Below are 72,089 nucleotides of genomic sequence, written 5' to 3' on the forward strand. Positions count from 1 at the left end.
CTAAACTACAAGAGGACCATGCTCTTACTAACTGCTCAGAGGACCATGTTCTACTAACTAAAGAGGACCATGCTCTACTAACAGAACTACAGAGGACCATGCTCTACTAACTGAACTACAGAGGACCATGCTCTACTAACTGAACTACAGAGGACCATGTTCTACTAACTGAACTACAGAGGACCATGTTCTACAAACTGAACTACAGAGGACCATGCTCTACTAACTACAGAGGACAATGTTCTACTAATTACAGAGGACCATGCTCTACTAACTGAACTACAGGTGAGGACCAAGTGTTCTACTAACTACAGAGGACCATGCTCTACTACAGAACTACAGAGGACTATGCTCTACTAACTGAACACAGGGGAATGCTCTAGCTAACTAAACTACAGAGGACCATGCTCTACTAACTGAACTACAGAGGACCATGTTCTATTAACTACAGAGGACCATGCTCTACTAACTGAACTACAGAGGACCATGCTCTACTAACTGAACTAGAGAGGACCATGCTCTACTAACTGAACTACAGAGGACCATGCTCTACTAACTGAACTACAGAGGACCATGCTCTACTAACTGAACTACAGAGGACCATGCTCTACTAACTGAACTACAGAGGACCATGCTCTACCAACTGAACTACAGAGGACCATGTTCTACTAACTGAACTACAGAGGACCATGTTCTACTAACTGAACTACAGAGGACCATGTTCTACTAACTGAACTACAGAGGACCATGCTCTACTAACTGAACTACAGAGGACCATGCTCTACTAACTGAACTACAGAGGACCATGCTCTACTAACTACAGAGGACCATGCTCTACTAACTGAACTACAGAGGACCATGCTCTACTAACTGAACTACAGAGGACCATGCTCTACTAACTGAACTACAGAGGACCATGCTCTACTTAACTACAGAGGACCATGCTCTACTAACTGAACTACAGAGGACCATGTTCTACTAACTGAACTACAGAGGACCATGTTCTACTAACTGAACTACAGAGGACCATGCTCTACTAACTGAACTACAGAGACCATGCTCTACTAACAGAATACAGAGGACCATGTTCTACTAACTGAACTACAAGAACCATGTTCTACTAACTGAACTACAGAGGGACCATGCTCTACTAACTGAACTACAGAGGACCATGTTCTACTAACTACAGAGGACATGCTCTACTAACTACAGAGGACCATGCTCTACTAACTGAACTACAGAGGACCATGTTCTACTGTCTGAACTACAGAGGACCATGCTCTACTAACTACAGAGGACCATGCTCTACTAACTGAACTACAGAGGACCATGTTCTACTAACTCAGAGGACCATGCTCTACTAACTGAACTACAGAGGGACCATGTTCTACTAACTGAACTACAGAGGACCATGCTCTACTAACTGAACTACAGAGGACCATGCTCTACTAACTAAGGAGGACCATGCTCTACTAACTGAACCTCAGAGACCATGTTCTACTAACTGAACTACAGAGGACCATGCTCTACTAACTACAGAGGACCATGTTCTACTAACTGAACTACAGAGGACCATGCTCAATAACTGAACTACAGAGGACCATGTTCTACTAACTGGACTACAGAGGACCATGCTCTACTAACTGAACTACAGAGGACCATGCTCTACCAACTGAACTACAGAGGACCATGTTCTACTAACTACAGAGGACCATGCTCTACTAACTACAGAGGCCCATGCTCTACTAACTGAACTACAGGGGACCATGTTCTACTAACTGAACTACAGAGGACCATGCTCTACTAACTGAACTACAGAGAAGACCATGCTCTACTAACTACAAGAGGACCATGCTCTACTAACTGAACCACAGAGGACCATGCTCTACTAACTACAGAGGGACCATGCTCTACTAACTGAACTACAGAGGACCATGCTCTACTAACTGAACTACAGAGGACCATGTTCTACTAACTGAACTACAGAGGACCATGCTCTACTAACTGAACTACAGAGGACCATGTTCTACTAACTAAACTACAGAGGACCATGTTCTACTAACTGAACTACAGGAGGACCATGCTCTACTAACTAGAGAGGACCATGCTCTACTAACTGAACTACAGAGGACCAAGCTCTACTAAATGAACTACAGAGGACCATGTATTCTACTAACTGAACTACAGAGGACCATGTTCTACTAACTGAACTACAGAGGACCATGCTCTACTAACTAAAGAGGACCCATGCTCTACTAACTGGACTACAGAGGACCATGCTCTACTAACTGAACTACAGAGGACCAGTGTTCTACTAACTGAACTGCAGAGGACCATGCTCTACTAACTACAGAGGACCATGTTCTACTAACTACAGAGGACCATGCTCTACTAACTGAACTACAGAGGACCATGTTCAACTAACTACAGAGGACCATGCTCTACTAACAGAACTACAGAGGACTATGCTCTACTAACTGAACTACAGAGGACCATGTTCTACTAACTGAACTACAGGGGACCATGCTCTACTAACTGAACTACAGAGGACCATGTTCTACTAACTGAACTACAGAGGACCATGCTCTACTAACTGAACTACAGAGGACCATGCTCTACTAACTGAACTACAGGGGACCATGCTCTACCTTAACTGAACTACAGAGGACCATGTTCTACTAACTACAGAGGACCATGCTCTACTAACTCGAACTAACAGAGGACCATGCTCTACTAACTGAACTACAGAGGACCATGTTCTACTAACTGAACTACAGAGAGACCATGCTCTACTAACTACAGAGGACCATGTTCTACTAACTACAAGAGGACCATGCTCTACTAACTGAACTACAGTGGACCATGCTCTACCAACTGAACTACAGAGGACCATGTTCTACTAACTACAGAGGACCATGCTCTACTAACTGAACTACAGAGGACCATGTTCTACTAACTGAACTACAGAGGACCATGCTCTACTAACTACAGAGGACCATGCTCTACTAACTGAACTACAGAGGACCATGTTCTACTAACTACAGAGGACCATGCTCTACTAACTGAACTACAGAGGACCATGTTCTACTAACTGAACTACAGAGGACCATGCTCTACTAACTGAACTACAGAGGACCATGCTCTACTAACTAAGGAGGACCATGCTCTACTAACTGAACTACAGAGGACCATGTTCTACTAACTGAACTACAGAGGACCATGCTCTACTAACTACAGAGGACCATGTTCTACTAACTGAACTACAGAGGACCATGCTCTAATAACTGAACTACAGAGGACCATGTTCTACTAACTGAACTACAGAGGACCATGCTCTACTAACTGAACTACAGAGGACCATGCTCTACCAACTGAACTACAGAGGACCATGTTCTACTAACTACAGAGGACCATGCTCTACTAACTACAGAGGACCATGCTCTACTACTGAACTCACAGGGACCAGTGTTCTACTAACTGAACTACAGAGGACCATGCTCTACTAACTGAACTACTGAGGACCTGCTCTACTAACTACAGAGGGACCATGCTCACTAACTGCTACAAAGGAGACCATGCTCTACTAACTACAGAGGACCATGCTCTACTAACTGAACTACAGAGGACCATGCTCTACTAACTGAACTACAGAGGACCATGTTCTGCTAACTGAACTACAGAGGACCATGCTCTGCTAACTGAACTACAGAGGACCATGTTCTACTAACTAAACTACAGAGGACCATGTTCTACTAACTGAACTGCAAGAGGACCATGCTCTACTAACTACAGAGGACCATGCTCTACTAACTGAACTACAGAGGACCATGCTCTACTAACTGAACTGACAGAGGACCATGTTCTACTAATTGAACTACAGAGGACCATGTTCTACTAACTGAACTACAGAGAGGACCATGCTCTACCAACTAAAGAGGACCATGCTCTACTAACTGGACTACAGAGGACCATGCTCTACTAACTGAACTACAGAGGACCAAGTGTTCTACTAACTGAACTACAGAGGACCATGCTCTACTAACTACAGAGGACCATGTTCTACTAACTACAGAGACCATGCTCTACTAACTGAACTACAGAGGACCATGTTCAACTAACTACAGAGGACCATGCTCTACTAACAGAACTACAGAGGACTATGCTCTACTAACTGAACTACAGAGGACCATGTTCTACTAACTGAACTACAGGGGACCATGCTCTACTAACTGAACTACAGAGGACCATGTTCTACTAACTGAACTACAGAGGACCATGCTCTACTAACTGAACTACAGAGGACCATGCTCTACTAACTGAACTACAGGGGACCATGCTCTACTAACTGAACTACAGAGGACCATGTTCTACTAACTACAGAGGACCATGCTCTACTAACTGAACTACAGAGGACCATGCTCTACTAACTGAACTACAGAGGACCATGTTCTACTAACTGAACTACAGAGGACCATGCTCTACTAACTACAGAGGACCATGTTCTACTAACTACAGAGGACCATGCTCTACTAACTGAACTACAGTGGACCATGCTCTACCAACTGAACTAGAGGACCATGTTCTACTAACTACAGAGGACCATGCTCTACTAACTGAACTTACAGAGGACCATGCTCTACTAACTGAACTACAGAGACCAGTACTCTACTAACTGAACCACAGAGGACCATGCTCTACTAACTGAACTACAGAGGACCATGCTCTACTAACTGAACTACAAAGGACCATGCTCTACTAATCTGAACTACAGAGGACCTGTTCTACTAACTGAACTACAGAGAGGACCATGCTCTACTAACTGTGTGCTCTGGGTAAGAAAGCGTCTACTAAATGACAAATTATTTTTTTATTATTTACTAACTGAACTACAGAGGACCATGCTCTACTAACTGAACTACAGAGGACCATGCTCTAATAACTGACAGAGGACCACTGCTCTACTAACTGAACTACTAGAGGACCATGTTCTACTAACTGAACTACAGAGGACCATGTTCTACTAACTGAACTACAGAGGACCATGCTCTACTAACTGAACTTAAGGTGAGGACCATGCTCTACTAACAGAACTACAGAGGACCATGTTCTACTAACTGAACTACAGAGGACCATGTTCTACTAACTGAACTACAGAGGACCATGCTCTACTAACTGAACCACAGAGGACCATGTTCTACTAACTACAGAGGACCATGCTCTACTAACTACAGAGGACCATGCTCTACTAACTGAACTACAGAGGACCATGTTCTACTAACTGAACTACAGAGGACCATGCTCTACAACTACAGAGGACCATGCTCTACTAACTAAACTACAGAGGACCATGTTCTACTAACTACAGAGGACCATGCTCTACTAACTGAACTACAGAGGACCATGTTCTACTAACTAGAACTACAGGTAGAGGACCATGCTCTACTAACTGAACTACAGAGGATCATGCTCTACTAACTACAGAGGACCATGCTCTACTAACTGAACTACAGAGGACCATGTTCTACTAACTGAACTACAGAGGACCATGCTCTACTAACTACAGAGGACCATGTTCTACTAACTGAACTACAGAGGACCATGTTCTGCTAACTGAACTACAGAGGACCATGCTCTACTAACTGAACTACAGAGGACCATGCTCTATTAACTACAGAGACCATGTTCTACTAATACAGAGACCGTACTCTATTAACTGAACTACAGAGGACCATGCTCTACTAACTGAACTACAGACGACCATGTTCTACTAACTGGAACTACAGAGGACCATGCTCTAATAACTGAACTCAGAGGACCATGTTCTAGCTAACTAAACTACAGAGGAATACCATGTTCTACTAATCTGAACTACAGAGGACCATGCTCTACTAACTACAGAGGACCATGCTCTACTAACTGAACTACAGAGGGACCATGCTCTACTAACCTGAACTACAGAGGACCATGCTCTACTAACTGAACTACAGAGGACCATGCTCTACTAACTGAACTACAGAGGACCATGTTCTACTAACTGAACTACAGAGGACCATGTTCTACTAACTGAACTACAGAGGACCATGCTCTACTAACTGAACTACAGAGGACCATGCTCTACTAACAGAACTACAGAGGACCATGTTCTACTAACTGAACTACAGAGGACCATGATCTACTAACTACAGAGGACCATGCTCTACTAACTGAACTACAGAGGATCATGTTCTACTAACTGAACTACAGAGGACCATGCTCTACTAACTGGACTACAGAGGACCATGCTCTACTAACTGAACTACAGAGGACCATGTTCTACTAACTGAACTACAGAGGACCATGCTCTACTAACTACAGAGGACCATGTTCTACTAACTACAGAGGACCATGCTCTACTAACTGAACTACAGAGGACCATGTTCAACTAACTACAGAGGACCATGCTCTACTAACAGAACTACAGAGGACTATGCTCTACTAACTGAACTACAGAGGACCATGTTCTACTAACTGAACTACAGGGGACCATGCTCTACTAACTGAACTACAGAGGACCATGTTCTACTAACTGAACTACAGAGGACCATGCTCTACTAACTGAACTACAGAGGACCATGCTCTACTAACTGAACTACAGGGGACCATGCTCTACTAACTGAACTACAGAGGACCATGTTCTACTAACTACAGAGGACCATGCTCTACTAACTGAACTACAGAGGACCATGCTCTACTAACTGAACTACAGAGGACCATGTTCTACTAACTGAACTACAGAGGACCATGCTCTACTAACTACAGAGGACCATGTTCTACTAACTACAGAGGACCATGCTCTACTAACTGAACTACAGTGGACCATGCTCTACCAACTGAACTACAGAGGACCATGTTCTACTAACTACAGAGGACCATGCTCTACTAACTGAACTACAGAGGACCATGCTCTACTAACTGAACTACAGAGGACCATACTCTACTAACTGAACTACAGAGGACCATGCTCTACTAACTGAACTACAGAGGACCATGCTCTACTAACTGAACTACAAAGGACCATGCTCTACTAACTGAACTACAGAGGACCATGTTCTACTAACTGAACTACAGAGGACCATGCTCTACTAACTGTAAGTCGCTCTGGGTAAGAGCGTCTGCTAAATGACCAATTATTTATTTTATTATTTACTAACTGAACTACAGAGGACCATGCTCTACTAACTGAACTACAGAGGACCATGCTCTACTAACTACAGAGGACCATGCTCTACTAACTGAACTACAGAGGACCATGTTCTACTAACTGAACTACAGAGGACCATGTTCTACTAACTGAACTACAGAGGACCATGCTCTACTAACTGGAACTACAGAGGACCATGCTCTACTAACAGAACTACAGAGGACCATGTTCTACTAACTGAACTACAGAGGACCATGTTCTACTAACTGAACTACAGAGGACCATGCTCTACTAACTGAACTACAGAGGACCATGTTCTACAACTACAGAGGACCATGCTCTACTAACTACAGAGGACCATGCTCTACTAACTGAACTACAGAGGGACCACATGTTCTGCTAACTGAACTACAGAGGACCATGCTCTACTAACTACAAGAGGACCATGCTCTACTAACTAAACTACAGAGGACCATGTTCTACTAACTACAAGAGGACCATGCTCTACTAACTGAACTACAGAGGACCATGTTCTACTAACTGAACTACAGAGGACCATGCTCTACTAACTGAACTACAGAGGACCATGCTCTACTAACTACAGAGGACCATGCTCTACTAACTGAACTACAGAGGACCATGCTCTACTAACTGAACTACAGAGGACCATACTCTACTAACTGAACTACAGAGGACCATGCTCTACTAACTGAACTACAGAGGATCCATGCTCTACTAACTGAACTACAAAGGACCATGCTCTACTAACTGAACTACAGAGGACCATGTTCTACTAACTGAACTACAGAGGACCATGCTCTACTAACTGTAAGTCGCTCTGGGTAAGAGCGTCTGCTAAATGACCAATTATTTATTTTATTATTTACTAACTGAACTACAGAGGACCATGCTCTACTAACTGAACTACAGAGGACCATGCTCTACTAACTACAGAGGACCATGCTCTACTAACTGAACTACAGAGGACCATGTTCTACTAACTGAACTACAGAGGACCATGTTCTACTAACTGAACTACAGAGGACCATGCTCTACTAACTGAACTACAGAGGACCATGCTCTACTAACAGAACTACAGAGGACCATGTTCTACTAACTGAACTACAGAGGACCATGTTCTACTAACTGAACTACAGAGGACCATGCTCTACTAACTGAACTACAGAGGACCATGTTCTACTAACTACAGAGGACCATGCTCTCACTAACTACAGAGGACCATGCTCTACTAACTGAACTACAGAGGACCATGTTCTACTAACTGAACTACAGAGGACCATGCTCTACTAACTACAGAGGACCATGCTCTACTAACTAAACTACAGAGGACCATGTTCTACTAACTACAGAGGACCATGCTCTACTAACTGAACTACAGAGGACCATGTTCTACTAACTGAACTACAGAGGACCATGCTCTACTAACTGAACTACAGAGGACCATGCTCTACTAACTACAGAGGACCATGCTCTACTAACTGAACTACAGAGGACCATGTTCTACTAACTGAACTACAGAGGACCATGCTCTACTAACTACAGAGGACCATGTTCTACTAACTGAACTACAGAGGACCATGTTCTGCTAACTGAACTACAGAGGACCATGCTCTACTAACTGAACTACAGAGGACCATGCTCTATTAACTACAGAGGACCATGTTCTACTAACTACAGAGGACCGTGCTCTATTAACTGAACTACAGAGGACCATGCTCTACTAACTGAACTACAGACGACCATGTTCTACTAACTGAACTACAGAGGACCATGCTCTACTAACTGAACTACAGAGGACCATGTTCTACTAACTAAACTACAGAGGACCATGTTCTACTAACTGAACTACAGAGGACCATGCTCTACTAACTACAGAGGACCATGCTCTACTAACTGAACTACAGAGGACCATGCTCTACTAACTGAACTACAGAGGACCATGCTCTACTAACTGAACTACAGAGGACCATGCTCTACTAACTGAACTACAGAGGACCATGTTCTACTAACTGAACTACAGAGGACCATGTTCTACTAACTGAACTACAGAGGACCATGCTCTACTAACTGAACTACAGAGGACCATGCTCTACTAACAGAACTACAGAGGACCATGTTCTACTAACTGAACTACAGAGGACCATGATCTACTAACTACAGAGGACCATGCTCTACTAACTGAACTACAGAGGATCATGCTCTACTAACTGAACTACAGAGGACCATGCTCTACTAACTGGACTACAGAGGACCATGCTCTACTAACTGAACTACAGAGGACCATGTTCTACTAACTGAACTACAGAGGACCATGCTCTACTAACTACAGAGGACCATGTTCTACTAACTACAGAGGACCATGCTCTACTAACTGAACTACAGAGGACCATGTTCTACTAACTGAACTACAGAGGACCATGCTCTACTAACTGAACTACAGAGGACCATGCTCTACTAACTACAGAGGACCATGCTCTACTAACTGAACTACAGAGGACCATGTTCTACTAACTGAACTACAGAGGACCATGCTCTACTAACTACAGAGGACCATGTTCTACTAACTGAACTACAGAGGACCATGTTCTACTAACTGAACTACAGAGGACCATGCTCTACTAACAGAACTACAGAGGACCATGCTCTATTAACTACAGAGGACCATGTTCTACTAACTACAGAGGACCGTGCTCTATTAACTGAACTACAGAGGACCATGCTCTACTAACTGAACTACAGAGGACCATGTTCTACTAACTGAACTACAGAGGACCATGCTCTACTAACTGAACTACAGGGGACCATGTTCTACTAACTAAACTACAGAGGACCATGTTCTACTAACTGAACTACAGAGGACCATGCTCTACTAACTACAGAGGACCATGCTCTACTAACTGAACTACAGAGGACCATGCTCTACTAACTGAACTACAGAGGACCATGTTCTACTAACTGAACTACAGAGGACCATGTTCTACTAACTGAACTACAGAGGACCATGCTCTACTAACTACAGAGGACCATGCTCTACTAACTGAACTACAGAGGATCATGCTCTACTAACTTAACTACAGAGGACCATGCTCTACTAACTGAACTACAAGGACCATGCTCTACTAACTGAACTACAGAGGACCATGTTCTACTAACTGAACTACAGAGGACCATGCTCTACTAACTACAGAGGACCATGTTCTACTAACTACAAGAGGACCATGCTCTACTAACTGAACTACAGAGGACCATGTTCTACTAAATACAGAGGACCATGCTCTACTAACAGAGACTACAGAGGACTATGCTATACTAACTGAACTACAGAGGACCATGTTCTACTAACTTGAACTACAGAGGACCATGCTCTACTAACTGAACTACGGAGGACCATGTTCCACTAACTTAACTACAGAGGACCATGCTCTACTAACTGAACTACAGAGGACCATGTTCTACTAACTGAACTACAGAGGACCATGCTCTACCAACTGAACTACAGAGGACCATGTTCTACTAACTGAACTACAGAGGACCATGCTCTACTAACTGAACTACAGATGACCATGTTCTACTAACTGAACTACAGAGGACCATGCTCTACCAACTGAACTACAGAGGACCATGCTCTACTAACTACAGAGGACCATGCTCTACTAACTGAACTACAGAGGACCATGCTCTACTAACTGAACTACAGAGGACCATGTTCTACTAACTGAACTACAGAGGACCATGCTCTACTAACTGAACTACAGAGGACCATGTTCTACTAACTAAACTACAGAGGACCATGTTCTACTAACTGAACTACAGAGGACCATGCTCTACTAACTACAGAGGACCATGCTCTACTAACTGAACTACAGAGGACCATGCTCTACTAACTGAACTACAGAGGACCATGTTCTACTAACTGAACTACAGAGGACCATGTTCTACTAACTGAACTACAGAGGACCATGATCTACTAACTACAGAGGACCATGCTCTACTAACTGAACTACAGAGGATCATGCTCTACTAACTGAACTACAGAGGACCATGCTCTACTAACTGGACTACAGAGGACCATGCTCTACTAACTGAACTACAGAGGACCATGTTCTACTAACTGAACTACAGAGGACCATGCTCTACTAACTACAGAGGACCATGTTCTACTAACTACAGAGGACCATGCTCTACTAACTGAACTACAGAGAACCATGTTCAACTAACTAAAGAGGACCATGCTCTACTAACAGAACTACAGAGGACTATGCTCTACTAACTGAACTACAGGAGGACCATGTTCTACTAACTGAACTACAGGGGGACCATGCTCTACTAACTGAACCACAGAGGACCATGTTCTACTAACTGAACTACAGAGGACCATGCTCTACTAACTGAACTACAGAGGACCATGCTCTACTAACTGAACTACAGGGGACCATGCTCTACTAACTGAACTACAGAGGACCATGTTCTACTAACTACAGAGGACCATGCTCTACTAACTGAACTACAGAGGACCATGCTCTACTAACTGAACTACAGAGGACCATGTTCTACTAACTGAACTACAGAGGACCATGCTCTACTAACTACAGAGGACCATGTTCTACTAACTACAGAGGACCATGCTCTACTAACTGAACTACAGTGGACCATGCTCTACCAACTGAACTACAGAGGACCATGTTCTACTAACTACAGAGGACCATGCTCTACTAACTGAACTACAGAGGACCATGCTCTACTAACTGAACTACAGAGGACCATACTCTACTAACTGAACTACAGAGGACCATGCTCTACTAACTGAACTACAGAGGACCATGCTCTACTAACTGAACTACAAAGGACCATGCTCTACTAACTGAACTACAGAGGACCATGTTCTACTAACTGAACTACAGAGGACCATGCTCTACTAACTGTAAGTCGCTCTCTGGATAAGAGCGTCTGCTAAATGACCAATTATTTATTTTATTATTTACTAACTGAACTACAGAGGACCATGCTCTACTAACTGAACTACAGAGGACCATGCTCTACTAACTACAGAGGACCATGCTCTACTAACTGAACTACAGAGGACCATGTTCTACTAACTGAACTACAGAGGACCATGTTCTACTAACTGAACTACAGAGGACCATGCTCTACTAACTGAACTACAGAGGACCATGCTCTACTAACAGAACTACAGAGGACCATGTTCTACTAACTGAACTACAGAGGACCATGTTCTACTAACTGAACTACAGAGGACCATGCTCTACTAACTGAACTACAGAGGACCATGTTCTACTAACTACAGAGGACCATGCTCTACTAACTACAGAGGACCATGCTCTACTAACTGAACTACAGAGGACCATGTTCTACTAACTGAACTACAGAGGACCATGCTCTACTAACTACAGAGGACCATGCTCTACTAACTAAACTACAGAGGACCATGTTCTACTAACTACAGAGGACCATGCTCTACTAACTGAACTACAGAGGACCATGTTCTACTAACTGAACTACAGAGGACCATGCTCTACTAACTGAACTACAGAGGACCATGCTCTACTAACTACAGAGGACCATGCTCTACTAACTGAACTACAGAGGACCATGTTCTACTAACTGAACTACAGAGGACCATGCTCTACTAACTACAGAGGACCATGTTCTACTAACTGAACTACAGAGGACCATGTTCTGCTAACTGAACTACAGAGGACCATGCTCTACTAACTGAACTACAGAGGACCATGCTCTATTAACTACAGAGGACCATGTTCTACTAACTACAGAGGACCGTGCTCTATTAACTGAACTACAGAGGACCATGCTCTACTAACTGAACTACAGACGACCATGTTCTACTAACTGAACTACAGAGGACCATGCTCTACTAACTGAACTACAGAGGACCATGTTCTACTAACTAAACTACAGAGGACCATGTTCTACTAACTGAACTACAGAGGACCATGCTCTACTAACTACAGAGGACCATGCTCTACTAACTGAACTACAGAGGACCATGCTCTACTAACTGAACTACAGAGGACCATGCTCTACTAACTGAACTACAGAGGACCATGCTCTACTAACTGAACTACAGAGGACCATGTTCTACTAACTGAACTACAGAGGACCATGTTCTACTAACTGAACTACAGAGGACCATGCTCTACTAACTGAACTACAGAGAACCATGCTCTACTAACAGAACTACAGAGGACCATGTTCTACTAACTGAACTACAGAGGACCATGTTCTACTAACTGAACTACAGAGGACCATGCTCTACTAACTGAACTACAGAGGACCATGTTCTACTAACTACAGAGGACCATGCTCTACTAACTGAACTACAGAGGACCATGTTCTACTAACTGAACTACAGAGGACCATGCTCTACTAACTACAGAGGACCATGCTCTACTAACTAAACTACAGAGGACCATGTTCTACTAACTACAGAGGACCATGCTCTACTAACTGAACTACAGAGGACCATGTTCTACTAACTGAACTACAGAGGACCATGCTCTACTAACTGAACTACAGAGGACCATGCTCTACTAACTACAGAGGACCATGCTCTACTAACTGAACTACAGAGGACCATGTTCTACTAACTGAACTACAGAGGACCATGTTCTACTAACTGAACTACAGAGGACCATGCTCTACTAACTACAGAGGACCATGCTCTACTAACTAAACTACAGAGGACCATGTTCTACTAACTACAGAGGACCATGCTCTACTAACTGAACTACAGAGGACCATGTTCTACTAACTGAACTACAGAGGACCATGCTCTACTAACTGAACTACAGAGGACCATGCTCTACTAACTACAGAGGACCATGCTCTACTAACTGAACTACAGAGGACCATGTTCTACTAACTGAACTACAGAGGACCATGCTCTACTAACTACAGAGGACCATGTTCTACTAACTGAACTACAGAGGACCATGTTCTACTAACTGAACTACAGAGGACCATGCTTTCCTAACTGAACTACAGAGGACCATGCTCTATTAACTACAGAGTACCATGTTCTACTAACTACAGAGGACCGTGCTCTAATAACTGAACTACAGAGGACCATGCTCTACTAACTGAACTACAGAGGACCATGTTCTACTAACTGAAATACAGAGGACCATGCTCTACTAACTGAACTACAGAGGACCATGTTCTACTAACTAAACTACAGAGGACCATGTTCTACTAACTGAACTACAGAGGACCATGTCTACTAACTACAGAGGACCATGCTCTACTAACTGAACTACAGAGGACCATGCTCTACTAACTGAACTACAGAGGACCATGTTCTACTAACTGAACTACAGAGGACCATGTTCTACTAACTGAACTACAGAGGACCATGCTCTACTAACTACAGAGGACCATGCTCTACTAACTGAACTACAGAGGATCATGCTCTACTAACTGAACTACAGAGGACCATGCTCTACTAACTGAACTACAGAGGACCATGCTCTACTAACTGAACTACAGAGGACCATGTTCTACTAACTGAACTACAGAGGACCATGCTCTACTAACTACAGAGGACCATGTTCTACTAACTACAGAGGCACCATGCTCTACTAACTGAACTACAGAGGACCATGTTCTACTAAATACAGAGGACCATGCTCTACTAACAGAACTACAGAGGACTATGCTATACTAACTGAACTACAGAGGACCATGTTCTACTAACTGAACTACAGGGGACCATGCTCTACTAACTGAACTACAGAGGACCATGTTCTACTAACTGAACTACAGAGGACCATGCTCTACTAACTGAACTACAGAGGACCATGTTCTACTAACTGAACTACAGAGGACCATGCTCTACCAACTGAACTACAGAGGACCATGTTCTACTAACTGAACTACAGAGGACCATGCTCTACTAACTGAACTACAGATGACCATGTTCTACTAACTGAACTACAGAGGACCATGCTCTACCAACTGAACTACAGAGGACCATGCTCTACTAACTGAACTATAGAGGACCATGTTCTACTAACTGGAACTACAGAGGACCATGTTCTACCAACTGAACTACAGAGGACCATGCTCTACTAACTGAACTACAGAGGACCATGCTCTACTAACTGAACTACAGAGGACCATGCTCTACTAACTGAACTACAGAGGACCATGCTCTACTAACTGAACTACAGAGGACCATGCTCTACTAACTGAACTACAGAGGACCATGCTCTACTAACTGAACTACAGAGGACCATGCTCTACTAACTGAACTACAGAGGACCATGCTCTACTAACTACAGAGGACCATGCTCTACTAACTGAACTACAGAGGACCATGCTCTACTAACTACAGAGGACCATGCTCTACTAACTGAACTACAGAGGACCATGCTCTACTAACTGAACTACAGAGGACCATGTTCTACTAACTGAACTACATAGGACCATGCTCTACCAACTGAACTACAGAGGACCATGTTCTACTAACTACAGAGGACCATGCTCTACTAACTACAGAGGACCATGCTCTACTAACTGAACTACAGAGGACCATGCTCTACTAACTGAACTACAGAGGACCATGCTCTACTAACTGAACTACAGAGGACCATGTTCTACTAACTGAACTACATAGGACCATGCTCTACTAACTACAGAGGACCATGTTCTACTAACTGAACTACAGAGGACCATGCTCTACTAACTGAACTACAGAGGACCATGTTCTACTAACTGAACTACAGAGGACCACGTTCTACTAACTACAGAGGACAATGCTCTACTAACTACAGCGGACCATGTTCTACTAACTGAACTACAGAGGACCATGTTCTACTAACTGAACTACAGAGGACCATGTTCTACTAACTAAACTACAGAGGACCATGCTCTACTAACTGAACTACAGAGGACCATGCTCTACTAACTGAACTACAGAGGACCATGTTCTACTAACTGAACTACAGAGGACCATGCTCTACTAACTGAACTACAGAGGACCATGTTCTACTAACTGAACTACAGAGGACCATGCTCTACTAACTGAACTACAGAGGACCATGCTCTACTAACTGAACTACAGAGGACCATGTTCTACTAACTGAACTACAGAGGACCATGCTCTGCTAACTTAACTACAGAGGACCATGTTCTACTAACTGAACTACAGAGGACCATGCTCTACTAACTGAACTACAGAGGACCATGCTCTACTAACAGAACTACAGAGGACCATGTTCTACTAACTGAACTACAGAGGACCATGTTCTACTAACTGAACTACAGAGGACCATGCTCTACTAACTGAACTACAGAGGACCATGCTCTACTAACTACAGAGGACCATGCTCTACTAACTGAACTACAGAGGACCATGTTCTACTAACTGAACTACAGAGGACCATGCTCTACTAACTACAGAGGACCATGCTCTACTAACTAAACTACAGAGGACCATGTTCTACTAACTACAGAGGACCATGCTCTACTAACTGAACTACAGAGGACCATGTTCTACTAACTGAACTACAGAGGACCATGCTCTACTAACTACAGAGGACCATGCTCTACTAACTGAACTACAGAGGACCATGTTCTACTAACTGAACTACAGAGGACCATGCTCTACTAACTGAACTACAGAGGACCATGCTCTACTAACTGAACTACAGAGGACCATGTTCTACTAACTGAACTACAGAGGACCATGCTCTACTAACTACAGAGGACCATGTTCTACTAACTACAGAGGACCATGCTCTACTAACTGAACTACAGAGGACCATGTTCTACTAAATACAGAGGACCATGCTCTACTAACAGAACTACAGAGGACTATGCTATACTAACTGAACTACAGAGGACCATGTTCTACTAACTGAACTACAGGGGACCATGCTCTACTAACTGAACTACAGAGGACCATGTTCTACTAACTGAACTACAGAGGACCATGCTCTACTAACTGAACTACAGAGGACCATGTTCTACTAACTGAACTACAGAGGACCATGCTCTACCAACTGAACTACAGAGGACCATGTTCTACTAACTGAACTACAGAGGACCATGCTCTACTAACTGAACTACAGATGACCATGTTCTACTAACTGAACTACAGAGGACCATGCTCTACCAACTGAACTACAGAGGACCATGCTCTACTAACTGAACTATAGAGGACCATGTTCTACTAACTGAACTACAGAGGACCATGTTCTACTAACTGAACTACAGAGGACCATGCTCTACTAACTGAACTACAGAGGACCATGCTCTACTAACTGAACTACAGAGGACCATGTTCTACTAACTGAACTACAGAGGACCATGCTCTGCTAACTTAACTACAGAGGATCATGTTCTACTAACTGAACTACAGAGGACCATGCTCTACTAACTGAACTACAGAGGACCATGCTCTACTAACAGAACTACAGAGGACCATGTTCTACTAACTGAACTACAGAGGACCATGTTCTACTAACTGAACTACAGAGGACCATGCTCTACTAACTGAACTACAGAGGACCATGTTCTACTAACTACAGAGGACCATGCTCTACTAACTGAACTACAGAGGACCATGTTCTACTAACTGAACTACAGAGGACCATGCTCTACTAACTACAGAGGACCATGCTCTACTAACTAAACTACAGAGGACCATGTTCTACTAACTACAGAGGACCATGCTCTACTAACTGAACTACAGAGGACCATGTTCTACTAACTGAACTACAGAGGACCATGCTCTACTAACTGAACCACAGAGGACCATGCTCTACTAACTACAGAGGACCATGCTCTACTAACTGAACTACAGAGGACCATGTTCTACTAACTGAACTACAGAGGACCATGCTCTACTAACTACAGAGGACCATGTTCTACTAACTGAACTACAGAGGACCATGTTCTACTAACTGAACTACAGAGGACCATGCTTTCCTAACTGAACTACAGAGGACCATGCTCTATTAACTACAGAGTACCATGTTCTACTAACTACAGAGGACCGTGCTCTAATAACTGAACTACAGAGGACCATGCTCTACTAACTGAACTACAGAGGACCATGTTCTACTAACTGAAATACAGAGGACCATGCTCTACTAACTGAACTACAGAGGACCATGTTCTACTAACTAAACTACAGAGGACCATGTTCTACTAACTGAACTACAGAGGACCATGCTCTACTAACTACAGAGGACCATGCTCTACTAACTGAACTACAGAGGACCATGCTCTACTAACTGAACTACAGAGGACCATGTTCTACTAACTGAACTACAGAGGACCATGTTCTACTAACTGAACTACAGAGGACCATGCTCTACTAACTACAGAGGACCATGCTCTACTAACTGAACTACAGAGGATCATGCTCTACTAACTGAACTACAGAGGACCATGCTCTACTAACTGAACTACAGAGGACCATGCTCTACTAACTGAACTACAGAGGACCATGTTCTACTAACTGAACTACAGAGGACCATGCTCTACTAACTACAGAGGACCATGTTCTACTAACTACAGAGGACCATGCTCTACTAACTGAACTACAGAGGACCATGTTCTACTAAATACAGAGGACCATGCTCTACTAACAGAACTACAGAGGACTATGCTATACTAACTGAACTACAGAGGACCATGTTCTACTAACTGAACTACAGGGGACCATGCTCTACTAACTGAACTACAGAGGACCATGTTCTACTAACTGAACTACAGAGGACCATGCTCTACTAACTGAACTACAGATGACCATGTTCTACTAACTGAACTACAGAGGACCATGCTCTACCAACTGAACTACAGAGGACCATGTTCTACTAACTGAACTACAGAGGACCATGCTCTACTAACTGAACTACAGATGACCATGTTCTACTAACTGAACTACAGAGGACCATGCTCTACCAACTGAACTACAGAGGACCATGCTCTACTAACTGAACTATAGAGGACCATGTTCTACTAACTGAACTACAGAGGACCATGTTCTACCAACTGAACTACAGAGGACCATGCTCTACTAACTGAACTACAGAGGACCATGCTCTACTAACTGAACTACAGAGGACCATGCTCTACTAACTGAACTACAGAGGACCATGCTCTACTAATTGAACTACAGAGGACCATGCTCTACTAACTGAACTACAGAGGACCATGCTCTACTAACTGAACTACAGAGGACCATGCTCTACTAACTGAACTACAGAGGACCATGCTCTACTAACTACAGAGGACCATGCTCTACTAACTGAACTACAGAGGACCATGCTCTACTAACTACAGAGGACCATGCTCTACTAACTGAACTACAGAGGACCATGCTCTACTAACTGAACTACAGAGGACCATGTTCTACTAACTGAACTACATAGGACCATGCTCTACCAACTGAACTACAGAGGACCATGTTCTACTAACTACAGAGGACCATGCTCTACTAACTACAGAGGACCATGCTCTACTAACTGAACTACAGAGGACCATGCTCTACTAACTGAACTACAGAGGACCATGCTCTACTAACTGAACTACAGAGGACCATGTTCTACTAACTGAACTACATAGGACCATGCTCTACTAACTACAGAGGACCATGTTCTACTAACTGAACTACAGAGGACCATGCTCTACTAACTGAACTACAGAGGACCATGTTCTACTAACTGAACTACAGAGGACCACGTTCTACTAACTACAGAGGACAATGCTCTACTAACTACAGCGGACCATGTTCTACTAACTGAACTACAGAGGACCATGTTCTACTAACTGAACTACAGAGGACCATGTTCTACTAACTAAACTACAGAGGACCATGCTCTACTAACTGAACTACAGAGGACCATGCTCTACTAACTGAACTACAGAGGACCATGTTCTACTAACTGAACTACAGAGGACCATGCTCTACTAACTGAACTACAGAGGACCATGTTCTACTAACTGAACTACAGAGGACCATGCTCTACTAACTGAACTACAGAGGACCATGCTCTACTAACTGAACTACAGAGGACCATGTTCTACTAACTGAACTACAGAGGACCATGCTCTGCTAACTTAACTACAGAGGACCATGTTCTACTAACTGAACTACAGAGGACCATGCTCTACTAACTGAACTACAGAGGACCATGTTCTACTAACTGAACTACAGAGGACCATGCTCTACTAACTGAACTACAGAGGACCATGTTCTACTAACTGAACTACAGAGGACCATGTTCTACTAACTGAACTACAGAGGACCATGTTCTACTAACTTTACTTTACTATGGACAAACTTCCATTTTTTACAGTTAAGTTTAGGCATTCATTCCGACTGGTTTAAGGTAAGGGCTAAGGTTTGGGATAGGGTTAAAGGTTAAGTTCAGTCATTAATTCCGACTGGTTAAGTTAAGGGCTAAGGTTTGGGATAGGGTTAAAGGTTAAGTTCAGGCATTAATTCCGACTGGTTAAGGTAAGGGCTAAGGTTTGGGATAGGGTTAAAGGTTAAGTTCAGGCATTAATTCCAACTGGTTTAAGGTAAGGGCTAAGGTTTGGGATAGGGTTAAAGGTTAAGTTCAGTCATTAATTCCAACTGGTTTAAGGTAAGGGCTAAGGTTTGGGATGTAGTTGGACGTGATCCAACACTTTTGCTGAAAGTGTCCTTAACAGAAGTCTAACGCCACGTTCCGGTAATCAAGTGTTTGACTGACTGCTAAACAGCTTCACTGGGTAGAAAGCCTAGGTGACCACATTGGTACAAGTTTCCAGATAATATTTGTATTTCTTTGAAACCTAGAGTTACATTTATTCGTGTGAGTGTGTTGAGAAGGGAAGCGCAGCCAACAGCTTGGAAATGACGATGAAGAACGTATTGAATAAGGAGCTACTTCTTTCTTCAGCCTTATGCACCAACACACTGCTATTGCCTCATAACCATATTACATAGGCTATTTACATGGACTATATCACAGGGACCTGTACACCTAAATGTAGGCCTGTTACAGGAGGGGGTCGCAGTTCCGGAACGATCCACTAGGTGTCCTCCTCCGACAACCTTAGGCACCTCCTCACTCACAGTCTGGACTAATCATGATCCTATTGGTTTCACCTGTGTCTACCTGTTCACCTGTGTCTCCCTGTTCACCTGTGTCTCCCTGTTCACCTGTGTCTCCCTGTTCACCTGTGTCTACCTGTTCACCTGTGTCTACCTGTTCACCTGTGTCTACCTGTTCACCTGTGTCTCCCTGTTCACCTGTGTCTACCTGTTCACCTGTGTCTCCCTGTTCACCTGTGTCTACCTGTTCACCTGTGTCTCCCTGTTCACCTGTGTCTACCTGTTCACCTGTGTCTACCTGTTCACCTGTGTCTACCTGTTCACCTGTGTATTTATTCCCTCGCTTCCCTGTGTTCCCTTGCTCAGTTTCCTCTGCTAGTTTCTCAATGCTCAGCAGTACTAATCAGTGTCTGATCGGTATGGACAGGTACTCGAGAAGTGTTCTCCCTGTTTCTTTATTATTTAATTCGTGGTTACTATTTTGTTCGTTCGTTCGGTGGCGGACTACTCCGTGGAGTTCCGGACCCGGGCTCGAGAGGCAGGATGGGAGGAGGCCGCCCTGGTCGTCCTTTACGCGTTATCGGAGGGGATGAAGGTCGATCTCTCCTTCAGGGAGCTGCCTGAGCGACTGGACGGCCTCGTCGACCTCTCGGTGCGGGTAGACAATCGGCGTCGTGAGAGGGCACATGAGAGAGGGATGACGCAAGGCTTGCCTCCGCGTCCCCCTATCAACCCGGAGGCTTTCCGCCGATTTAGGGAGGAGACGCCTCAGGAGGAGGCTATGCAGCTGGGGGCGGCTTGTCCAGGATGGAGAGGCAGAGGCGTCTGCGTCAGGGACGTTGCCTGCACTGCGGCCAGGCAGGTCACCACTTCGACTCATGCCCGGAGAAGCCGGGAAATGGGAGGGCTCGCAAGTGTCGGGAGGGGTACTAGCGAGCCGGAACCGAAAAACCCAACTCCAGGGACTTTTCTCCCCGTCAGGGTTCAGTGGGCCCGCGCTGCGTGTCGGGCGCATGCACTGGTGGATTCTGTTGGCCGCGGGAAACCTGATGGACGCGGGGCTGGCCCAAGGGTGGAGCGTTCCGTTACTCTCCCTCTCCGAGACAGTTCCGGTCAAGGGCCTGGACGGCTGGCCGTTGGGGTCGGGCTTTATCACCCGGCGCACTGTCCCCGTGCGTGTCCAGGTGGCAGGAGGGCTATGGGAGGATATCCAGGTTTTCATTGTGGACTCTCTGGAGTGTCCCCTCGTCCTGGCTGGTCGCCCACAAACCCCAGGATAGACTGGTCCACGGGGCGGCTCATCCTGGAGGGAGGCTCCGCCCCCGTCCTGTTCCGGTCTCCACCGACCACTCATCAGCCCAAACCACCGTCCCAAACCACCTACCAGTCCTTACCTCTTCCCCAGGTCCCACACTCCGAACCGCCTACCGCCCTAGCGGCGGTTGCCACCGGGAGGACGGAGGCTACAGACTCCGCCACCGGCCCAGACCTGGCAGGCGTTCCCCGGGAGTATTGGGATCTGGGGGAGGTGTTTAGTAAGAGAAGTGCTAGATGCCTACCTCCTCACAGGCCATTCGACGGAGCTATCGATCTCCTGCCGGGCGCCATGCCCACACGAGGGCAATTGTTTTCCTTGTCCCCGGCCGAGACGCTGGCCATGAGGGAGTATATCGACGAGGCACTCGTCGGGTCACATCCGCCCATCTACCTCACCCGCGGGCGGCGGGCTTCTTCTTCGTGGGGACAAAGGACGGTGGGCAACGGCTGTGCATTGATTACCGGGCGCTCAACGACATCACGGTTAAGAACCGCTACCCACTCCCCCTGATGACGACGGCATTCGAGTCGTTGCTGGAAGCCCGGATCTTCACCAACCTTTCGAGGATTCGGGAGGGGGAAGAGTGGAAGACGGTTTTTAACACACCCAGTGGGCATTACGAGTACCAAGTCATGCCATTCGGTCTAGCCAACGCGCCTGCGGTGTTCCAGGCGTTGGCCAGTGACGTGCTCCGGGACCTCCTCGACTACAGCGTCTTTGTGTATTTGGCTGACATCCTGATATTTTGTAAGGACATGAGTGAACACCAGCAGCACGTTCGGCAGGTCCTCCAACGCCTTCTCCGTCCCCGGCTCTACGTCAAGGCGGAGATGTGCGTGTTCCACACAGAGACAGTCTCCTTCCTGGGGTTCATCGCCCCCCCTGACCGCCCCCCTGACCGTCCCCCTGACCACCCCCCTGACTGCCCCCCTGACCGTCCCCCTGACCGTCCCCTGACCACCCCTGACTGCCCCCTGACCGTCCCCCTGACCGTCCCCCTGACCACCCCTCTGACCGTCCCCTGACCACCCCCTGACTGCCCCCTGACCGTCCCCTGACCGTCCCCTGACCACCTCTGACTGCCCCCTGACCGTCCCCTGACCGTCCCCTGACCACCCCCTGACTGCCCCCCTGACCGTCCCTGACCGTCCCCTGACCACCCCTGACTGCCCCCTGACTGCCCCCTGATCGTCCCCCTGACCACCCTGACTGCCCCCCTGACCGTCCCCCTGACCGTCCCCTGACCACCCCCTGACCGTCCCCCTGACCGTCCCCTGACCGTCCCCTGACCACCCCTGACTGCCCCTGACCGTGCCCCTGACCGTCCCCCTGACCACCCCTGACTGCCCCCCTGACCGTCCCCCTGACCGCCCTCACCCAGACGAGCGGGGAACGCATTCGAGGCGCTTAAGCAGCGCTTTACATCGGCCCCGGTCCCTGATCCGTTCCTGCCGTTCATTGTGGAGGTGGATGCTTCAGACGTTGCGGTGGGAGCAATCCTGTCCCAGCGGTTCATCACGGATGGTAAGACTCACCCCTTCGCGTTTTTCTCCTGTCGGCTGTCCCCGGCGGAGCGGAATTACGACGTGGGGAACCGTGAGCTGCTAGCGGTCAAGCTTGCCCTGGGGAAGTGGAGGCATTGGCTAGAGGGGGCCACTCATCTATTCGTCGTATGGACTGACCACAAGAACTTAGCCTACATTCAGGGGGGCAAGAGGCTCAACTCGCGCCAGGCCAGGTGGGCGTTGTTCTTCACCATCTCACACCGTCCGGGGTTGAAGAAAACCAAGCCTGACGCGCTCTCCCGGCAGTTCGACCCCCGTGGACCTGGTGGAGAGGGACGAACCAACGCCCTGATTGCTGTCCCAGTTTCGTGGGGAATCGATAGTTTATTTGACAATGTATGAATATACAGTGGGGGAAAAAAGTATTTAGTCAGCCACCAATTGTGCAAGTTCTCCCACTTAAAAAGATGAGAGAGGCCTGTAATTTTCATCATAGGTACACATCAACTATGACAGACAAAATGAGAAAAAATTTTCCAGAAAATCACATTGTAGGATTTTTAATGAATTTATTTGCAAATTATGGTGGATCTCTCCCCCTCTCTCCCTCTCTCCCATCCCCCTCTCTCCCTCTCTCCCCCTCTCTCCCTCTCTCTCCCTCCCTCTCCCTCCCCCTCCCCTCTCCCCTCTCTCTTCCCCCTCCCTCTCTCCCTCTCTCCCCCTCTCTCCCTCTCTCCCCTCTCTCCCTCCCTCTCTTCCCTCCACCCTCCCCCCTCACCCTCTCCCCCTCTCTCTTCCCTCTCTCCCCCTCTCTCCCCTCTCCCTCCCCCCTCTCCCTCTCCCCTCTTCCAGGACTCTGAGTATGTGGTAGCAGAGCGTAACTTTGTGACAGACGAGCGTTCTCTGCTCACTTTCCATAAAGGCGACATCATCAGGCTGCAGGTCATGGACGGACTGGAAAAGGGTGAGCCCCGCCCCCCATGCCCACTGATGACATCACAGCCCAACACATACAGTTGAAGTCGGAAGTTTACATACCCCTTAGCCAAATACATTTAAACTCAGTTTTTACCACAATTCCTGACATTTTAATCCAAGTAAAATTCCTGTTTTAGGTCAGTTAGGATCACCACTTTATTTTAAGAATGTGAAATGTCAGAATAATAGTAGAGAGAATGATTTATTTCAGGTTTTATTTATTTCATCACATTCCCAGTGGGTCAGAAGTTTACATACACTCAATTAGTATTTGGTAGCATTGCCTTTAAATTTTTTAACTTGGGTCAAACGTTTCAGGTAGCCTTCCACAAGCTTCCCACAATGAATTGGGTGAATTTTGGCCCATTCCTCCTGACAGAGCTGGTGTAACTGAGTCAGGTTTGTAGGCCTCCTTGCTCGAACACGCTTTTTCAGTTCTGCCCACACATTTTCTATAGGATTGAGGTCAGGACTTTGTGATGGCAACTCCAATACCTTGACTTTGTTGTCCTTAAGCCATTTTGCCACAACTTTGGAAGTATGCTTGGGGTCATTGTCCATTTGGAAGACCCATTTGATAACAAGCTTTAACTTCCTGACTGATGTCTTGAGATGTTGCTTCAATATATCCACATAATTTTCCTTCCTCATGATGCCATCTATTTTGTGAAGTGCACCAGTCCCTCCTGCAGCAAAGCACCCCCACAGCATGATGCTGCCACCCCCGTGCTTCACGGTTGGGATGGTGTTCTTCGGCTTGCAAGCCTCACCCCCTTTTTCCTCCAAACATAACGATGGTCATTATGGCCAAACAGTTATATGTTTGTTTCATCAGACCAGAGGACATTTCTCCAAAAAATACAATCTTTGTCCCCATGTGCAGTTGCAAACCGTAGTCTGGCTTTTTTAATGGCGGTTTTGGTTCAGTGGCTTCTTCCTTGCTGAGCTGGCCTTTCAGGTTATGTCGATATAGGACTTGTTTTACTGTGGATATAGATACTTTTGTACCTGTTTCCTCCAGCATCTTCACAAGGTCCTTTGCTGTTGTTCTGGGATTAATTTGCACTTTTCGCACCAAAGTATGTCCACCTCTAGGAGACAGAACGCGCGTCTCCTTCCTGAGCGTTATGACGGCTGCGTGGTCCCATGGTGGTTATACTTGCGTATCGATTGTTTGTACAGATGAACGTGGTACCTTCAGGCGTGTGATGAAGCAGACTTGTGGAGGTCTACCATTTTTTTCTGAGGTCTTGGCTGATTTCTTTTGATTTTTCCATGATGTCAAGCAAAGATGCACGGAGTTTGAAGGTAGGCCTTGAAATACATCCACAGGTACACCTCCAATTGACTCAAATTATGTCAATTAGCCTATCAGAAGCTTCTAAAGCCAGGAAATCGTTTTCTGGAATTTTTCCAAGCTGTTTAAAGGCACAGTCAACTTAGTGTAACTTCTGACCCACTGGAATTGTGATACAGTGAATTATAAGTGAAATAATCTGTCTGTAAACAATTGTTGGAAAAATGACTTGTGTCATGCACAAAGTAGATGTCCTAACCGACTTGCCACAACTATAGTTTGTTAACAAGACATTTGTGGAGTGGTTGAAATACTAGTTTTAATGACTCAACCTAGTGCATGTAAACTTCCAACTTCAACTGTCGTCCTCTAACTATAAGCGTGTGTGTGTGTGTGTGCGTGCGTGTGTGGTACAGGGGTACAGCTATGGCGCTGTTGTGAGGAAGAAGGTGGTGTTTCTGGAGGAGATTAATAGAGACACGTCAGACTTTGGTGAGACGTCCCTCTCCTCCTTCACCTCATCTCTTTCTCTCTCCTCTTCCTTCACCCTCATCTCTCTCTCTCTCCTCTTCCTTCAGCTCATCTCTATCTCCTCTTCCTTCACCTCATCTCTCTCTCCTCTTCCTTCACCTCATCTCTCTCTCTCTCCTCTTCCTTCACCTCATCTCTCTCTCTCTCCTCTTCCTTCACCTCCTCTCTCTCTCCTCTTCCTTCACCTCATCTCTCTCTCTCCTCTTCCTTCACCTCATCTCTCTCTCCTCTTCCTTCACCTCATCTCTCTCTCCTCTTCCTTCACCTCATCTCTCTCTCCTCTTCCTTCACCTCATCTCTCGCTCTCCTCTTCCTTCACCTAATCTCTCTCTCCTCTTCCTTCACCTCATCTCTCTCTCTCCTCTTCCTTCACTCCTCTCTCTCTCTCTTCTTCCTTCACATCCTCTCTCTCTCCTCTTCCTTCACCTCATCTCTCTGTCCTCTTCCTTCACCTCATCTCTTTTCCCTTCTCTTCCTTCACCTCATCTCTCTCTCCTCTTCCTTCACCTCATCTCTCTCTTCTCTTCTTTCACCTCATCTCTCTCTCTCCTCTTCCTTCACCTCATCTCTCTCTCTCCTCTTCCTTCACCTCATCTCTCTCTCTCCTCTTCCTTCACCTCCCTCTCTCTCTCCTCTTCCCTTCACCTCATCTCTCTCTCCTCTTCATTCACCTCAACTCTCTCTCTCTCCTCTTCCTTCACCTCATCTCTCTCTCTCCTCTTCCTTCACCTCATCTCTCTCTCCTCTTCCTTCACCTCATCTCTCTCTCCTCTTCCTTCACCTCGTCTCTCTCTGTCCTCTTCCTTCACCTCATCTCTCTCTCTCTCTCTGTGTGTGTCTTCCCCTGTCTGTTGTTCTACCAGGTTGGAAGTTTGAGCGGTGTGTGGTCGTGCAGGGGCGTTCCGTCAGATTGTGTCCGTCCCGGCCGCTGCTCCTGATTTCCTGTCCCTCCCGGCCGACCGCAGGGCGGCGCTTAAAGTAGGAGCAGGGCGTGTTGCCGTGACATCAGCTATGGCTGTGGCCGTGGCGTCCAGCGCGGCCGCTCACGAGATAGACCCCACTCTGGAGGTACACACACACACACAGACACAGACACACACACACACACACACACACACACACACACATACAGACACACACACACACACACACACACACATACAGACACACACACACACACACACACACACTGTACTACTGTACACACTCTCTCTCTCTCTAAGCTGTTGTTGTGGTTTAGGAGGGGTTTGATGAGTTTCTAGAGATGGACGAGAGCGTTCTCCAGGACACGCAGTACGACATGGTGGAGTTCGCCAAGAAATACTACAGACAACCAGCTACCAAGGGGTAAACACACACACACACACACACACACACACACATCAAACACAAACATCACACACACACATCACACACACACACCACACACATCACACGTACACATATCAAACACACACATCAAACACACACACCACACACACAGAGCAACACACACACCACACGCACATCACACACACACACACACACATCAAACACACACATCACACACATCACACACCACACACACACACCACACACCACCACTCTCACACCTTCCACTGTGTCCCCCAGTAGTGTGTATTTACCCGTGGTTCCTCCCCATAGTGTTCCACTGTGTCCCCCAGTAGTGTGTATTTACCCGTGGTTCCTCCCCATAGTGTTCCACTGTCCCCCCCAGTAGTGTGTATTTACCCGTGGTTCCTCCCCATAGTGTTCCACTGTCCCCCCCAGTAGTGTGTATTTACCCGTGGTTCCTCCCCATAGTGTACCACTGTGTCCCCAGTAGTGTGTATTTACCCGTGGTTCCTCCCCATAGTGTTCCACTGTGTCCCCCAGTAGTGTGTATTTACCCGTGGTTCCTCCCATAGTGTTCCACTGTCCCCCCAGTAGTGTGTATTTACCCGTGGTTCCTCCCCATAGTGTTCCACTGTGTCCCCCAGTAGTGTGTATTTACCCGTGGTTCCTCCCCATAGTGTTCCACTGTCCCCCCAGTAGTGTGTATTTACCCGTGGTTCCTCCCCCATAGTGTTCCACTGTCCCCCCAGTAGTGTGTATTTACCCGTGGTTCCTCCCCATAGTGTTCCACTGTGTCCCCCAGTAGTATGTATTTACCCGTGGTTCTCCCCATAGTGTACCACTGTGTCCCCCAGTAGTGTGTATTTACCCGTGGTTCCTCCCCATAGTGTTCCACTGTGTCCCCCAGTAGTGTGTATTTACCCGTGGTTCCTCCCCATAGTGTTCCACTGTGTCCCCCAGTAGTGTGTATTTACCCGTGGTTCCTCCCCATAGTGTTCCACTGTCCCCCCAGTAGTGTGTATTTACCCGTGGTTCCTCCCCATAGTGTTCCACTGTGTCCCCCAGTAGTGTGTATTTACCCGTGGTTCCTCCCCATAGTGTACCACTGTGTCCCCCAGTAGTGTGTATTTACCCGTGGTTCCTCCCCATAGTGTTCCACTGTGTCCCCCAGTAGTGTGTATTTACCCGTGGTTCCTCCCCATAGTGTACCACTGTGTCCCCAGTAGTGTGTATTTACCCGTGGTTCCTCCTCATAGTGTTCCACTGTGTCCCCCAGTAGTGTGTATTTACCCGTGGTTCCTCCCCATAGTGTTCCACTGTCCCCCCCAGTAGTGTGTATTTACCCGTGGTTCCTCCCCATAGTGTTCCACTGTGTCCCCCAGTAGTGTGTATTTACCCGTGGTTCCTCCCCATAGTGTTCCACTGTGTCCCCCAGTAGTGTGTATTTACCCGTGGTTCCTCCCCATAGTGTTCCACTGTCCCCCCAGTAGTGTGTATTTACCCGTGGTTCCTCCCCATAGTGTTCCACTGTGTCCCCCAGTAGTATGTATTTACCCGTGGTTCCTCCCCATAGTGTTCCACTGTGTCCCCCAGTAGTGTGTATTTACCCGTGGTTCCTCCCCATAGTGTACCACTGTGTCCCCCAGTAGTGTGTATTTACCCGTGGTTCCTCCCCATAGTGTACCACTGTCCCCCCAGTAGTGTGTATTTACCCGTGGTTCCTCCCATAGTGTACCACTGTGTCCCCCAGTAGTGTGTATTTACCCGTGGTTCCTCCCCATAGTGTTCCACTGTGTCCCCCAGTAGTGTGTATTTACCCGTGGTTCCTCCCCATAGTGTTCCACTGTGTCCCCCAGTAGTGTGTATTTACCCGTGGTTCCTCCCCATAGTGTTCCACTGTCCCCCCCAGTAGTGTGTATTTACCCGTGGTTCCTCCCCATAGTGTTCCACTGTGTCCCCCAGTAGTGTGTATTTACCCGTGGTTCCTCCCCATAGTGTACCACTGTGTGTCCCCCAGTAGTGTGTATTTACCCGTGGTTCCTCCCCATAGTGTTCCACTGTGTCCCCCAGTAGTGTGTATTTACCCGTGGTTCCTCCCCATAGTGTTCCACTGTGTCCCCCAGTAGTGTGTATTTACCCGTGGTTCCTCCCCATAGTGTTCCACTGTGTCCCCCAGTAGTGTGTATTTACCCGTGGTTCCTCCCCATAGTGTACCACTGTGTCCCCAGTAGTGTGTATTTACCCGTGGTTCCTCCCCATAGTGTACCACTGTGTCCCCAGTAGTGTGTATTTACCCGTGGTTCCTCCCCATAGTGTACCACTGTGTCCCCAGTAGTGTGTATTTACCCGTGGTTCCTCCCCATAGTGTTCCACTGTGTCCCCAGTAGTGTGTATTTACCCGTGGTTCCTCCCCATAGTGTACCACTGTGTCCCCCAGTAGTGTGTATTTACCCGTGGTTCCTCCCCATAGTGTTCCACTGTCCCCCAGTAGTGTGTATTTACCCGTGGTTCCTCCCCATAGTGTACCACTGTGTCCCCCAGTAGTGTGTATTTACCCGTGGTTCCTCCCATAGTGTTCCACTGTCCCCCCAGTAGTGTGTATTTACCCGTGGTTCCTCCCCATAGTGTACCACTGTGTCCCCAGTAGTGTGTATTTACCCGTGGTTCCTCCCCATAGTGTTCCACTGTGTCCCCCAGTAGTGTGTATTTACCCGTGGTTCCTCCCCATAGTGTTCCACTGTGTCCCCCAGTAGTGTGTATTTACCCGTGGTTCCTCCCCATAGTGTTCCACTGTCCCCCCCAGTAGTGTGTATTTACCCGTGGTTCCTCCCCATAGTGTTCCACTGTGTCCCCCAGTAGTGTGTATTTACCCGTGGTTCCTCCCCATAGTGTTCCACTGTGTCCCCAGTAGTGTGTATTTACCCGTGGTTCCTCCCCATAGTGTACCACTGTGTCCCCCAGTAGTGTGTATTTACCCGTGGTTCCTCCCCATAGTGTTCCACTGTGTCCCCAGTAGTGTGTATTTACCCGTGGTTCTTCCCATAGTGTTCCCACTGTGTCCCCCAGTAGTGTGTATTTACCGTGGTTCCTCCCCATAGTGTTCCACTGTGTCCCCAGTAGTGTGTATTTACCCGTGGTTCCTCCCCATAGTGTTCCACTGTGTCCCCAGTAGTGTGTATTTACCCGTGGTTCCTCCCCATAGTGTTCCACTGTGTCCCCAGTAGTGTGTATTTACCCGTGGTTCCTCCCCATAGTGTTCCACTGTCCCCCCAGTAGTGTGTGTATTTACCCGTGGTTCCTCCCCATAGTGTTCCACTGTCCCCCCCAGTAGTGTGTATTTACCCGTGGTTCCTCCCCATAGTGTTCCACTGTCCCCCCAGTAGTGTGTATTTACCCGTGGTTCCTCCCCCATAGTGTACCACTGTGTCCCCCCAGTAGTGTGTATTTACCCGTGGTTCCTCCCCATAGTGTACCACTGTGTCCCCCAGTAGTGTGTATTTACCCGTGGTTCCTCCCCATAGTGTACCACTGTGTCCCCCAGTATGTGTGTATTTACCCGTGGTTCCTCCCCATAGTGTACCACTGTGTCCCCCAGTAGTGTGTATTTACCCGTGGTTCCTCCCCATAGTGTACCACTGTGTCCCCCAGTAGTGTGTATTTACCCGTGGTTCCTCCCCATAGTGTACCACTGTGTCCCCCAGTAGTGTGTATTTACCCGTGGTTCCTCCCCATAGTGTTCCACTGTGTCCCCCAGTAGTGTGTATTTACCCGTGGTTCCTCCCCATAGTGTTCCACTGTCCCCCAGTAGTGTGTATTTACCCGTGGTTCCTCCCCATAGTGTACCACTGTGTCCCCCAGTAGTGTGTATTTACCCGTGGTTCCTCCCCCATAGTGTACCACTGTGTCCCCAGTAGTGTGTATTTACCCGTGGTTCCTCCCCATAGTGTTCCACTGTGTCCCCAGTAGTGTGTATTTACCCGTGGTTCCTCCCCATAGTGTTCCACTGTGTCCCCCAGTAGTGTGTATTTACCCGTGGTTCCTCCCCATAGTGTACCACTGTGTCCCCCAGTAGTGTGTATTTACCCGTGGTTCCTCCACATAGTGTTCCACTGTCCCCCCAGTAGTGTGTATTTACCCGTGGTTCCTCCCCATAGTGTTCCACTGTGTCCCCCAGTAGTGTGTATTTACCCGTGGTTCCTCCCATAGTGTTCCACTGTGTCCCCCAGTAGTGTGTATTTACCCGTGGTTCCTCCCCATAGTGTTCCACTGTGTCCCCCAGTAGTGTGTATTTACCCGTGGTTCCTCCCCATAGTGTTCCACTGTGTCCCCCAGTAGTGTGTATTTACCCGTGGTTCCTCCCCATAGTGTTCCACTGTGTCCCCCAGTAGTGTGTATTTACCCGTGGTTCCTCCCCATAGTGTTCCACTGTTCCCCCCAGTAGTGTGTATTTACCCGTGGTTCCTCCCCATAGTGTTCCACTGTGTCCCCCAGTAGTGTGTATTTACCCGTGGTTCCTCCCCCATAGTGTTCCACTGTGTCCCCCAGTAGTGTGTATTTACCCGTGGTTCCTCCCCATAGTGTTCCACTGTGTCCCCAGTAGTGTGTATTTACCCGTGGTTCCTCCCCCATATGTGTACCACTGTGTCCCCCAGTAGTGTGTATTTACCCGTGGTTCCTCCCCATAGTGTTCCACTGTGTCCCCCAGTAGTGTGTATTTACCCGTGGTTCCTCCCCATAGTGTACCACTGTGTCCCCCAGTAGTGTGTATTTACCCGTGGTTCCTCCCCATAGTGTTCCACTGTGTCCCCAGTAGTGTGTATTTACCCGTGGTTCCTTCCCATAGTGTTCCACTGTCCCCCCAGTAGTGTGTATTTACCCGTGGTTCCTCCCATAGTGTACCACTGTGTCCCCAGTAGTGTGTATTTACCCGTGGTTCCTCCCCATAGTGTTCCACTGTGTCCCCCAGTAGTGTGTATTTACCCGTGGTTCCTCCCCATAGTGTTCCACTGTGTCCCCCAGTAGTGTGTATTTACCCGTGGTTCCTCCCCATAGTGTTCCACTGTCCCCCCAGTAGTGTGTATTTACCCGTGGTTCCTCCCCATAGTGTTCCACTGTCCCCCAGTAGTGTGTATTTACCCGTGGTTCCTCCTCATAGTGTACCACTGTGTCCCCCAGTAGTGTGTATTTACCCGTGGTTCCTCCCCATAGTGTTCCACTGTGTCCCCCAGTAGTGTGTATTTACCCGTGGTTCCTCCCCATAGTGTTCCACTGTCCCCCCCAGTAGTGTGTATTTACCCGTGGTTCCTCCCCATAGTGTACCACTGTGTCCCCCAGTAGTGTGTATTTACCCGTGGTTCCTCCCCATAGTGTACCACTGTGTCCCCCAGTAGTGTGTATTTACCCGTGGTTCCTCCCCATAGTGTACCACTGTGTCCCCAGTAGTGTGTATTTACCCGTGGTTCCTCCCCATAGTGTACCACTGTGTCCCCAGTAGTGTGTATTTACCCGTGGTTCCTCCCCATAGTGTACCACTGTGTCCCCCAGTAGTGTGTATTTACCCGTGGTTCCTCCCCATAGTGTTCCACTGTGTCCCCAGTAGTGTGTATTTACCCGTGGTTCCTCCCCATAGTGTTCCACTGTGTCCCCCAGTAGTGTGTATTTACCCGTGGTTCCTCCCCATAGTGTTCCACTGTGTCCCCCCAGTAGTGTGTATTTACCCGTGGTTCCTCCCCATAGTGTTCCACTGTGTCCCCCAGTAGTGTGTATTTACCCGTGGTTCCTCCCCATAGTGTTCCACTGTCCCCCCAGTAGTGTGTATTTACCCGTGGTTCCTCCCCATAGTGTTCCACTGTGTCCCCCCAGTAGTGTGTATTTACCCGTGGTTCCTCCCCATAGTGTACCACTGTGTCCCCCAGTAGTGTGTATTTACCCGTGGTTCCTCCCCATAGTGTTCCACTGTGTCCCCCAGTAGTGTGTATTTACCCGTGGTTCCTCCCCATAGTGTACCACTGTGTCCCCCAGTAGTGTGTATTTACCCGTGGTTCCTCCCCATAGTGTTCCACTGTGTCCCCCAGTAGTGTGTATTTACCCGTGGTTCCTCCCCATAGTGTTCCACTGTCCCCCCCAGTAGTGTGTATTTACCCGTGGTTCCTCCCCATAGTGTTCCACTGTGTCCCCCAGTAGTGTGTATTTACCCGTGGTTCCTCCCCATAGTGTTCCACTGTGTCCCCCAGTAGTGTGTATTTACCCGTGGTTCCTCCCCATAGTGTTCCACTGTCCCCCCCAGTAGTGTGTATTTACCCGTGGTTCCTCCCCATAGTGTTCCACTGTGTCCCCCAGTAGTATGTATTTACCCGTGGTTCCTCCCCATAGTGTTCCACTGTGTCCCCCAGTAGTGTGTATTTACCCGTGGTTCCTCCCCATAGTGTACCACTGTGTCCCCCAGTAGTGTGTATTTACCCGTGGTTCCTCCCCATAGTGTACCACTGTTCCCCCAGTAGTGTGTATTTACCCGTGGTTCCTCCCCATAGTGTACCACTGTGTCCCCAGTAGTGTGTATTTACCCGTGGTTCCTCCCCATAGTGTTCCACTGTGTCCCCCAGTAGTGTGTATTTACCCGTGGTTCCTCCCCATAGTGTTCCACTGTGTCCCCAGTAGTGTGTATTTACCCGTGGTTCCTCCCCATAGTGTTCCACTGTCCCCCCAGTAGTGTGTATTTACCCGTGGTTCCTCCCCATAGTGTTCCACTGTGTCCCCCAGTAGTGTGTATTTACCCGTGGTTCCTCCCCATAGTGTACCACTGTGTCCCCCAGTAGTGTGTATTTACCCGTGGTTCCTCCCCATAGTGTTCCACTGTGTCCCCCAGTAGTGTGTATTTACCCGTGGTTCCTCCCCATAGTGTTCCACTGTGTCCCCCAGTAGTGTGTATTTACCCGTGGTTCCTCCCCATAGTGTTCCACTGTGTCCCCAGTAGTGTGTATTTACCCGTGGTTCCTCCCCATAGTGTACCACTGTGTCCCCCAGTAGTGTGTATTTACCCGTGGTTCCTCCCCATAGTGTACCACTGTGTCCCCAGTAGTGTGTATTTACCCGTGGTTCCTCCCCATAGTGTACCACTGTGTCCCCAGTAGTGTGTATTTACCCGTGGTTCCTCCCCATAGTGTTCCACTGTGTCCCCCAGTAGTGTGTATTTACCCGTGGTTCCTCCCCCATAGTGTACCACTGTGTCCCCAGTAGTGTGTATTTACCCGTGGTTCCTCCCCATAGTGTTCCACTGTCCCCCCAGTAGTGTGTATTTACCCGTGGTTCCTCCCCATAGTGTACCACTGTGTCCCCAGTAGTGTGTATTTACCCGTGGTTCCTCCCCATAGTGTTCCACTGTCCCCCCCAGTAGTGTGTATTTACCCGTGGTTCCTCCCCATAGTGTACCACTGTGTCCCCAGTAGTGTGTATTTACCCGTGGTTCCTCCCCATAGTGTTCCACTGTGTCCCCCAGTAGTGTGTATTTACCCGTGGTTCCTCCCCATAGTGTTCCACTGTGTCCCCCAGTAGTGTGTATTTACCCGTGGTTCCTCCCCATAGTGTTCCACTGTTCCCCCCCAGTAGTGTGTATTTACCCGTGGTTCCTCCCCATAGTGTTCCACTGTGTCCCCCAGTAGTGTGTATTTACCCGTGGTTCCTCCCCATAGTGTTCCACTGTGTCCCCCAGTAGTGTGTATTTACCCGTGGTTCCTCCCCATAGTGTACCACTGTGTCCCCCAGTAGTGTGTATTTACCCGTGGTTCCTCCCCATAGTGTTCCACTGTGTCCCCCAGTAGTGTGTATTTACCCGTGGTTCCTCCCCATAGTGTTCCACTGTGTCCCCCAGTAGTGTGTATTTACCCGTGGTTCCTCCCCATAGTGTTCCACTGTCCCCCCAGTAGGTGTATTTACCCGTGGTTCCTCCCCATAGTGTTCCACTGTGTCCCCCCAGTAGTGTGTATTTACCCGTGGTTCCTCCCCATAGTGTTCCACTGTGTCCCCCAGTAGTGTGTATTTACCCGTGGTTCCTCCCCATAGTGTTCCACTGTGTCCCCCAGTAGTGTGTATTTACCCGTGGTTCCTCCCCATAGTGTACCACTGTGTCCCCCAGTAGTGTGTATTTACCCGTGGTTCCTCCCATAGTGTTCCACTGTGTCCCCCAGTAGTGTGTATTTACCCGTGGTTCCTCCCCATAGTGTTCCACTGTCCCCCCAGTAGTGTGTATTTACCCGTGGTTCCTCCCCATAGTGTTCCACTGTGTCCCCCAGTAGTGTGTATTTACCCGTGGTTCCTCCCCATAGTGTTCCACTGTGTCCCCCAGTAGTGTGTATTTACCCGTGGTTCCTCCCCATAGTGTTCCACTGTGTCCCCCAGTAGTGTGTATTTACCCGTGGTTCCTCCCCATAGTGTTCCACTGTGTCCCCCAGTAGTGTGTATTTACCCGTGGTTCCTCCCCATAGTGTTCCACTGTGTCCCCCAGTAGTGTGTATTTACCCGTGGTTCCTCCCCATAGTGTTCCACTGTGTCCCCCAGTAGTGTGTATTTACCCGTGGTTCCTCCCCATAGTGTACCACTGTGTCCCCCAGTAGTGTGTATTTACCCATGGTTCCTCCCCATAGTGTTCCACTGTCCCCCCAGTAGTGTGTATTTACCCGTGGTTCCTCCCCATAGTGTTCCACTGTCCCCCCAGTAGTGTGTATTTACCCGTGGTTCCTCCCCATAGTGTTCCACTGTGTCCCCCAGTAGTGTGTATTTACCCGTGGTTCCTCCCCATAGTGTTCCACTGTGTCCCCCCAGTAGTGTGTATTTACCCGTGGTTCCTCCCCATAGTGTTCCACTGTGTCCCCCAGTAGTGTGTATTTACCCGTGGTTCCTCCCCATAGTGTACCACTGTGTCCCCCAGTAGTGTGTATTTACCCGTGGTTCCTCCCCATAGTGTTCCACTGTGTCCCCCAGTAGTGTGTATTTACCCGTGGTTCCTCCCCATAGTGTTCCACTGTGTCCCCCAGTAGTGTGTATTTACCCGTGGTTCCTCCCCATAGTGTTCCACTGTGTCCCCCAGTAGTGTGTATTTACCCGTGGTTCCTCCCCCATAGTGTTCCACTGTGTCCCCCAGTAGTGTGTATTTACCCGTGGTTCCTCCCCATAGTGTACCACTGTGTCCCCCAGTAGTGTGTATTTACCCGTGGTTCCTCCCCATAGTGTACCACTGTGTCCCCCAGTAGTGTGTATTTACCCGTGGTTCCTCCCCATAGTGTTCCACTGTGTCCCCCAGTAGTGTGTATTTACCCGTGGTTCCTCCCCATAGTGTTCCACTGTGCCCCCAGTAGTGTGTATTTACCCGGTGGTTCCTCCCCATAGTGTTCCACTGTGTCCCCCAGTAGTGTGTAGTTTACCGTGGTTCCTCCCCATAGTGTTCCACTGTGTCCCCCAGTAGTGTGTATTTACCCGTGGTTCCTCCCCATAGTGTACCACTGTGTCCCCCAGTAGTGTGTATTTACCCGTGGTTCCTCCCCATAGTGTTCCACTGTGTCCCCAGTAGTGTGTGTATTTACCCGTGGTTCCTCCCCTATAGTGTTCCACTGTGTCCCCCAGTAGTGTGTATTTACCCGTGGTTCCTCCCCCAGTATGTGTATTTACCCGTGGTTCCTCCCCATAGTGTTCCACTGTGTTCCCCAGTAGTGTGTATTTACCCGTGGTTCCTCCCCATAGTGTTCCACTGTGTCCCCCAGTAGTGTGTATTTACCCGTGGTTCCTCCCCATAGTGTTCCACTGTGTCCCCCAGTAGTGTGTATTTACCCGTGGTTCCTCCCCATAGTGTTCCACTGTGTCCCCCAGTAGTGTGTATTTACCCGTGGTTCCTCCCCAGTAGTGTGTATTTACCCGTGGTTCCTCCCCATAGTGTACCACTGTGTCCCCCAGTAGTGTGTATTTACCCGTGGTTCCTCCCCATAGTGTTCCACTGTGTCCCTCAGTAGTGTGTATTTACCCGTGGTTCCTCCCCATAGTGCCTCTGTGAAGTCCAAGAAGCCCAAAGACACCAGAGATCCCTTTGAAATGGTCAGGTTCTCCAAGGTAACACATTATAACACATTATAACACATTATAACACATTATAACACATCAAGTTCTCCATGGTAACACATTATAACACATTATAAAACATTATAACACATTATAACACATCAAGTTCTCCATGGTAACACATTATAACACATTATAAAACATTATAACACATTACAACACATCAAGTTCTCCATGGTAACACATTATAACACATTATAAAACATTATAACACATTACAACACATCAAGTTCTCCATGGTAACACATTATAACACATTATAAAACATTATAACACATCAAGTTCTCAAAGGTAACACATTATAACACATTATAAAACATTATAACATATCAAGTTCTCCATGGTAATACATTATAACACATTATAAACATTATAACACATTACAACACATCAAGTTCTCCATGGTAACACATTATAACACATTATAACACATTATAACACATTACAACACATCAAGTTCTCCATGGTAACACATTATAACACATTATAACACATTACAACACATCAAGTTCTCCATGGTAACACATTATAACACATTATAACACATTATAACACATTACAACACATCAAGTTCTCCATGGTAACACATTATAACACATTATAACACATTATAACACATTATAACACATTACAACACATCAAGTTCTCCATGGTAACACATTATAACACATTATAACACATTATAACACATTACAACACATCAAGTTCTCAAGGTAACACATTATAACACATTATAAAACATTATAACACATTACAACACATCAAGTTCTCCAAGGTAACACATTATAACACATTATAAAACATTATAACACATTACAACACATCGAGTTCTCAAGGTAACACATTATAACACATTATAAAACATTATAACACATTATAACACATCAAGTTCTCCATGGTAACACATTATAACACATTATAACACATTATAACACATCAAGTTCTCCATGGTAACACATTATAATCACATTATAACACATTACAACACATCAAGTTCTCCCAAGGTAACACATTATAACATATTATAACACATTACAACACAGTTCTCATGGTAACACATTATAACACATTATAAAACATTATAACACATTACAACACATCAAGTTCTCCATGGTAACACATTATAACACATTATAAAACATTATAACACATTATAACACATCAAGTTCTCATGGTAACACATTATAACACATTATAAAACATTATAACACATTACAACACATCAAGTTCTCATGGTAACACATTATAACACATTATAAACATTATAACACATTACAACACATCAAGTTTCTCCATGGTAACACATTATAACACATTATAAAACATTATAACACATTACAACACATCAAGTTCTCCATGGTAACACATTATAACACATTATAAAACATTATAACACATTACAACACATCAAGTTCTCCATGGTAACACATCATAACACATTATAAAACATTATTACACATTACAACACATCAAGTTCTCCATGGTAACACATTATAAAACATTATAACACATCATAACACATTACAACACATCAAGTTCTCCCATGGTAACACATTATAAAACATTATAACACATTACAACACATCAAGTTCTCCATGGTAACACATTATAACACATTATAACACATTACAATACATCAAGTTCTCCATGGTAACACATTATAACACATTATAACACATTACAACACATCAAGTTCTCCATGGTAACACATTATAACACATTATAACACATTACAACACATCAAGTTCTCCATGGTAACACATTATAAAACATTATAAAACATTATAACACATTACAACACATCAAGTTCTCCATGGTAACACATTATAACACATTATAAAACATTATAACACATTACAACATATCAAGTTCTCCATGGTAACACATTATAACACATTATAAAACATTATAACACATTACAACACATAAAGTTCTCCATGGTAACACATCACAACACATTATAAAACATTATAACACATTACAACACATCAAGTTCTCCATGGTAACTACATCATAACACATTATAAAACATTATTACACATTACAACACATCAAGTTCTCCATGGTAACACATTATAAAACATTATAACACATCATAACACATCAAGTTCTCCATGGTAACACATCATAACACATTATAAAACATTATTACACATTACAACACATCAAGTTCTCCATGGTAACACATTATAAAACATTATAACACATCATAACACATCAAGTTCTCCAAGGTGACCAGATAACACTCTTATCTAGAGATGTATATGACTTTAGATGTTGTAACACATTATAGCACATTATAACACATTATAGCACATTATAACACATTATAGCACATTATAACACATTATAACACATTATAACACATTATAACACATTGTAACACATTATAACACATTATAACACATTATAACACATTACAACACATCAAGTTCTCCATGGTAAATACATCATAACACATTATAAAACATTATTACACATTACAACACATCAGGTTCTCCATGGTAACACATTATAACACATTATAACACATTATAACACATCAAGTTCTCCAAGGTGACCAGATAACACTCTTATCTAGAGATGTATATGACTTTAGATGTTGTAACACATTATAGCACATTATAACACATTATAACACATTATAACACATTATAACACATTATAACACATTATAACACATTATAACACATTATAACACATTATAGCACATTATAACACATTATAACACATTATAACACATTATAACACATTATAGCACATTATAACACATTATAACACATTATAACACCTTCCCCAACTGTTTATTATACCTCCCATTAGCCTTAAGTAGTTAACCATCGTTCCATTATATCTCCCCCCAGTCTCCACTGTCTGAATCTCTGATAGTGTTCCATTATATCTCCCCCAGTCTCCACTGTCTGAATCTTTCCCCCCAGTCTCCACTGTCTGAATCTCTGATAGTGTTCCATTATATCTCTCTCCCCCAGTCTCCACTGTCTGAATCTCTGATAGTGTTCCATTATCTCTCTCTCCCCCAGTCTCCACTGTCTGAATCTCTGATAGTGTTCCATTATATCTCCCCCAGTCTCCACTGTCTGAATCTCTGATAGTGTTCCATTATATCTCCCCCCCAGTCTCCACTGTCTGAATCGGCTGATAGTGTTCCATTATATCTCTCTCTCCCCAGTCTCCACTGTCTGAATCTCTGATAGTGTTCCATTATATCTCTCTCTCCCCCAGTCTCCACTGTCTGAATCTCTGATAGTGTTCCATTATATCTCTCTCTCCCAGTCTCCACTGTCTGAATCTCTGATAGTGTTCCATTATATCTCCCCCCAGTCTCCACTGTCTGAATCGCTGATAGTGTTCCATTATATCTCTCTCTCCCCAGTCTCCACTGTCTGAATCTCTGATAGTGTTCCATTATATCTCTCTCTACCCCAGTCTCCACTGTCTGAATCTCTGATAGTGTTCCATTATATCTCTCTCTCCCAGTCTCCACTGTCTGAATCTCTGATAGTGTTCCATTATATCTCTCTCCCCCAGTCTCCACTGTCTGAATCTCTGATAGTGTTCCATTATATCTCTCCCCCAGTCTCCACTGTCTGAATCTCTCCCCCAGTCTCCACTGTCTGAATCTCTCCCCCAGTCTCCACTGTCTGAATCTCTGATAGTGTTCCATTATATCTCTCTCCCCAGTCTCCACTGTCTGAATCTCTGATAGTGTTCCATTATGTCTCTCCCCCAGTCTCCACTGTCTGAATCTCTGATAGTGTTCCATTATATCTCTCTCTCCCCCAGTCTCCACTGTCTGAATCTCTGATAGTGTTCCATTATATCTCTCTCTCCCAGTCTCCACTGTCTGAATCTCTGATAGTGTTCCATTATATCTCTCCCCCAGTCTCCACTGTCTGAATCTCCCCCCCAGTCTCCACTGTCTGAATCTCTCCCCCCCAGTCTCCACTGTCTGAATCTCTCCCCCAGTCTCCACTGTCTGAATCTCTGATAGTGTTCCATTATATCTCTCTCTCCCCCAGTCTCCACTGTCTGAATCTCTGATAGTGTTCCATTATATCTCTCTCCCCCAGTCTCCACTGTCTGAATCTCTGATAGTGTTCCATTATGTCTCTCCCCAGTCTCCACTGTCTGAATCTCTGATAGTGTTCCATTATATCTCTCTCTACCCCAGTCTCCACTGTCTGAATCTCTGATAGTGTTCCATTATATCTCTCTCTCCCCAGTCTCCACTGTCTGAATCTCTGATAGTGTTCCATTATATCTCTCCCCCAGTCTCCACAGTCTGAATCTCTGATAGTGTTCCATTATATCTCTCTCCCCCAGTCTCCACTGTCTGAATTTCTGATAGTGTTCCATTATATCTCTCTCCCCAGTCTCCACTGTCTGAATCTCTGATAGTGTTCCATTATATATCTCCCCCAGTCTCCACTGTCTGAATCTCTGATAGTGTTCCATTATCTCTCTCTCTCCCCCAGTCTCCACTGTCTGAATCTCTCCCAGTCTCCACTGTCTGAATCTCTGATAGTGTTCCATTATATCTCTCTCTCCCCCAGTCTCCACTGTCTGAATCTCTGATAGTGTTCCATTATATCTCTCTCTCCCCAGTCTCCACTGTCTGAATCTCTGATAGTGTTCCATTATATCTCTCTCTCCCCCAGTCTCCACTGTCTGAATCTCTGATAGTGTTCCATTATATCTCTCTCCCCCAGTCTCCACTGTCTGAATCTCTGATAGTGTTCCATTATGTCTCTCCCCAGTCTCCACTGTCTGAATCTCTGATAGTGTTCCATTATATCTCTCTCTACCCCAGTCTCCACTGTCTGAATCTCTGATAGTGTTCCATTATATCTCTCTCTCCCAGTCTCCACTGTCTGAATCTCTGATAGTGTTCCATTATATGTCTCCCCCAGTCTCCACTGTCTGAATCTCTGATAGTGTTCCATTATATCTCTCCCCAGTCTCCACAGTCTGAATCTCTGATAGTGTTCCATTATATCTCTCTCCCCCCCAGTCTCCACTGTCTGAATTTCTGATAGTGTTCCATTATATCTCTCTCCCCCAGTCTCCACTGTCTGAATCTCTGATAGTGTTCCATTATATATCTCCCCCAGTCTCCACTGTCTGAATCTCTGATAGTGTTCCATTATCTCTCTCTCTCCCCCAGTCTCCACTGTCTGAATCTCTCTCCCAGTCTCCACTGTCTGAATCTCTGATAGTGTTCCATTATATCTCTCTCTCCCCCAGTCTCCACTGTCTGAATCTCTGATAGTGTTCCATTATATCTCTCTCTCCCCCAGTCTCCACTGTCTGAATCTCTGATAGTGTTCCATTATATCTCTCTCTCCCCCAGTCTCCACTGTCTGAATCTCTGATAGTGTTCCATTATCTCTGTCTCTCTCCCAGTCTCCACTGTCTGAATCTCTGATAGTGTTCCATTATATCTCTCTCTCCCCAGTCTCCACTGTCTGAATCTCTGATAGTGTTCCATTATATCTCTCTCTCCCCCAGTCTCCACTGTCTGAATCTCTGATAGTGTTCCATTATATCTCTCCCCAGTCTCCACTGTCTGAATCTCTGATAGTGTTCCATTATATCTCTCTCCCTCCCCCAGTCTCCACTGTCTGAATCTCTGATAGTGTTCCATTATATCTCTCTCTCCCCCAGTCTCCACTGTCTGAATCTCTGATAGTGTTCCATTATATCTCTCTCCCAGTCTCCACTGTCTGAATCTCTGATAGTGTTCCATTATATCTCTCTCCCAGTCTCCACTGTCTGAATCTCTGATAGTGTTCCATTATATCTCTCTCCCCAGTCTCCACTGTCTGAATCTCTGATAGTGTTCCATTATCTCTGTCTCTCTCCCAGTCTCCACTGTCTGAATCTCTGATAGTGTTCCATTATATCTCTCTCTCCCCCAGTCTCCACTGTCTGAATCTCTGATAGTGTTCCATTATATCTCTCCCCAGTCTCCACTGTCTGAATCTCTGATAGTGTTCCATTATATCTCTCCCTCCCCAGTCTCCACTGTCTGAATCTCTGATAGTGTTCCATTATTATATATCTCCCCCCCAGTCTCCACTGTCTGAATCTCTGATAGTGTTCTATTATATATCTCTCTCCCAGTCTCCACTGTCTGAATCTCTGATAGTGTTCCATTATATCTCTCCCTCCCCCAGTCTCCACTGTCTGAATCTCTGATAGTGTTCCATTATATCTCTCTCTCCCCCAGTCTCCACTGTCTGAATCTCTGATAGTGTTCCATTATATCTCTCTCTCTCCCAGTCTCCACTGTCTGAATCTCTGATAGTGTTCCATTATATCTCTCTCCCCCAGTCTCCACTGTCTGAATCTCTGATAGTGTTCCATTATATCTCTCCCTCCCCCAGTCTCCACCGTCTGAATCTCTGATAGTGTTCCATTATATATCTCTCCCCCAGTCTCCACTGTCTGAATCTCTGATAGTGTTCCATTATATCTCTCTCTCTCCCAGACTCCACTGTCTGAATCTCTGATAGTGTTCCATTATATCTCTCCCTCCCCCAGTCTCCACTGTCTGAATCTCTGATAGTGTTCCATTATATCTCTCTCTCCCCAGTCTCCACTGTCTGAATCTCTGATAGTGTTCCATTATATCTCTCTCCCCCAGTCTCCACTGTCTGAATCTCTGATAGTGTTCCATTAATCTCTCTCCCCCAGTCTCCACTGTCTGAATCTCTGATAGATTTCTCTTGATCTGCTATGAACAGAGTGGCTACAGACATCTTCCTATGTAAGTTATATGTCACACTATGTCATGCTATGTCACACTATGTAATGCTATGTCACACTATGTCATGCTATGTCATTTTATGCCTTTGTCACGCTCCGTTATGTTAAGTCATGGTATATCATGTCCTGCTATGTCCTGGTATGTCATTGATATGTCCTACTATGTCATGTTCATAGCGGTGATGCGTTTTATGGGAGACCACCCCCTGAAGGGGACTGACAGAACAGGAAGTAGTCAAGACCTTCCTGGGTAACACCCACACCAGTAACAGTTGGTGGTTAGTGTTGTGTTTCTGGTAACACCCACACCATTAACAGTTGGTGGTTAGTGTTATGTTTCTGACAGCTGTGTGATGTGTGTGTTCTCCCTCTCTAGCTGATTGGAGAGTTTGGTCTGATGAAGGATGAAGCCTACTGTCAACTCCTCAAACAGATTACAGGAAACACCAGCTCTAAACCGTAAGACCCTAACTCTAACCCCTGGTCTCTAACCCTGACCCTACTGTCAACTCCTCAAACAGATTACAGGAAACACCAGCTCTAAACCGTAAGACCCTAACTCTAACCCCTGGTCTCTAACCCTGATCCTACTGTCAACTCCTCAAACAGATTACAGGAAACACCAGCTCTAAACCGTAAGACCCTAACTCTAACCTTGTCCTAACCCCTGGCCTCTAACCCCTGACCCTACTGTCAACTCCTCAAACAGATTACAGGAAACACCAGCTCTAAACCGTAAGACCCTAACTCTAACCCCTGGTCTCAACCCTGACCCTACTGTCAACTCCTCAAACAGATTACAGGAAACACCAGCTCCTAAACCGTAAGACCCTAACCCCTCTAACCCCTGGTCTCTAACCCCTGACCCTACTGTCAACTCCTCAAACAGATTACAGGAAACACCAGCTCTAAACCGTAAGACCCTAACTCTAACCCTGGTCTCTAACCCCTGACCCTACTGTCAACTCCTCAAACAGATTACAGGAAACACCAGCTCTAAACCGTAAGACCCTAACTCTAACCCCTGGTCTCTAACTCCTGACCCTACTGTCAACTCCTCAAACAGATTACAGGAAACACCAGCTCTAAACCGTAAGACCCTAACTCTAACCCTGGTCTCTAACCCTGACCCTACTGTCAACTCCTCAAACAGATTACAGGAAACACCAGCTCTAAACCGTAAGACCCTAACTCCTAACCCCTGGTCTCTAACCCTGACCCTACTGTCAACTCCTCAAACAGATTACAGGAAACACCAGCTCTAAACCGTAAGACCCTAACTCTAACCCCTGGTCTCTAACCCTGACCCTACTGTCAACTCCTCAAATAGATTACAGGAAACACCAGCTCTAAACCGTAAGACCCTAACTCCAACCCCTGGTCTCTAACCCTGACCCTACTGTCAACTCCTCAAACAGATTACAGGAAACACCAGCTCTAAACCGTAAGACCCTAACTCTAACCCCTGGTCTCTAACCCCTGACCCTACTGTCAACTCCTCAAACAGATTACAGGAAACACCAGCTCTAAACCGTAAGACCCTAACTCTAACCCCTGGTCTCTAACCCCTGACCTACTGTCAACTCCTCAAACAGATTACAGGAAACACCAGCTCTAAACCGTAAGACCCTAACTCCTAACCCCCATGGTCTCTAACCCTGACCCTACTGTCAACTCCTCAAACAGATTACAGGAAACACCAGCTCTAAACCGTAAGACCTAAACTCTAACCCTGGTCTCTAACCCCTGACCCTACTGTCAACTCCTCAAACAGATTACAGGAAACACCAGCTCTAAAACCGTAAGACCCTAACTCTAACCTGGTCTCTAACCCTGACCCTACTGTCAACTCCTCAAACAGATTACAGGAAACACCAGCTCTAAACCGTAAGACCCTAACTCTAACCCTGGTCTCTAACCCCTGGTCTCTAACCCTGACCCTACTGTCAACTCCTCAAACAGATTACAGGGAAACACCAGCTCTAAACCGTAAGACCCTAACTCTAACCCTGGTCTCTAACCCCTGACCCTACTGTCAACTCCTCAAACAGATTACAGGAAACACCAGCTCTAAACCGTAAGACCCTAACTCTAACCCCTGGTCTCTAACCCTGACCCTACTGTCAACTCCTCAAACAGATTACAGGAAACACCAGCTCTAAACCGTAAGACCCTAACTCTAACCCCTGGTCTCTAACCCTGACCCTACTGTCAACTCCTCAGAACAGATTACAGGAAACACCAGCTCTAAACCGTAAGACCTAACTCTAACCCTGGTCTCTAACCCCTGACCCTACTGTCAACTCCTCAAACAGATTACAGGAAACACCAGCTCTAAACCGTAAGACCCTAATCTCTAACCCCTGGTCTCTAACCCTGACCCTACTGTCAACTCCTCAAACAGATTACAGGAAACACCAGCTCTAAACCTAAGACCCTAACTCTAACCCCTGGTCTCTAACCCTGACCCTACTGTCAACTCCTCAAACAGATTACAGGAAACACCAGCTCTAAACCGTAAGACCCTAACTCCTAACCCCTGGTCTCTAACCCCTGACCCTACTGTCAACTCCTCAAACAGATTACAGGAAACACCAGCTCTAAACCGTAAGACCCTAACTCTAACCCCTGACTTCTCTAACCCTGACCTGTCAACTCCTCAAACAGATTAGCAGGAAACACCAGCTCTAAACCAAGACCTAACTCTAACCCTGGTCTCTAACCCCTGACCACTGTCAACTCCTCAAACAGATTACAGGAAACACCAGCTCTAAACCGTAAGACCCTAACTCTAACCCCTGGTCTCTAACCCTGACCCTACTGTCAACTCCTCAAACAGATTACAGAAACACCAGCTCTAAACCGTAAGACCTAACTCCTAACCCCTGGTCTCTAACCCTGACCCTACTGTCAACTCCTCAAACAGATTACAGGAAACACCAGCTCTAAACCGTAAGACCCTTAACTCTAACCCCTGGTCTCTAACCCTGACCCTACTGTCAACTCCTCAAACAGATTACAGGAAACACCAGCTCTAAACCGTAAGACCCTAACTCTAACCCTGGTCTCTAACCCTGACCCTACTGTCAACTCCTCAAACAGATTACAGGAAACACCAGCTCTAAACCGTAAGACCTAACTCTAACCCCTGGTCTCTAACCCTGACCCTACTGTCAACTCCTCAAACAGATTACAGGAAACACCAGCTCTAAACCGTAAGACCCTAACTCCTAACCCCTGGTCTCTAACCCTGACCCTACTGTCAACTCCTCAAACAGATTACAGGAAACACCAGCTCTAAACCGTAAGACCCTAACTCCTAACCCCTGGTCTCTAACCCTGACCCTACTGTCAACTCCTCAAACAGATTACAGGAAACACCAGCTCTAAACCGTAAGACCTAACTCCCTAACCCCTGGTCTCTAACCCTGTACCCTACTGTCAACTCCTCAAACAGATTACAGGGAAACACCAGCTCCTAAACCGTAAGACCCTAACTCTAACCCCTGGTCTCTAACCCTGACCCTACTGTCAACTCCTCAAACAGATTACAGGAAACACCAGCTCTAAACCGTAAGACCCTAACTCTAACCCCTGGTCTCTAACCCCTGACCCTACTGTCAACTCCTCAAACAGATTACAGGAAACACCAGCTCTAAACCGTAAGACCTAACTCCTAACCCCTGGTCTCTAACCCCTGACCCTACTGTCAACTCCTCAAACAGATTACAGGAAACACCAGCTCTAAACCGTAAGACCCTAACTCCTAACCCCTGGTCTCTAACCCCTGACCCTACTGTCAACTCCTCAAACAGATTACAGGAAACACCAGCTCTAAACCGTAAGACCTAACTCTAACCCCTGGTCTCTAACCCCTGACCCTACTGTCAACTCCTCAAACAGATTACAGGAAACACCAGCTCTAAACCGTAAGACCCTAACTCCTAACCCTGGTCTCTAACCCTGACCCTACTGTCAACTCCTCAAACAGATTACAGGAAACACCAGCTCTAAACCGTAAGACCTAACTCCGGATGGTCTAACCCCTGGTCTCTAACCCTGACCCTACTGTCAACTCCTCAAACAGATTACAGGAAACACCAGCTCCTAAACCGTAAGACCCTAACTCTAACCCTGGTCTCTAACCCCTGACCCTACTGTCAACTCCTCAAACAGATTACAAGGTGGAAACACCAGCTCTAAACCGTAAGACCCTAACTCTAACCCTGGTCTCTAACCCTGACCTACTGTCAACTCTCAAACAGATTACAGGAAACACCAGCTCTAAACCTAAGACCCTAACTCTAACCCCTGGTCTCTAACCCTGACCCTACTGTCAACTCCTCAAACAGATTACAGAAACACCAGCTCTAAACCGTAAGACCCTAACTCACCTTCTCTAACCCCTGGTCTCTAACTGACCCTACTGTCAACTCCTCAAACAGATTACAGGAAACACCAGCTCTAAACCGTAAGACCCTAACTCTAACCCCTGGTCTCTAACCCCTGACCCTACTGTCAACTCCTCAAACAGATTACAGGAAACACCAGCTCTAAACCGTAAGACCCTAACTCTAACCCCTGGCCCTGGTCTCTAACCCTGACCCTACTGTCAACTCCTCAAACAGATTACAGGAAACACCAGCTCTAAACCGTAAGACCCTAACTCCTAACCCTGGTCTCTAACCCTGACCCTACTGTCGACTCCTCAAACAGATTACAGGAAACACCAGCTCTAAACCGTAAGACCCTAACTCTAACCCTGGTCTCTAACCCCTGACCTACTGTCAACTCCTCAAACAGATTACAGGGAACACCAGCTCTAAACCGTAAGACCCTAACTCCTAACCCCTGGTCTCTAACCCCTGACCCTACTGTCAACTCCTCAAACAGATTACAGGAAACACCAGCTCTAAACCGTAAGACCCTAACTCCCTAACCCCTGGTCTCTAACCCTGACCCTACTGTCAACTCCTCAAACAGATTACAGGAAACACCAGCTCTAAACCGTAAGACCCTAACTCTAACCCTGGTCTCTAACCCCTGACCCTACTGTCAACTCCTCAAACAGATTACAGGAAACACCAGCTCTAAACCGTAAGACCCTAACTCCTAACCCCTGGTCTCTAACCCTGACCCTACTGTCAAGCTCCTCAAACAGATTACAGGAAACACCAGCTCTAAACCGTAAGACCTAACTCCAACCCCTGGTCTCTAACCCCTGACCCTACTGTCAACTCCTCAAACAGATTACAGGAAACACCAGCTCTAAACCGTAAGACCTAACTCTAACCCTGGTCTCTAACCCTGACCCTACTGTCAACTCCTCAAACAGATTACAGGAAACACCAGCTCTAAACCGTAAGACCCTAACTCTAACCCTGGTTCTAACCCTGGTCTCTAACCCTGACCCTACTGTCAACTCCTCAAACAGATTACAGGGAAAACCAGCTCTAAACCGTAAGACCTAACTCCTAACCCTGGTCTCTAACCCTGACCCTACTGTCAACTCCTCAAACAGATTACAGGAAACACCAGCTCTAAACCGTAAGACCCTAACTCTAACCCTGGTCTCTAACCCCTGAACTGTCAACTCCTCAAACAGATTACAGGAAACACCAGCTCTAAACCGTAAGACCTAACTCCCTAACCCCTGGTCTCTACCACCTGGCCCTACTGTCAACTCCTCAAACAGATTACAGAAACACCAGCTCTAAACCGTAAGACCTAACTCTAACTCCCCTGGTCTCTAACCCCTGACCCTACTGTCAACTCCTCAAACAGATAGGAAAACCAGCTCTAAACCGTAAGACCCTAACTCCTAACCCCTGGTCTCTAACCCCTGACCTACTGTCAACTCCTCAAACAGATTACAGGAAACACCAGCTCTAAACCGTAAGACCCTAACTCTAACCCCCTGGTCTCTAACCCCTGACCCTACTGTCAACTCCTCAAACAGATTACAGGAAACACCAGCTCTAAACCGTAAGACCCTAACTCTAACCCCTGGTTCTGGCCTCTAACCCTGACCCTACTGTCAACTCCTCAAACAGATTACAGGAAACACCAGCTCTAAACCGTAAGACCCTAACTCTAACCCTGGTCTCTAACCCTGACCCTACTGTCAACTCCTCAAACAGATTACAGGAAACACCAGCTCTAAACCGTAAGACCTAACTCCCCAACCCCTGGTCTCTAACCCCTGACCCTACTGTCAACTCCTCAAACAGATTACAGGAAACACCAGCTCTAAACCGTAAGACCCTAACTCTAACCCTGGTCTCTAACCCCTGACCCTACTGTCAACTCCTCAAACAGATTACAGGGAAACACCAGCTCTAAACCGTAAGACCTAACTCTAACCCCTGGTCTCTAACCCCTGACCCTACTGTCAACTCCTCAAACAGATTACAGGAAACACCAGCTCTAAACCGTAAGACCCTAACTCTAACCCCTGGTCTCTAACCCCTGACCCTACTGTCAACTCCTCAAACAGATTACAGGAAACACCAGCTCTAAACCGTAAGACCCTAACTCCAACCCCTGGTCTCTAACCCCTGACCCTACTGTCAACTCCTCAAACAGATTACGAAACACCAGCTCTAAACCCGTAAGACCTAACTCTAACCCTGGTCTCTAACCCCTGACCCTACTGTCAACTCCTCAAACAGATTACAGGAAACACCAGCTCTAAACCGTAAGACCCTAACTCTAACCCTGGTCTCTAACTCCTGACCCTACTGTCAACTCCTCAAACAGATTACAGGAAACACCAGCTCTAAACCGTAAGACCCTAACTCTAACCCTGGTCTCTAACCCTGACCTACTGTCAACTCCTCAAACAGATTACAGGAAACACCAGCTCTAAACCGTAAGACCCTAACTCTAACCCCTGGTTCTGGTCTCTAACCCCTGACCCTACTGTCAACTCCTCAAACAGATTACAGGAAACACCAGCTCTAAACCGTAAGACCCTAACTCTAACCCCTGGTCTCTAACCCCTGACCCTACTGTCAACTCCTCAAACAGATTACAGGAAACACCAGCTCTAAACCGTAAGACCCTAACTCCTAACCCCTGGTCTCTAACCCTGACCCTACTGTCACTCCTCAAACAGATTACAGGAAACACCAGCTCTAAACCGTAAGACCCTAACTCTAACCCCTGGTCTCTAACCCCTGACCCTACTGTCAACTCCTCAAACAGATTACAGGAAACACCAGCTCTAAACCGTAAGACCTAACTCTAACCCCTGGTCTCTAACCTGACCCTACTGTCAACTCCTCAAACAGATTACAGGGAAACACCAGCTCTAAACCGTAAGACCCTAACTCTAACCCCTGGTCTCTAACCCTGACCCTACTGTCAACTCCTCAAACAGATTACAGGAAACACCAGCTCTAAACCGTAAGACCCTAACTCTAACCCCTGGTCTCTAACCCTGACCCTACTGTCAACTCCTCAAACAGATTACAGGAAACACCAGCTCTAAACCGAAGACCTAACTCCTAACCCTGGTCTCTAACCCTGACCCTACTGTCAACTCCTCAAACAGATTACAGGAAACACCAGCTCTAAACCGTAAGACCTAATCCTAACCCTGGTTCAACCCTGACCCTACTGTCAACTCCTCAAACAGATTACAGGAAACACCAGCTCTAAACCGTAAGACCCTAACTCTAACCCCTGGTCTCTAACCCTGACCCTACTGTCAACTCCTCAAACAGATTACAGGAAACACCAGCTCTAAACCGTAAGACCCTAACTCTAACCCCTGGTCTCTAACCCTGACCCTACTGTCAACTCCTCAAACAGATTACAGGAAACACCAGCTCTAAACCGTAAGACCTAACTCTAACCCCTGGTTGGCTAACCTGACCCTACTGTCAACTCCTCAAACAGATTACAGGAAACACCAGCTCTAAACCGTAAGACCCTAACTCTAACCCCTGGTCTCTAACCCCTGACCCTACTGTCAACTCCTCAAACAGATTACAGGAAACACCAGCTCTAAACCGTAAGACCCTAACTCTAACCCCTGGTCTCTAACCCTGGTCTCTAACCCCTGACCCTACTGTCAACTCCTCAAACAGATTACAGGAAACACCAGCTCTAAACCGTAAGACCCTAACTCTAACCCCTGGTCTCTAACCCTGACCCTACTGTCAACTCCTCAAACAGATTACAGGAAACACCAGCTCTAAACCGTAAGACCTAACTCTAACCCCTGGTCTCTAACCCTGACCCTACTGTCAACTCCTCAAACAGATTACAGAAACACCAGCTCTAAACCGTAAGACCCTAACTCTAACTCCCTGGTCTCTAACCCTGACCCTACTGTCAACTCCTCAAACAGATTACAGGAAACACCAGCTCTAAACCGTAAGACCTAACTCCCTAACCCCTGGTCTCTAACCCCTGACCCTACTGTCAACTCCTCAAACAGATTACAGGAAACACCAGCTCTAAACCGTAAGACCCTAACTCTAACCCCTGGTCTCTAACCCTGACCCTACTGTCAACTCCTCAAACAGATTACAGGAAACACCAGCTCTAAACCGTAAGACCCTAACTCTAACCCCTGGTCTCTAACCTGACCACTGTCAACTCCTCAAACAGATTACAGGAAACACCAGCTCTAAACGTAAGACCTAACTCTAATCTCTGGTCTCTAACCCCTGACCCTACTGTCAACTCCTCAAACAGATTACAGGAAACACCAGCTCTAAACCGTAAGACCTAACTCTAACCCCTGGTCTCTAACCCCTGACCCTACTGTCAACTCCTCAAACAGATTACAGAAGAACACCAGCTCTAAACCTTAAGACCTAACTCTAACCCTGGTCTCTAACTGACCTACTGTCAACTCCTCAAACAGATTACAGGAAACACCAGCTCTAAACCGTAAGACCTAACTCTAACCCCTGGTCTCTAACCCCTGACCCTACTGTCAACTCCTCAAACAGATTACAGGAAACACCAGCTCTAAACCGTAAGACCTAACTCTAACCCCTGGTCTCTAACCCCTGACCCTACTGTCAACTCCTCAAACAGATTACAGGAAACACCAGCTCTAAACCGTAAGACCTAACTCTAACCCCCTGGTCTCTAACCCCTGACCCTACTGTCAACTCCTCAAACAGATTACAGGAAACACCAGCTCTAAACCGTAAGACCCTAACTCTAACCCCTGGTCTCTAACCTGGTCCCCTGACCCTACTGTCAACTCCTCAAACAGATTACAGGAAACACCAGCTCTAAACTCGTAAGACCTAACTCTAACCCCTGGTCTCTAACCCCTGACCCTACTGTCAACTCCTCAAACAGATTACAGGAAACACCAGCTCTAAACCGTAAGACCTAACTCTACCCCTAACCCTGGTCTCTAACCCTGACCCTACTGTCAACTCCTCAAACAGATTACAGGAAACACCAGCTCTAAACCGTAAGACCCTAACTTAAACCCCTGGTCTCTAACCCCTGACCCTACTGTCAACTCCTCAAACAGATTACAAAACACCAGCTCTAAACCGTGAGACCCTAGCTCTAACCCCTGGTCTCTAACCCGGTCTAACCTGACCCTACTGTCAACTCCTCAAACAGATTACAGGAAACACCAGCTCTAAACCGTAAGACCCTAACTCTAACCCCTGGTCTCTAACCCCTGACCCTACTGTCAACTCCTCAAACAGATTACAGGAAACACCAGCTCTAAACCGTAAGACCTAACTCTAACCCTGGTCTCTAACCCCGACCCTACTGTCAACTCCTCAAACAGATTACAGGAAACACCAGCTCTAAACCGTAAGACCCTAACTCTAACCCCTGGTCTCAACCCCTGACCCTACTGTCAACTCCTCAAACAGATTACAGGAAACACCAGCTCTAAACACGTAAGACCCTAACTCTAACCCTGGTCTCTAACCCCTGGTCTCTAACCCCTGACCCTACTGTCAACTCCTCAAACAGATTACAGGAAACACCAGCTCTAAACCGTAAGACCCTAACTCTAACCCCTGGTCTCTAACCCTGACCCTACTGTCAACTCCTCAAACAGATTACAGGAAACACCAGCTCTAAACCGTAAGACCCTAACTCTAACCCCCTGGTCTCTAACCCCTGACCCTACTGTCAACTCCTCAAACAGATTACAGGAAACACCAGCTCTAAACCGTAAGACCCTAACTCCTAACCCCCTGGTCTCTAACCCCTGACCCTACTGTCAACTCCTCAAACAGATTACAGGAAACACCAGCTCTAAACCGTAAGACCCTAACTTCTAACCCCTGGTCTCTAACCCCTGACCCTACTGTCAACTCCTCAAACAGATTACAGGAAACACCAGCTCTAAACCGTAAGACCCTAACTCTAACCTGGTCTCTAACCCTGACCCTACTGTCAACTCCTCAAACAGATTACAGGAAACACCAGCTCTAAACCGTAAGACCCTAACTCTAACCCCTGGTCTCTAACCCTGACCTACTGTCAACTCCTCAAACAGATTACAGGAAACACCAGCTCTAAACCGTAAGACCCTAACTCTAACCCCTGGTCTCTAACCCTGTTCTACCCTGACCCTACTGTCAACTCCTCAAACAGATTACAGGAAACACCAGCTCTAAACCGTAAGACCCTAACTCTAACCCCGCTCTAACCCTGGTCTCTAACCCCTGACCCTACTGTCAACTCCTCAAACAGATTACAGGAAACACCAGCTCTAAACCGTAAGACCCTAACTCTAACCCCTGGTCTCTAACCCCTGACCCTACTGTCAACTCCTCAAACAGATTACAGGAAACACCAGCTCTAAACCGTAAGACCCTAACTCTAACCTCCTGGTCTCTAACCCTGACCTACTGTCAACTCCTCAAACAGATTACAGGAAACACCAGCTCTAAACCGTAAGACCTAACTCTAACCCTGGTCTCTAACCCCTGACCCTACTGTCAACTCCTCAAACAGATTACAGGAAACACCAGCTCTAAACCGTAAGACCCTAACTCTAACCCTGGTCCCCTGGTCTCTAACCCCTGACCCTACTGTCAACTCCTCAAACAGATTACAGGAAACACCAGCTCTAAACCGTAAGACCCTAATCTCTAACCCTGGTCTCTAACCCTGACCCTACTGTCAACTCCTCAAACAGATTACAGGAAACACCAGCTCTAAACCCGTAAGACCCTAACTCCTAACCCCTGGTCTCTAACCCCTGACCCTACTGTCAACTCCTCAAACAGATTACAGGAAACACCAGCTCTAAACCGTAAGACCTAACTGCCCTAACCCCTGGTCTCTAACCCCTGACCCTACTGTCAACTCCTCAAACAGATTACAGGAAACACCAGCTCTAAACCGTAAGACCCTAACTCTAACCCCTGGTCTCTAACCCTGACCCTACTGTCAACTCCTCAAACAGATTACAGGAAACACCAGCTCTAAACCGTAAGACCCTAACTCTAACCCTGGTCTCTAACCCTGACCCTACTGTCAACTCCTCAAACAGATTACAGGAAACACCAGCTCTAAACCGTAAGACCCTAACTCTAACTGGTCTCTAACCCTGACCCTACTGTCAACTCCTCAAACAGATTACAGGAAACACCAGCTCTAAACCGTAAGACCCTAACTCTAACCCCTGGTCTCTAACCCCTGACCCTACTGTCAACTCCTCAAACAGATTACAGGAAACACCAGCTCTAAACCGTAAGACCCTAACTCTAACCCCTGGTCTCTAACCCTGACCCTACTGTCAACTCCTCAAACAGATTACAGGAAACACCAGCTCTAAACCGTAAGACCCTAACTCTAACCCCTGGTCTCTAAACCCCTGACCCTACTGTCAACTCCTCAAACAGATTACAGGAAACACCAGCTCTAAACCGTAAGACCTAACTCTAACCCCTGGTCTCTAACCCTGACCCTACTGTCAACTCCTCAAACAGATTACAGGAAACACCAGCTCTAAACCGTAAGACCCTAACTCTAACCCCTGGTCTCTAACCCCTGACCCTACTGTCAACTCCTCAAACAGATTACAGGAAACACCAGCTCCTAAACCGTAAGACTAACTCCTAACCCCTGGTCTCAACCTGGTCTCTAACCCTGACCCTACTGTCAACTCCTCAAACAGATTACAGGAAACACCAGCTCTAAACCGTAAGACCTAACTCTAATTCTCTAACCCTGGTCTCTAACCCTGACCCTACTGTCAACTCCTCAAACAGATTACAGGAAACACCAGCTCTAAACCGTAAGACCCTAACTCTAACCCCTGGTCTCTAACCCCTGACCCTACTGTCAACTCCTCAAACAGATTACAGGAAACACCAGCTCTAAACCGTAAGACCCTAACTCTAACCCCTGGTCTCTAACCCCTGACCCTACTGTCAACTCCTCAAACAGATTACAGGAAACACCAGCTCTAAACCGTAAGACCCTAACTCCTAACCCCTGGTCTCTAACCCCTGACCCTACTGTCAACTCCTCAAACAGATTACAGGAAACACCAGCTCTAAACCAGTAAGACCCTAACTCTAACCCCTGGTCTCTAACCCTGACCCTACTGTCAACTCCTCAAACAGATTACAGGAAACACCAGCTCTAAACCGTAAGACCCTAACTCCCTAACCCCTGGTCTCTAACCCCTGACCCTACTGTCAACTCCTCAAACAGATTACAGGAAACACCAGCTCTAAACCGTAAGACCCTAACTCTAACCCCTGGTCTCTAACCCCTGACCCTACTGTCAACTCCTCAAACAGATTACAGGAAACACCAGCTCTAAACCGTAAGACCTCTAACTGGTCTAACCCCTGGTCTCTAACCCCTGACCCTACTGTCAACTCCTCAAACAGATTACAGGAAACACCAGCTCTAAACCGTAAGACCCTAACTCTAACCCCTGGTCTCTAACCTGACCCTACTGTCAACTCCTCAAACAGATTACAGGAAACACCAGCTCTAAACCGTAAGACCCTAACTCTAACCCCTGGTCTCTAACCCTGACCCTACTGTCAACTCCTCAAACAGATTACAGGAAACACCAGCTCTAAACCGTAAGACCCTAACTCCTAACCCCTGGTCTCTAACCCTGACCCTACTGTCAACTCCTCAAACAGATTACAGGAAACACCAGCTCTAAACCGTAAGACCACCTAACCGTCCTAACCCCTGGTCTCTAACCCTGACCCTACTGTCAACTCCTCAAACAGATTACAGGAAACACCAGCTCTAAACCGTAAGACCCTAACTCTAACCCCTGGTCTCTAACCCTGACCCTACTGTCAACTCCTCAAACAGATTACAGGAAACACCAGCTCTAAACCGTAAGACCCTAACTCTAACCTGTCAACCCTGGTCTCTAACCCCTGACCCTACTGTCAACTCCTCAAACAGATTACAGGAAACACCAGCTCTAAACCGTAAGACCCTAAGCTCTAACCCTGGTCTCTAACCCTGACCCTACTGTCAACTCCTCAAACAGATTACAGGAAACACCAGCTCTAAACCGTAAGACCCTAACTCCTAACCCCTGGTCTCTAACCCCTGACCCTACTGTCAACTCCTCAAACAGATTACAGGAAACACCAGCTCTAAACCGTAAGACCCTAACTCTAACCCCTGGTCTCTAACCCCTGACCCTACTGTCAACTCCTCAAACAGATTACAGGAAACACCAGCTCTAAACCGTAAGACCTAACTCTAACTGTCTCTAACCCCTGACCCTACTGTCAACTCCTCAAACAGATTACAGAAACACCAGCTCTAAACAGTAAGACCCTAACTCTAACCCCTGGTCTCTAACTCCCTGACCCTACTGTCAACTCCTCAAACAGATTACAGGAAACACCAGCTCTAAACCGTAAGACCCTAACTCTAACCCCTGGTCTCTAACCCCTGACCCTACTGTCAACTCCTCAAACAGATTACAGGAAACACCAGCTCTAAACCGTAAGACCCTAACTCTAACCCTGGTCTCTAACCCCTGACCCTACTGTCAACTCCTCAAACAGATTACAGGAAACACCAGCTCTAAACCGTAAGACCCTAACTCTAACCCTGGTCTCTAACCCTGACTACTGTCAACTCCTCAAACAGATTACAGGAAACACCAGCTCTAAACCGTAAGACCCTAACTCTAACCCCTGGTCTCTAACCCTGACCCTACTGTCAGCTCCTCAAACAGATTACAGGAAACACCAGCTCTAAACCGTAAGACCCTAACTCCTAACCCTGGTCTCTAACCCTGACCCTACTGTCAACTCCTCAAACAGATTACAGGAAACACCAGCTCTAAACCGTAAGACCCTAACTCTAACCCTGGTCTCTAACCCTGACCCTACTGTCAACTCCTCAAACAGATTACAGGAAACACCAGCTCTAAACCGTAAGACCCTAACTCTAACCCCTGGTCTCTAACCCTGACCCTACTGTCAACTCCTCAAACAGATTACAGGAAACACCAGCTCTAAACCGTAAGACCCTAACTCTAACCCTGGTCTCTAACCCTGACCCTACTGTCAACTCCTCAAACAGATTACAGGAAACACCAGCTCTAAACCGTAAGACCCTAACTCTAACCCCTGGTCTCTAACCCTGACCCTACTGTCAACTCCTCAAACAGATTACAGGAAACACCAGCTCTAAACCGTAAGACCCTAACTCAACCCCTGGTCTCTAACCCTGACCCTACTGTCAACTCCTCAAACAGATTACAGGAAACACCAGCTCTAAACCGTAAGACCCTAACTCCTAACCCTGGTCTCTAACCCCTGACCTACTGTCAACTCCTCAAACAGATTACATAGGAAACACCAGCTCTAAACCGTAAGACCCTAACTCTAACCCCTGGTCTCTAACCCTGACCCTACTGTCAACTCCTCAAACAGATTACAGGAAACACCAGCTCTAAACCGTAAGACCCTAACTCTAACCTGGTCTCACCCCTGACCTACTGTCAACTCCTCAAACAGATTACAGGAAACACCAGCTCTAAACCGTAAGACCTAACTCTAACCCTGGTCTCTAACCCTGACCTACTGTCAACTCCTCAAACAGATTGCAGGAAACACCAGCTCTAAACCGTAAGACCCTAACTCTAACCCTGGTCTCTAACCCTGACCCTACTGTCAACTCCTCAAACAGATTACAGGAAACACCAGCTCTAAACCGTAAGACCTAACTCTAACCCTGGTCTCTAACCCTGGCCCTGACCCTACTGTCAACTCCTCAAACAGATTACAGGAAACACCAGCTCTAAACCGTAAGACCCTAACTCTAACCCCTGGTCTCTAACCTGACCCTACTGTCAACTCCTCAAACAGATTACAGGAAACACCAGCTCTAAACCGTAAGACCCTAACTCTAACCCCTGGTCTCTAACCCTGACCTACTGTCAACTCCTCAAACAGATTACAGGAAACACCAGCTCTAAACCGTAAGACCCTAACTCTAACCCTGGTCTCAACCCCTGACCCTACTGTCAACTCCTCAAACAGATTACAGAAACACCAGCTCTAAACCGTAAGACCCTAACTCTAACCCTGGTCTCTAACCCCTGACCCTACTGTCAACTCCTCAAACAGATTACAGGAACACCAGCTCTAAACCAGTAAGACCCTAACTCTAAACCCCTGGTCTCTAACCCCTGACCCTACTGTCAACTCCTCAAACAGATTACAGGAAACACCAGCTCTAAACCGTAAGACCCTAACTCTAACCCTGGTCTCTAACCCCTGACCCTACTGTCAACTCCTCAAACAGATTACAGGAAACACCAGCTCTAAACCGTAAGACCTAAACTCTGCTGTCTCTAACTCCTGACCTACTGTCAACTCCTCAAACAGATTACAGGAAACACCAGCTCTAAACACCGTAAGACCCTAACTCCAACCCTGGTCTCTAACCCTGACCCTACTGTCAACTCCTCAAACAGATTACAGGAAACACCAGCTCTAAACCGTAAGACCCTAACTCTAACCCCTGGTCTCTAACCCTGACCCTACTGTCAACTCCTCAAACAGATTACAGGAAACACCAGCTCTAAACCGTAAGACCCTAACTTCTAACCCTGGTCTCTAACCCCTGACCCTACTGTCAACTCCTCAAACAGATTACAGGAAACACCAGCTCTAAACCGTAAGACCCTAACTCTAACCCTGGTCTCTAAACCTGACCTCTGTCAACTCCTCAAACAGATTACAGGAAACACCAGCTCTAAACCTTAAGACCCTAACTCTAACCCCTGGTCTCTAACCCCTGACCCTACTGTCAACTCCTCAAACAGATTACAGGGAAACACCAGCTCTAAACCGTAAGACCTAACTGGTCTCTAACCCCTGGTCTCTAACCCTGACCCTACTGTCAACTCCTCAAACAGATTACAGGAAATACCAGCTCTAAACCGTAAGACCTAACTCTAACCCTGGTCTCTCCTGGTCTCTAACCCCTGACCCTACTGTCAACTCCTCAAACAGATTACAGGAAACACCAGCTCTAAACCGTAAGACCCTAACTCTAACCCCCTGGTCTCTAACTCCTGACCCTACTGTCAACTCCTCAAACAGATTACAGGAAACACCAGCTCTAAACCGTAAGACCCTAACTCTAACCCCTGGTCTCTAACCCCTGACCCTACTGTCAACTCCTCAAACAGATTACAGGAAACACCAGCTCTAAACCGTAAGACCCTAACTCTAACCCCTGGTCTCTAACCCTGACCCTACTGTCAACTCCTCAAACAGATTACAGGAAACACCAGCTCTAAACCGTAAGACCCTAACTCTAACCCTGGTCTCTAACCCCCTGACCCTACTGTCAACTCCTCAAACAGATTACAGGAAACACCAGCTCTAAACCGTAAGACCTCCTAACCCCTCTAACCCTGGTCTCTAACCCTGACCCTACTGTCAACTCCTCAAACAGATTACAGGAAACACCAGCTCTAAACCGTAAGACCCTAATTAACCTCTAACCCCTGGTCTCTAACCCCTGACCCTACTGTCAACTCCTCAAACAGATTACAGGAAACACCAGCTCTAAACCGTAAGACCCTAACTCTAACCCCTGGTCTCTAACCCTGACCCTACTGTCAACTCCTCAAACAGATTACAGGAAGCACCAGCTCTAAACCGTAAGACCCTAACTCTAACCCTGGTCTCTAACCTGACCCTACTGTCAACTCCTCAAACAGATTACAGGAAACACCAGCTCTAAACCGTAAGACCCTAATCTCTAACCCCTGGTCTCTAACCCCTGACCCTACTGTCAACTCCTCAAACAGATTACAGGAAACACCAGCTCTAAACCGTAAGACCCTAACTCTAACCCCTGGTCTCTAACCCCTGACCCTACTGTCAACTCCTCAAACAGATTACAGGAAACACCAGCTCTAAACCGTAAGACCCTAACTCTAACCCCCTGGTCTCTAATCCCTGACCCTACTGTCAACTCCTCAAACAGATTACAGGAAACACCAGCTCTAAACCGTAAGACCCTAACTCTAACCCCTGGTCTCTAACCCCTGACCCTACTGTCAACTCTCAAACAGATTACAGGAAACACCAGCTCTAAACCGTAAGACCTAACTCTAACCCCTGGTCTCTAACCCTGACCTACTGTCAACTCCTCAAACAGATTACAGGAAACACCAGCTCTAAACCGTAGAGACCCTAACTCTAACCCTGGTCTCTAACCCTGACCCTACTGTCAACTCCTCAAACAGATTACAGGAAACACCAGCTCTAAACCGTAAGACTCTAACTCTAACCCCCTGGTCTCTAACCCTGACCCTACTGTCAACTCCTCAAACAGATTACAGGAAACACCAGCTCTAAACCGTAAAGACCCTAACTCTAACCCTGGTCTCTAACCCTGACCCTACTGTCAACTCCTCAAACAGATTACAGGAAACACCAGCTCTAAACCGTAAGACCCTAACTCTAACCCCTGGTTCTAACCCTGACCTACTGTCAACTCCTCAAACAGATTACAGGAAACACCAGCTCTAAACCGTAAGACCCTAACTCTAACCCCTGGTCTCTAACCCCTGACCCTACTGTCAACTCCTCAAACAGATTACAGGAAACACCAGCTCTAAACCGTAAGACCCTAACTCTAACCCCTGGTCTCTAACCCCTGACCCTACTGTCAACTCCTCAAACAGATTACAGGAAACACAGCTCTAAACCGTAAGACCTAACTTCTAACCCTGGTCTCTAACCCTGACCCTACTGTCAACTCCTCAAACAGATTACAGGAAACACCAGCTCTAAACCCGTAAGACCCTAACTCTAACCCCTGGTCTCTAACCCCTGACCCTACTGTCAACTCCTCAAACAGATTACAGGAAACACCAGCTCTAAACCGTAAGACCCTAATCTCTAACCCCTGGTCTCTAACCCTGACCCTACTGTCAACTCTCAAACAGATTACAGGAAACACCAGCTCTAAACCGTAAGACCCTAACTCTAACCCTGGTCTCTAACCCCTGACCCTACTGTCAACTCCTCAAACAGATTACAGGGAAACACCAGCTCTAAACCGTAAGGCCCTAACTCTAACCCTGGTCCTGGTTCTAACCCCTGACCTACCTCCTCAAACAGATTACAGGAAACACCAGCTCTAAACCGTAAGACTCTAACTCTAACCACCCCTGGTCTCTAACCCCTGACCCTACTGTCAACTCCTCAAACAGATTACAGGAAACACCAGCTCTAAACCGAAGACCCTAACTCTAACCCGGTCTCTAACCTGACCCTACTGCTCAAACAGATTACAGGAAACACCAGCTCTAAACCGTAAGACCTAACTCTAACCCCTGGTCTCTAACCCTGACCCTACTGTCAACTCCTCAAACAGATTACAGGAAACACCAGCTCTAAACCGTAAGACCCTAACTCTAACCCCTGGTCTCTAACCCCTGACCCTACTGTCAACTCCTCAAACAGATTACAGGGAAACACCAGCTCTAAACCGTAAGACCCTAACTCTACTGGCTCTAACCCTGGTCTCTAACCCCTGACCCTACTGTCAACTCTCAAACAGATTACAGGAAACACCAGCTCTAAACCGTAAGACCCTAACTCTAACCCCTGGTCTCCAACCCTGACCCCTACTGTCAACTCCTCAAACAGATTACAGGAAACACCAGCTCTAAACCGTAAGACCCTAACTCTAACCCCTGGTCTCTAACCCCTGACCCTACTGTCAACTCCTCAAACAGATTACAGGAAACACCAGCTCTGAAACCGTAAGACCCTAACTCTAACCCCTGGTCTCTAACCCTGACCCTACTGTCAACTCCTCAAACAGATTACAGGAAACACCAGCTCTAAACCGTAAGACCCTAACTCTAACCCTGGTCTCTAACCCTGACCCTACTGTCAACTCCTCAAACAGATTACAGGAAACACCAGCTCTAAACCGTAAGACCCTAACTTCTCTAACCCCTGGTCTCTAACCCTGACCCTACTGTCCAACTCCTCAAACAGATTACAGGAAACACCAGCTCTAAACCGTAAGACCCTAACTCTAACCCTGGTCTCCCCTGACCCTACTGTCAACTCCTCAAACAGATTACAGGAAACACCAGCTCTAAACCGTAAGACCCTAACTCTAACCCCTGGTCTCTAACCCCTGACCCTACTGTCAACTCCTCAAACAGATTACAGGAAACACCAGCTCTAAACCGTAAGACCCTAACTCTAACCCCTGGTCTCTAACCCTGACCCTACCTGTCAACTCCTCAAACAGATTACAGGAAACACCAGCTCTAAACCGTAAGACCCTAACTCAACCTAGGCCTGGTCTCTAACCCCTGACCCTACTGTCAACTCCTCAAACAGATTACAGGAAACACCAGCTCTAAACCGTAAGACCTAACTCTAACTGGTCTCTAACCCCTGACCCTACTGTCAACTCCTCAAACAGATTACAGGAAACACCAGCTCTAAACCGTAAGACCCTAACTCCTTAACCCCTGGTCTCTAACCCTGACCCTACTGTCAACTCCTCAAACAGATTACAGGAAACACCAGCTCTAAACCGTAAGACCCTAACTCTAACCCTGGTCTCTAACCCCTGACCCTACTGTCAACTCCTCAAACAGATTACAGGAAACACCAGCTCTAAACCGTAAGACCCTAACTCTAACCCCTGGTCTCTAACCCTGCTAACTTAACTTGGTCTCTAACCCTGACCCTACTGTCAACTCCTCAAACAGATTACAGGAAACACCAGCTCTAAACCGTAAGACCCTAACTCTAACCCTGGTCTCTAACCCTGACCCTACTGTCCCAGCTCCTCAAACAGATTCACGGAAACACCAGCTCTAAGCTCGTAAGACCCTAACTAACCCTGGTCTCTAACCCTGACCCTACTGTCAACTCCTCAAACAGATTACAGGAAACACCAGCTCTAAACCGTAAGACCCTAACTCTAACCCCTGGTCTCTAACCCTGACCCTACTGTCAACTCCTCAAACAGATTACAGGAAACACCAGCTCTAAACCGTAAGACCCTAACTCTAACCCGTTACCCCTGGTCTCTAACCCTGACCCTACTGTCAACTCCTCAAACAGATTACAGGAAACACCAGCTCTAAACCGTAAGACCCTAACTCTAACCCCTGGTCTCTAACCCTGACCCTACTGTCAACTCCTCAAACAGATTACAGGAAACACCAGCTCTAAACCGTAAGACCCTAACTCCTAACCCTGGTCTCTAACCCTGACCCTACTGTCAACTCCTCAAACAGATTACAGGAAACACCAGCTCTAAACCGTAGGACCTAACTCTAACCCCTGGTCTCTAACCCTGACCCTACTGTCAACTCCTCAAACAGATTACAGGAAACACCAGCTCTAAACCGTAAGACCCTAACTCTAACCCCTGGTCTCTAACCCTGACCCTACTGTCAACTCCTCAAACAGATTACAGGAAACACCAGCTCTAAACCGTAAGACCTAACTACCCTGGTCTCTAACCCCTGACCCTACTGTCAACTCCTCAAACAGATTACAGGAAACACCAGCTCTAAACCGTAAGACCCTAACTCAACCCCTGGTCTCTAACCCTGACCCTACTGTCAACTCCTCAAACAGATTACAGGAAACACCAGCTCTAAACCGTAAGACCCTAACTCTAACCCCTGGTCTCTAACCCCTGACCCTACTGTCAACTCCTCAAACAGATTACAGGAAACACCAGCTCTAAACCGTAAGACCCTAACTCTAACCCCTGGTCTCTAACCCCTGACCCTACTGTCAACTCCTCAAACAGATTACAGGAAACACCAGCTCTAAACCGTAAGACCCTAACTCCCTAACCCCTGGTCCCTAACCCTGACCCTACTGTCAACTCCTCAAACAGATTACAGGAAACACCAGCTCTAAACCGTAAGACCCTAACTCCCAACCCCTGGTCTCTAACCCCTGACCCTACTGTCAACTCCTCAAACAGATTACAGGAAACACCAGCTCTAAACCGTAAGACCCTAACTCTAACCCCTGGTCTCTAACCCTGACCCTACTGTCAACTCCTCAAACAGATTACAGGAAACACCAGCTCTAAACCGTAAGACCCTAACTCTAACCCCTGGTCTCTAACCCCTGGTCTCTAACCCTGACCCTACTGTCAACTCCTCAAACAGATTACAGGAAACACCAGCTCTAAAACCGTAAGACCCTAACTCTAACCCCTGGTCTCTAACCCCTGACCCTACTGTCAACTCCTCAAACAGATTACAGGAAACACCAGCTCTAAACCGTAAGACCTCAACTCTAACCCCTGGTCTCTAACCCCTGACCCTACTGTCAACTCCTCAAACAGATTACAGGAAACACCAGCTCTAAACCGTAAGACCCTAACTCTAACCCCTGGTCTCTAACCCCTGACCCTACTGTCAACTCCTCAAACAGATTACAGGAAACACCAGCTCTAAACCGTAAGACCCTAACTCTAACCCCTGGTCTCTAACCCCTGACCCTACTGTCAACTCCTCAAACAGATTACAGGAAACACCAGCTCTAAACCGTAAGACCCTAACTCTAACCCCCCTGGTCTCTAACCCTGACCCTACTGTCAACTCCTCAAACAGATTACAGGAAACACCAGCTCTAAACCGTAAGACCCTAACTCTAACCCCTGGTCTCTAACCCTGACCCTACTGTCAACTCCTCAAACAGATTACAGGAAACACCAGCTCTAAACCGTAAGACCCTAACTCCTAACCCCTGGTCTCTAACCCGGACCTCTAACCCCTGACCCTACTGTCAACTCCTCAAACAGATTACAGGAAACACCAGCTCTAAACCGTAAGACCTAACTCTAACCCTGGTCTCTAACCCTGACCCTACTGTCAACTCCTCAAACAGATTACAGGAAACACCAGCTCTAAACCGTAAGACCCTAACTCTAACCCCTGGTCTCTAACCCCTGACCCTACTGTCAACTCCTCAAACAGATTACAGGAAACACCAGCTCTAAACCGTAAGACCTAACTCTAACCCCTGGTCTCTAACCCTGACCCTACTGTCAACTCCTCAAACAGATTACAGGAAACACCAGCTCTAAACCGTAAGACCCTAACTCTAACCCTGGTTCCGGTCTCTAACCCTGACCCTACTGTCAACTCCTCAAACAGATTACAGGAAACACCAGCTCTAAACCGTAAGACCCTAACTCTAACCCCTGGTCTCTAACCCCTGGTCTCTAACCCCTGACCCTACTGTCAACTCCTCAAACAGATTACAGGAAACACCAGCTCTAAACCGTAAGACCCTAACTCTAACCCCTGGTCTCTAACCCCTGACCCTACTGTCAACTCCTCAAACAGATTACAGGAAACACCAGCTCTAAACCGTAAGACCTAACTCTAACCCCTGGTCTCTAACCCCTGGTCTCTAACCCCTGACCCTACTGTCAACTCCTCAAACAGATTACAGGAAACACCAGCTCTAAACCGTAAGACCCTAACTCAACCCCTGGTCTCAACCCCTGGTCTCTAACCCTGACCCTACTGTCAACTCCTCAAACAGATTACAGGAAACACCAGCTCTAAACCGTAAGACCCTAACTCTAACCCCTGGTCTCTAACCCCTGACCCTACTGTCAACTCCTCAAACAGATTACAGGAAACACCAGCTCTAAACCGTAAGACCCTAACTCTAACCCCTGGTCTCTAACCCCTGACCCTACTGTCAACTCCTCAAACAGATTACAGGAAACACCAGCTCTAAACCGTAAGACCCTAACTCTAACCCCTGGTCTCTAACCCCTGACCCTACTGTCAACTCCTCAAACAGATTACAGGAAACACCAGCTCTAAAACCGTAAGACCCTAACTCTAACCCCTGGTCTCTAACCCTGACCCTACTGTCAACTCCTCAAACAGATTACAGGAAACACCAGCTCTAAACCGTAAGACCCTAACTCTAACCCCTGGTCTCTAACCCCTGACCCTACTGTCAACTCCTCAAACAGATTACAGGAAACACCAGCTCTAAACCGTAAGACCCTAACTCTAACCCCTGGTCTCTAACCCCTGACCCTACTGTCAACTCCTCAAACAGATTACAGGAAACACCAGCTCTAAACCGTAAGACCCTAACTCTAACCCCTGGTCTCTAACCCCTGACCCTACTGTCAACTCCTCAAACAGATTACAGGAAACACCAGCTCTAAACCGTAAGACCCTAACTCTAACCCCTGGTCTCTAACCCTGACCCTACTGTCAACTCCTCAAACAGATTACAGGAAACACCAGCTCTAAACCGTAAGACCCTAACTCTAACCCCTGGTCTCTAACCCTGGTCTCTAACCCTGACCCTACTGTCAACTCCTCAAACAGATTACAGGAAACACCAGCTCTAAACCGTAAGACCCTAACTCTAACCCCTGGTCTCTAACCCTGACCCTACTGTCAACTCCTCAAACAGATTACAGGAAACACCAGCTCTAAACCGTAAGACCCTAACTCTAACCCCTGGTCTCTAACCCTGACCCTACTGTCAACTCCTCAAACAGATTACAGGAAACACCAGCTCTAAACCGTAAGACCCTAACTCCCAACCCCTGGTCTCTAACCCTGACCCTACTGTCAACTCCTCAAACAGATTACAGGAAACACCAGCTCTAAACCGTAAGACCCTAACTCTAACCCCTGGTCTCTAACCCCTGGTCTCTAACCCCTGGTCTCTAACCCATGACCTCTAACCTTTAGGGACAGTTGTCAGCGTGGTTGGAGGTTGCTCTACATCCTGACTGCATTCCATCGCTGCTCCGAGGTCCTGAAGCCCTTCTTGTTAAAGTTCCTACAGGACGCCTGCTGCAGCCAGGGAGGACTGTTTCAGGGTAGGTGTCTGAAGATAGTAGAGAAATAGTAGAGGTAGTAGGCCTGTATATATACACTACCAGTCAAAAGTTTGGACACACCTACTCATTCCAGGGTTTTTCTTTATTTTTTAAACTATTTTCTACATTGTAGAATAATAGTGAAGACATCAGAACTATGAAATAACACATAATGTAGTAACCAAAAAAGGGTTTAACAAATCAAAAATATATTTTATATTTGAGATTCTTCAAAGTCGCCACCCTTTGCCTTGATGACAGCTTTGCACACTCTTGGCATTCTCTCAACCAGCTTCATGAGGTAGTCACCTGGAATGTATTTCAGTTAACAGGTGTGCCTTGTTAAAAGTTAGTTTGTAGAATTTCTTTCCTTCTCAATGCGTTTTAGCCAATCAGTTGTGTTGTGAAAAGGTAGGGGTGGTATACAGAAGATAGCCCTATTTGGTAAAAGACCAACTCCATATTATGGCAAGAACAGCTCAAATAATCAAAGAGAAACGACAGTCCATCATTACTTTAAGACATGAAGGTCAGTCAATATGGAACATTTCAAGAAGTGCAGTCGCAAAAACCATCAAGCGCTATGATGAAACTGGCTCTCATGACGACCGCCACAGGAAAGGAAGATCTCTGCTGCAGAGAATAAGTTCATTAGAGTTACCAGCCTCAGAAATTGCAGCCCAAATAAATGCTTCACAGAGTTCAAGTAACAGACACATCTCAACATCAACTGTTCAGAGGGGACTGTGAATCAGGCCTTCATGGTCGATTTGCTGCAAAGAAACCACTACCAAAGGACACCAATAAGAAGAAGAGACTTGCTTGGGCCAAGAAACACGAGCAATGGACATTAGACTGGTGGAAATCTGTCCTTTGGTCTGATGAGTCCAAATTTGAGATTTTTGGTTTCAATTGTGAGACCCAGAGTAGGTGAACGGATGATCTCCTCATGTGTGGTTCCCACCGTGAATCATGGAGGAGGTGGTGTGGTGGTGTGGGGGTGCTTTGCTGGTGACAGTGTTTGTTTTCTTTTATTTTTTCATCTTTATTTAACTAGGCAAGTCAGTTATGAACAAATTCTTATTTACAATGACGGCCTACACTGGCCAAACCCGGACGACGCTGGGCCAATTGTGCGCCGCCCTATGGGACTCCCAATCACGGCCGGTTGTGATACAGCCTGGAATCAAACCAGGTTGTCTGTAGTGACGCCTCAAGCACTGAGATGCAGTGCCTTAGACCGCTGCACCACTCGGGAGCCCAGTGGCAGCACTGTCAGGGTTTTATTTAGAATTCAAGGCACACTTAACCAGCATGGCTACCACAGCATTCTGCAGCGATACGCCATCCCATCTGGTTTGGGCTTAGTTGGACTATCATTTGTTTTTCAACAGGACAATGACCCAACACACCTCCATGCTGTGTAAGGGCTATTTGACCAAGAAGGAGAGTGATGGAGTGCTGCATCAGATGACCTGGCCTCCACAATCAACCGTCCTCAACCCAATTGAGATGGTTTGGGATGAGTCGGACCGCAGAGTGAAGGAAAAGCAGCCAACAAGTGCTCAGCATATGTGGGAACTCCTTCCAGACTGTTGGAAAAGCATTCCAGGTGAAGCTGGTCGAGAGAAATGCCAAGAGTGTGCAAAGCTGTCATCAAGGCAAAGGGTGGCGACTTTGAAGAATCTCAAATATAACACATATTTTGATTTGTTTAACACTTTCTTTGGTTACTATATGATTCCATATGTGTTATTTCATAGTTTTGACTTCTTCACTATTTTTCTACAATGTAGAAAATAGTAAAAAAAATAAAGAAAAACCCTTGAATGAGTAGGTGTTCTAAAACTTGGACTGGTAGTGAACTACAGCCTGTATGTGTGTGTGTGTGTGTGTGTGTGTGTGTGTGTGTGTGTGTGTGTGTGTGTGTGTGTGTGTGTGTGATGTGTGTGTGTATGTGTGTGTGTGTGTGTGTGTGTATGTGTGTGTGTGTGTATGTGTGTATGTGTGAATGAGTAGGTGTGTCCAAACTTTTGACTGGTGCTGTAAATACAACACTGGTTTTGTAAAGTATTGTATATCAGTCACATTTACACATACCTCTGTGGAGGTAATATTGATGTGTACTAGGGATAGTCCTCTGGGTATAGCGACAATGGGGTCATTTACATTATCCCTTTATATACATTACTCTCCAGGTAATGTTGCTGTGTATTGATATGTATATTGTTCATGTGTATTCTCCAGATAATGTTGCTGTGTATTGATATGTATATTGTTCATGTGTATTCTCCAGATAATGTTGCTGTGTATTGTATTGATAGGTACAGTATATTATTAATGTGTATTATCCAGGTATAGCGAAGGCTTGTGAGCAGAACCTGAGGAAGACCTATCGGTACGGAGGGCGCATCATTCCTCCTAGCGGCATGGAACTCAAAGCTATGCTGGTTAGTACTGACCTCTAACCCCAAGTCCTAACCCTTAACCTCTAACCCCTAGTCCTAACCCTTAACCTCTGACCTGTGGTGGTCAGTAATGATCACTAGCGTTGCTACGTTCTCCAAAAAAACGAAATCTTGAACGTCGCT

This window comes from Coregonus clupeaformis, unplaced genomic scaffold (genome assembly GCF_020615455.1).
Source record: "Coregonus clupeaformis isolate EN_2021a unplaced genomic scaffold, ASM2061545v1 scaf0676, whole genome shotgun sequence".
Taxonomy (NCBI): Eukaryota; Metazoa; Chordata; class Actinopteri; order Salmoniformes; family Salmonidae; genus Coregonus; species Coregonus clupeaformis.